Raw genomic sequence first — 72,089 nt, forward strand, 5'->3', positions numbered from 1 at the left:
TTGAACTTCGGAGTAACAGCTGTATGCAGGTACTTGTGGATATAGCGTACAATATATACTGTGAAATGCAGGTTTTAAGATAGTATGGCTTGGATGTAATCTAGCTGATGGATGTCTGATCCGTAGTCCCTCACCTGCAGCAGGGTCTAGATAGCTATGGTTTGTGCGTCACTGTGCTGTAGCTTTAAAGATATCTGTAGTCCTGTATTTTTGCAGTCTCTCTGGGGTAGTGGTCTCACGGAAGAGATGGACCAAGACCTGGTCTTTAAGACCCAAGGAGTAGGAGCTCTAGACTCTGCTTCCTCACTCCACAGTAGTCTCACTAGAACTCCCCCTCCTGGCAGGAAGCAGGACCAGCCCACTCCTAGGAGAGGAATGAGATAGTTAGTTCCATTCCTAATGCCAACCAGTGCCAGCCATATCCCATCTGCTGGTGTACAGTATATACATAACCATGGCAAAACATAACATAACAATCCAAACAATTGCAGATACCCCCAGAGTCTGATGTACTGCAAATGTTGTCCGAACCTGCTCATTGCGGCAGGACCATCTAATGCGGGTGTCTCAACTCTCCCCTGGTGGCAGATGTCAGGGGAAAGAAGGGTCGGGCATACTGAATCTCAACATGTATGATCCTTTTGTTCTTAAAGTAGTACTTCCGCAAAAATCTTTATCTTTTATTAGAAAAGTACATGATGTAATCTGCAGTGAAGGTAATCTTCTTACCAGTGACTGTGTTTGTGAGTTATAACCTCCCTTCTGAACCTCAGCTGTGTCATGTGACCAACTCTCTGATCTCCAATTGACACAGGCCAGTAAGGCCTCATGCACACAAACGTATTTTCTTTCCGTGTCCGTTCGTTTTTTTTTGCAGACCGTATACGGAACCATTCATTTCAATGAGTCAGCAAAAAAAACGGAAGGTACTCAGTGTGCATTCCGTTTCCGTATGTCCGTATTTCCATTCCGCAAAAAAATAAAACATGTCCTATTATTGTCCGATTTACAGACAAGGATAGAACTGTTCTATTAGGGGCCAGCTGTTCCGTTCCGCAAAATACGGAATGCACACGGACGTAATCCGTATTTTTTGCGGATCCGTTTTTTGCGGACCGCAAAATACATACGGTCATGTGCATGAGCCCTAAGTCAGTTACTTCTCTATTCATTCCGATGAGACTGACATTGAGGCTCCCATAGGAATACATAGAGAAACTGACTTCCTGTCCACACATAATATACTGGGTTATTTGGAAAGTCAGAGTGCTAATCACATGACACAGCTGAGGATCAGAAGGGAGGTTATAGCTCACAAATGCAGTCACTGGTAAGAAGATTACTTTCACTACAGTTGACATCATTTACCTTTCTAACTAGCTAGAGAATAGAAAAAATGGTGGGAGTTCTTCTTTAGGGGAGATAGGCCCCATGCCAGAGGTATTTTGCAGAGTCTTAATTCCCTCTCCCTATCAAGAACACATGCATCCTCGGCCACATGTCAATGGGAGGTAGTTGGAAGAGAGTGCTCACAACTGTGTGTTGTCAACTATCACTTATACAGTAAGCAGAAGCGTAGCTATAGGAGGTGCAGAGGTTTGGCCCAGGAGCCTGAGGGGGCCCAAAGACCCTTGTGTCACATTGTGAAAATACAAGCTTTATAGAAGGTGTATGCTGGTCAAGTAAAACCTCTGGTTGGAGGGAAGGGGTTAAGTCAAGAGTACAGAGTCGTCACCCTGTTCAAACTCCTGTCTATGTGTCTGTAGAAATGACTATCAGAGTTGCTGGCATTGTAGCTGCAGTGGGGCCTGTCTATCCTCTGGGGTAAGGTTCAGTTAGTGAGACCTTTGAGACCAAGGAGAAAAGGACACAGGGACAGCATGCACAGTACCACATACACTGGGGGTATCTGCAAACAGTTTAGTTTGTTATGCAGTGTTTACCCTGTACACCAGCAGATAGGGTATGCCTGGCACTGGTTGGCATTAGGAATCGGACTAACCATCCCATTCTTCCTCTCTTGGTAGGAGTGGGCAGGCCCTGCTTGCTTCCAGGAGGGGGTCTTAGCTAGACTAGTGAAGAAGCATATCCACTGCTCTAAAGGCCTTAGGGACCATTTTTAGATCTAACTCTTCTGTGAGACCTCTACTACAGTGAGGCTGCAAGAATATCAAAGAAACAGATACCTGAAAAGCCTCAGTGTTTGCAGTCAGCAGTGACCAGTAAACCACAGCTTTACAGACCCTGCTGCAGGTGAGGGATGACAGTTCAGACACCCATTACCTACATAACATCCAGGCCCGAACAACTCCAAACCTGCATTATACAGTGGACACCCATAGCCACACGTGCCAGCACACAGCTGTTAGCCAGAAGTTCAAGAGTCATCAGCAAGACAGCATAACTGAGGTGCCACTTTCCCTGCCACCATACCTCATCATCTGGCAAGAGAAATTGCACTTTTTTAAACTACTGCTGGATATACTACAAGTTATTTTTTGCACTGAGTAAAGAGAGACCTGATTCCTCAAACCACCTTTCCACTGCACCGATCTCCAGGGATCAATGGCCTGAGGGAGAACACAGTGACACAACATTTCATCAGGCCCACTACCACTCCCATCCTCTACACCGCCTCCTCAGGGGCTCGCTGCACATGGAGACAACACATAGGCCCTATGGAGTGAGTTTTGCTATGGGGCCCCATGGTTGCTTGTTACGCTTGGGCTGGCGAAATATCTGGCTTTCTGGCGCAAGTCCTGAATGGACGCATGTGGCTCTGCTGGTTGAGCGTTAGCTCTCGCGGTCAGTCAGTCAGTCACTAGAGTTGCCGACATCCTGCTCTGTGACTGGAGTGTGACGTAAGCCATTCACCTTCTGCTGTAGCCAATCCACCGGTGAGTGAATAGCTTGCGTCATCACACTCGGCCAGTCGCAGGGCGGTATGTCACTCAAGTGACCGGCTGAGGGTAACAGAAGCAAGTCGGGCCTGCGGGCAGCTCCCTGCAAGGTCTCATCCCTGCACATAACAGGTAGTGCTTTATAGCCAATGAATTACTGTGTATACGCCACGTGTGCATGTACTATATGGATGTTGTATATGTTTCGTATGGAGGTATGCTATAGATGTACACTTGGCACCGTGCAGCAGAAGGCCATGCTCTGACAGCAGGCGCAGTGAGTAAATGCCCTTCATCTGCTCACATTCCGTATCTTTGGAATATGTTTATAGTGACTTTATAAAAGTGAAATCACATCATCTGCTCAGGACCAGACTCTCATCATCCGCTGACATATGTAGTACTAATACAGTGCTCATATTTACTGCGGCCACCGGTCAGCACAAACAGACGGCTGACTTCTAGGATGATAGATATTACAATCAGGTCCATAAATATTGGGACACCGACACAACTCTAACATTTTTGGCTCTATTCACCACCACAATGGATTTGAAATGAAAGAAATCACTTTTGGTCCCTTAACAAGTGGGAGGCACATATGCAAACTGCTGTAATTCCTGCACCGTTCACCGGATTTGGATGTAAATCCCCTCAAATTAAAGATGACAGTCTGCAGGTAAAGGGAGTCTTTCACGCAGATTCACCCTATTAACCTAATAACAGTGTTATGTCCACGGCATCCCCCCTATTAAAACGGTGCTTACCGTTTGTTCCTTGCTAGCATCGTTGTGGAGAAATGGCCGTTGCCCAGGCCCCTGGGGCATTTTCATATGAAGGCACTCCCCCTCCGCCGCGTCTGCCCGCCCTTAGTCTCTGTTCTAACCTCCCTCCTTCCGTCAGTAATTCCGCGCATGCGCACGCTAAACTGCGATGCCCCGGCCCGACAGTGCTCATTCAATGCGCACTCGCCGATATCGCGTTCATCGGCGCATGCGTGGGATTACGGACGGGAGGAGGGAGGTTAGAACAGAGACTAAGGGCGGGCAGACGCGGCGGAGGGGGAGTGCCTTCATATAAAAATGCCCCAGGGGCCTTCACAGACTCATTTGCATGCGGATTTTTCTCCACAATGATGCTAGCAAGTAACAAACGGTAAACACAGTTTTAATAGGGGGGATGCCGTGGATATAACACTGTTATTAGGTTAATAGGGTGAATCTGTGTGAAAGACTCCCTTTACCTGCAGACTGTCATCTTTAATTTGAGGGTATTTACATCCAAATCCGGTGAACGGTGCAGGAATTACAACAGTTTGCATCTGTGCCTCCCACTTGTTAAGGAACTAAAAGTAATGGGACAGAATAATGATCATAAATTAAACTTTCACTTTTTAATACTTGGTTACAAATCCTTTGCAGTCAATTACAGCCAGACGTCTGGAACGCATAGACATCACCAGACGCTGGGTCTCATCCCTGGTGATGCTCTGCCCGGCCTCTACTGCCACTGTCTTCAGTTTCTGCTTGTTCCTGGGGCATTTTCCCTTCAGTTTTGTCTTCAGCAAGTGAAATGCAGCTCAATCGGATTCAGGTCCGGTGATTGACTCGGCCATTGCAGAACATTCCACTTCTTTCCCTTAAACTCTTTGGTTGCTTTTGCAGTATGCTTTGGGTCATTGTCCATCTGCACTGTGAAGCACCGTCCAATGAGTTCTGAAGCATTTGGCTGAATATGAGCAGATAATATTGCCCGAAACACTTCAGAATTCATCCTGCTGCTTTTGTCAGACGTCACATCATCAATAAATACAAGAGAAGCAGTTCCACTGGCAGCCATACATGCCCACGCCATGACACTACCACCACCATGCTTCACTGATGAGGTGGTATGCTTAGGTTCATGAGCAGTTCCTTTCCTTCTCCATACTCTTCTCTTCTCATCACTCTGGTACAAGTTGATCTTCATCCATAGGATGTTCTTCCAGAACTGTGAAGGCTTTTGCAGATGTCGTTTGGCAAACTCTAATCCGGCCTCCTGTATTTGAGGCTCGCCAATGGTTTACATCTTGTGGTGAACCCTCTGTATTCACTCTGGTGAAGTCTTCTCCTGATTGTTGACTCTGACACACATACACCTACCTCCTGGAGAGTGTTCTTGATCTGGCCAGCTGTTGTGAAGGGTGTTTTCTGTACCAGGGAAAGAATTCTTCGGTCATCCCCCACAGTTGTTTTCCGTGGTCTTCCGGGTCTTTTGGTGTTGCTGAGCTCACCGGTGCGTTCCTTCTTTTTAAGAATGTTCCAAACAGTTGTTTTGGCAACACGTCATGTTTTTGCTATCTCTCTGATGGGGTTGTTGTGTTTTTTCAGCCTAATGATGGCTTCACTGATAGTGACAGCTCTTTGGATCTCATCTTCAGAGTTGACATCAACAGATTCCAAATGCAAATAGCAGACTGGAAATGACCTCTGGACCTTTTATCTGCTCATTGTAATTGGGATAATGAGGGAATAACACACACCTGGGCATGGAGCAGCTGGGAAACCAATTGTCCCATTACTTTTGGTCCCTTAACAAGTGGGAGGCACAGATGCAAACTGCTGTAATTCCTGCACCGTTCACCTGATTTGGATGTAAATACCCTTAAATTAAAGATGACGGCATGCAGTTAAAGGGGTTGTCCGGGTTCAGAGCTGAACCCGGACATACCCTTATTTTCCCCCAGGCAGCCCCCTTGAGGCTAGCATCGAAGCATCTCATGCTCCGATGCGCTCCCTTGCCCTGCGCTAGATCGCGCAGGGCACGGGTTCTTTTGTTTTTAATAACACACTGCCGGGCGGAAACTTCCGCCAGGCAGTGTGTTCGGTGATGTCACCGGCTCTGATGGGCGGGCTTTAGCGCTGCCCTAGCCGTTTTACTGGCTAGAGCAGCGCTAAATCCCGCCCATCAGTGCAGGTGACGTCACCGGGGTTCCTGGTAGCCCCATGGAGAGCCCCGGTACGTCACCGGATCTCCAAAAAATGCCTTTGCCCTGCGCGATTTAGCGCAGGGCAAAGGAGAGCATCGGAGCATGAACTGCTCCGATGCTCAAGTCAGGGGGGCTGCCGGGGGGAAAATGGAGGGATGTCCGGGTTCAGCTCAGCCCCTTTAAATCACATCTTGTTCGTTTCATTTCAAATCCATTGTGGTGGTGTATAGAGCCAAAAATGTTAGAATTGTGTCGATGTCCCAATATTTATGGACCTGACTGTATATAAGGGGGTTCTATATGATGATATATATTATATAAGGGTTTTTATATGATTGTAGATATAAAAGGGGTTCTATATGATGATAGAGATTATATAAGGGGTTCTATATGATAATAGATATTATATAATGGGGTCCTATATGATGATAGATATTATATAAGGGGTTCCTATACAATTATAGATATTATATAAGGGGTCCTATATGATGATAGATATTATATAAGGGGGTCCTACATGAGGATAGATATTATATAAGAGGTCCTATATGATTATATATATTATATAAGGGGTCCTATATGATGATATATATTATATAAGTGGGTTCTATATGATAGATTTTATATAAGGGCATTCTATATGATTACTTTTATTATATAAGGGGGTCCTATACGATTATAGATATATAAGGGGTCCTATATGATGATATATATTATATAAGTGTTTGATGTCCTCCTTTTCGGGGTATGAAGGTGGCCACCCTAGTTACGCCCCCTATGGTTGACTGAAGTGATAACATAGGTTGTACAGTAAGAATATTCAGGCTATCAGAATATTTGATATCATTTTCCCTGTTACAATATACCGCGCTACCACTTTAATGACATTTTCGCATTGCCTCCAATCAGGTGATGACCACACGTCAGCTGCCTAAAATATCTGCTGTCACACTGATGTCCCCTTTACCCTAGTGGTATCCGCGTGCCAAGTAGGCAAAAGGTGGTGTCCAGCAGTGATCTGTAAGAGAAGGAAACAAACATGAAATAAAAACGTATCACAGAAATCGCCATAAATCTTCACCACAGCATTATTAAAAAGGGATGATGTGTATGACTCGGGTTCAGAGCCTTCAAAGGGCAACACCTCCCTTAAAGTGGTTGTCCAGGATTAGAAAAACATGGTCACTTTTTTCCAAACGTTCCTGGTATTGCAGCTCAGCTACATTGGAGTCATTGGGGAAGAGCTGCAATACCGCACACAACCTGTGGACAGGGGTGGTGCTGTTTTTAGAATAAAGCAGTCATGTTTTTTTAATACTGGATAACCCCTTAGGCCTCACGTCAGTGAATCATGGGTATGGGGTCTCCAAGGACAGCACACATACCCACGTGTGTATTATCAGTGGAGAAATCAGTGACACCACAGATGCACGTCCTATTTACGGATCGCTCACACACATTATAGTCTATGGGACTGTAAATACCAGGGACACAACACGGTTGGCATCAGCCTAGAGGTGTCTGCGGAATATGACACACGGAGGGCAAAAATGGACACATGGACTTTCACGGATGAACCACTGACCATCTTGTTACAGATGTCATCATGGACACGGACGTGTGATAGAGGCGCTAAAGAGGACGCACTTGCTCTCCTGACATGTCTGTACAAGAGCCTTTATACATGTGAGCAACCAATCAGAACGCTGCTTATATATTTTTTAACTTCCCTGATCAAATGCAAGCTTGAATATGATTGGCTACTATGAGAAACCAAGTCAACATTCATAACTTTATGGACAAGACTTGGTTTTTCAAGTCTCTCATGTAACATGGGGCCTAACACCAGGTTTTGGGCCTACACCAGAGCAACCAATCAGAACGCTGCTTTTATGTTTCAACCGGTCCTGATCCAATGCAAGCGTGAATCTGATTGGTTGGTAAGGGCAACCGATTCAATGTTCATAACTTTATGGACGAGACTTGATTGGCCTACACGACAGCAACCAATCAGAACACTATTTTTATTTTCTAACCGGCCCTTATAAAATGCAAGCTGGAATCTGATTGGCTGCTATGAGCAACCACTTTACTTTTCATAAGTTTATGGACAAGACTCGTTTTTTTAAATGCACAAACAAGTTTCTGGCGTGACAGGGGGACTAACTCCACGCTGTGGGACGCTGACTCGCGATGTTCACGAGACACATAAACATACGCGTACGCGGTGCCACATTCAACATGGCCGTCTCTGACAGCCGCCGACGCGCCCCACGCCCCTCCTTCCATTGGCTGCCTGAGCCGTGACGTCAGTAGTGGAAGCCGGAAGGGTCATTGCGCAAGTTTACCGCTGCTGCTGGGATCATCCCCAGCGCTCACCCTTGTATCATGCGATTGGCGCACTTCCTGAAGCCTCAGAGGCTGCAGCGGGTGGCGGCTCTTGCCAGCTGTCTGATCCCGGGAGGGCGAGGAAAACTGCTGTGCCAGCACATACCCTCAGATGCCATATCTGTCCCCTGCAGGCAGCTCAGCTCAATGCCAGCCACCATGGAAGTCGTTCTGAGCAAGTCTGTGCCCCCTCTGCCACCCTATGAGACTAAAGAGAAAAGCCCCCCACCCCCTGAGCTGCAGAGCTTGCACTTCATGCATTACTACAGGTCCCTGGAGAAGGGGCAGAGGGTGGCACTGCTGGGGCAGCTGGCTGCAGACTATGGGGTGGATCATGGCCAGGTGGCAGAGCTCAGCAGTAAGTTGGTGCAGGCCCAGCAGAAGAGGGACCTGGGCACTGTCATGCAGGTGGAGGACCGGCTCAGGTACTACCTCACCCCCCAGTACAAGGTGCTCTTCAGCCATCTTAGCAGGATGGAAGGAGGCATGAAGTTTCTGGTGGACCTCAGGTCTGACATAGTGGAGGGAGTGACGTCTAAGGTGGCGGATGCTCCGCATCTTCGGGTAAGCGCTCCCCCCCCTTCCCTGTCATTTGGTGTGTTACATTGAGCTATGCGTTTATAGACGGCGGCGTTGGCCTCTGATGACGTCACATCTTGCTGCAGCGCCCGCGAGGAGTGAGAAGTGACGACGATGTGGCGGCAATCCAGAGATCTGTGGATCGCTGGGTGACACGGGATGACGGAGCGCGATGTCACCAGAAGCACCCAGGCATGGCACCCAGGCACGTGACAGAAGAAGAAGCTTTGGCTGTGGGGAGATTTATCTAAACCTGGTGCAAAGGAAAAGTGGACTTGTTGCCAGTAGCAACCAATGAAGTTGCAGGTGTCTTAAAGAAAATCTGAATTTAAAGGGTTCGTCTAGTTTCTGCAAATAGCACTTATTAATGTTGTCAACAGCTACCAATCAAATTCAAGTTCTTAAAGGGGTCCTCTCACTTCAGCAAGTGGCATTTATCATGTAGAGAAACTTAATTCAAGGCACTTACTAATGTATTGGGATTCTCCATATTCCTTCCTTTCCTGGCTTCATTAATTTTTCTCTCGCATTATACACTGCTCGTTTCTATGGTTACGGCCACCGTGCAATCCAACAGTGGTGGTCGTGCTTGCACAATATAGGAAAAAGCACCTGACTACCTGTGCTCCCAGGGTCCCAGCCGTCAGAGGGGCCAGCGCTTTTTCCTATAGTGTGCAAGCACGGCCACCAATGTTGGATTGCACTGTGGTTGTAACCATGGAAACGAGCAGTGTATAATGTGGTAGTAATGAGGTGTATGTGATGTCCCATTAAAGATTTACCGGTAATGCAATCTGCAGTCAGTTTTACTGTAGGCCCCCTCCCCCATTGTTACTCTGCTGTGTGCATTATTTCTTCTCTACAGCATCACTGCATTATCCCTCTGCTCTGACATCACTATATTATTCCTTTACTGTACCTCATGTGCACAATCTATACAATGTGGTGTACTTTATCCTTGTATTGTGACATCACTGTGTGCACTGTCCTTGTATTGTGACATCACTGTGTGCACTGTCCTTGTGACATCACTGTGTGCACTGTCCTTGTGACATCACTGTGTGCACTGTCCTTGTGACATCACTGTGTGAACTGTCCTTGTGACATCACTGTGTGCACTGTCCTTGTGACATCACTGTGTGCACTGTCCTTGTGACATCACTGTGTGCACTGTCCTTGTGACATCACTGTGTGCACTGTCCTTGTGACATCACTGTGTGCACTGTCCTTGTGACATCACTGTGTGCACCGTCCCTGTGACATCACTGTGTGCACCGTCCCTGTACCCTGTGACATCACTGTGTGCACCGTCCCTGTACCCTGTGACATCACTGTGTGCACCGTCCCTGTACCCTGTGACATCACTGTGTGCACCGTCCCTGTGCTTTAGGTAAACCAATGCTGAGCATTTTTGAACTTGCAGATTGAAGTGGTCATGATAGAGTGGCCCCCTGCCAGGTTTAGCTGTGAGGCCCCACGGTTATTTGTTACACCCCTGAAAAAAGGTTAATAATAACTTAAAATGCAGATTTGTCTGCAGCAGCCAATCACTGGCTCCAGTGGTCTCATGTTGTGCTGCTTCTCTGCTGAGGCCATGATTGGCTGCAGCAATTTCCTGTACAACAACTTGTTCCTACAGGGAGAGAAGCAGAGACTGGCATAGCGTGGCGGGCGATTTACCAGCATTCTCTGCATTTAGTACATTTCCTTTAAAACACTGGACAACCCCTTTAAGGAGGGTCCAACACATTTTGCTTTTGACATCTAAACTTCATTGCTTCCTGTTGACGTCACCATGGAAAGACCATGATGGACGGACTTTGCTGCTGGGTGCCCCCGAAAACCACCCAGTCTTCAGCCACGTAAACCTCCGTCCTCTACAGTGCCATGTCTGCGGTATGTTCCCGTTGTGGTCTGACTGACGGCGAAGATTTCCAGCGGTTGTGACGGATTGTGCTAAAATAATTTTGCTTCGATCATTAACCCTTCTGCCTGTGGTCAGCTGAGGATGCGTGTACACCTGCAGTAGTTCGCGGTTTTAACACCAGTTGGTGGCTTTTGGATGTGAAAAACCGCAGTAATCTGCTCTACGTGCTGTTCCATATGGCAAACATAGTGGTGTGCCGACCTGCCCAACGGACGTGACCCTTTTTCCAAATGAAGCCCCTCCCCTTCTCTGGCTGTTATAACCCTCTTGGCAATGAGCTGTTGGTGACGGGTTGAGCTCCCGGCGCCTACAGCTGTCACTCCAGTCGAAACACATCATTGGCTCCACACCAAGTCACATGACGAAGAAGCGTGCGCGGTTTGTCAAGGAACTGCTTTGTCCGTGATTACGGGTCCCTTCTGCGAAATTTAGTCTATGGGTCCGTGAAAACCACGGAAACAACACGGGTGCCGTCCATTTTTGGTTTGTGGTTTTCACAGGTCTCTGCTAAGAAGATTCTGTAAACAAATTTTTCAGTTTGCACGGACTGAAAACCACGGATCAAAAACGGAGGGGGTCACGTATGGAACATGGACTGTGCCGTCACGGACATATCTCAGACACCAACATGTGAATGAGGCCTAAGGCCTCTTTTACATGTCAGTGAACGACACGCGTGGTCTCCACGAACCACTCGCGTCTCCTTTGACTTTAATGTGTGCATTCACACATCGGTGGTTTTTCACGGTCCACGGAAGCGTGCGCTATTTTTGTTCACATGACACGGGTCTTTGAAAGTCATAGACACAACACGAATGCCATCCGTGTTTGTTCCGTGGTTTTCGCGGACCATTGGTAGCCTAGCGGTGTCCGTGGAATACGGAAGACACGGGGACCAAACACTGATTCTTCTCAGCTGGACCCATCTGAGGTCATCATGGACACGGATGTGTGAAAGAGGTCCGACTCTGGGGATACATGGTGACTTTGGTCTCATCATACGTCCGTGGATTTCGTGGCATAATTAAAGTGAATGGGGTCCCATTGTGACCGGCTAGTTGCCGCCAACACGATAGTCGCAAGAAATCCAAACTTGCTGGTCGCAACGTAACTATTCCCTTTCATATTGCTGCCACGTACAGTACCGTCCATGTGCCCTGTGTCTGAACAGCTCGCCCTGGATGGGCACTAGCACTCGTGGCATGAATCAGATTCCTCTGTCAGGAGGTTGTCCGCCTCGTGTGCGTCTTTAGTGATTTCTAATCCGCCGCACGTTCCTCGCTTTCCATATTTCATGATCATTTTAAACAGTTTTGTAGCAGTAAATGGACCATTAAAGGGCATTTTAACCTGTTGGTCACAGTATGGCGCTCCTCTAATGCCAACCTCAGCGTGAGCTGCACTTTGTAACACAGTGGGCCGCTTCTAAACAGGCATTTCAACGTAATAATTGCAAAGGCCCCTCGCAAACGTTCCCGTGAAATTAGCAGGCTGCGTTCACAAACACGGAAAGTTCCGGAAGGAGGCGAGCAAGAAAAGAGTTGTAAAAATAAGGATTGTTCCGCGTATTCAGGACTTAAAGGGGTTAATACGCTTTAAAATGTATTGACACTTCCCAGTACTTTGTGTTTTTTCTCTTCATCCCTGCTTGCTGTCAGTGAATGAAATCATACTCATTTATGACCAGAGGCTGCAGACCCAAGAGGACGTTCGCACGTGTCGGATTTGCCAGCGGATATGGGGAAGGTTTAGGCAGTCTGTCCTGAATTTCTCTTCAGAGGCGACATGTGTGAACGGACCTCGTATCTGAGGGTTTGTTACATTTGTATCCAGTCTAGACAATCCTCTGAGCTACACAGGACTTCAGACTGATACATTGTAACGACTTATCAGGACAGGAGAAAGGTCTGTGCTGCAGAGGATCGGACTCTGGAGCGCTCGGCTGTTTCCGTCAGTCCCATAGACTTGCACAGAGCGTGCATGCTTGACCCCTCTGGCCCTTTTCGATCTTCTCGAGGGGTCCGGGAGGGAAACACGGCTGTGTGAGGCTTGCCTTCTCTCATAGTGATGGAATATTGCATGGTTAGGATATCCCTATATGACAGGAGGAAGTAAGACCTCTGGGATCCCCACCAATCCTGTGAATGAAGGGGACAGATCCAGCTGTGGCCTTCCCTACACCTGGCCGCACGGCCCTTTATTCTCAGGTCATCAATTGATAACATACGCTAGCTGTATACTATCACTTTAAGAGATGGGAATACCCCGTATTTTTTTTATCTTTGAGAAATCCCTAATTACAGGATGGCAGTAAAGTGTGTGTGTGGGGGGGGGGGCATGTACAGCGCCAGAGCGATGTTTGAACAGGACACCCGCTCGTGCCTGCAGCGGGCCCTATAGCCGGCAGGTCTCTGCTGTTTCAAACAGCAGAGGCCCACGGCTAATGACCATGACCGGCAATAATGTCGGAAGTGGTCATTACAGCCTTTAGATGCCGCCATAAAGTGTGATCACAGCATCTAAAGCGTGAAAAATCTGGAAACGCACACCTCCGGGTTAATACCGACATCGGTAATTAATTCTAATAGGCTGGATCTCTGTAAAGAGACCCAGTGTATTAGAGCTGCAATTCCTATTGTAGTATGGTAATTTATTATTATTATTTATTATTATTATTTATTATTATTATTATTTTTTAAACACTCATACTATTAAAATATAAAAATATTTTTCCAATACGACGAATGGCTTAACAGAAAAAACTATCAAAATGGGCGATTTGCCATTTTTTTTATCGCTTCTCTTACCCTAAAATGTGTATCACTAAAAACTACAGATTGTCCCGCAATAAATGAGCCCCACATATTTTATTTTTACAGCATTTACACATATAAAACCTATACATACGTGGTATCGTTGTAATCGTACTGACCCAGAGAATGAAGGGCACAGGTCAGTTTTTAGCGCAAAGGGAACGCTGTAGGGACAAAATCTGTGAAACGGTGGAGGAATTGCATTATTTTCTTTTTCCCAATTACACCTCATTTGGAATTTACGACACTACATTGTATGCCTTATTAAATGGTGGCATTAGAAAGTGCCACTTGTCCCGCAAAAAACAAGCCCTTTATATGGATATGTGAACGAGAAAAAAAAAAAAAAAGTTATGGCTCCAGGAAGACGGGGAAGAAAAATGAAATTGCAAAAATGAAAAAAAGCTCCGGTATCCAAAGGGTTAAATTTGAATGATCATCTACGTAATAGTTGAAGGCACTGGGTCCTCGTCCGTTGGTTTTTGGCCTGGGTACCCTTTCTGTAAGGCCTCTTTCACACTTGCGTTGTCCGGATCAGTCGTGTACCCCATTTGCCAGAATTACACGCCGGATCCGGAAAAACTCAAGTGAACTGAAAGCATTTGAAGACGGATCCGTCTTCAAAATGTGTTGTGTTACTATGGCAGCCAGGACGCTATTAAAGTCCTGGTTGCCATAGTAGGAGGGGGGAGCAGTATACTTACAGTCTGCGCGGCTCCCAGGGCGCTCCAGAGTGACGTCAGAGCGCCCCATGCGCATGGATGACGTGCCATGCGATCACGTGATCCATGCGCTTGGGGCGCCCTGACGTCACTCTGGAGCCGCACGGATGGTAAGTATGCTGCTCCCCCGCTACCCACTACACTTTACCATGGCTGCCAGGACTTTAGCGTCCCGGCAGCCATGGTAACCATTCAGAAAAAGCTAAACGTCGGATCCGGCAATGCGCCAAAACAACGTTTAGCTTAAGGCCGGATCCGGATCAATGCCTTTCAATGGGCATTCATTCCGGATCCGGCCTTGTGGCAAGTGTTCAGGATTTTTGGCCAAAGCAAAAAGCGCAGCATGCTGCGGTATTTTCTCCGGCCAAAAAACGTTCCGGTCCTGAACTGAAGACATCCTGATGCATCCTGAACGGATTTCACTCCATTCAGAATGCATTAGGATAATCCTGATCAGGATTCTTCCGGCATAGAGCCCCGACGACGGAACTCTATGCCGGAAGACAATAACGCAGGTGTGAAAGAGCCCTTATCCTTCCAGATGCCAATTCTGTGCTGGAAAAAAGAAACATATTTTTTATTTTTTTTTCTTGGCTGTGGGTTTTTCCAGACTAATTTTTTACTGTGGTTTTCGGTGCAGTTTTGGCGAGGATTTTCATTCCTGCACATTTTCAGTGGGGATGTTCTGCATGCGCATTCCATGCCAAAAATCGCGTGCGTGGACTTGGGGTACTTTCACACTTGCGTTTTTCTTTTCCGGCACTGAGTTCCGTCAGTTTTATCCCTATGCATTCTGAATGGAGAGTAAACCGTTCATGGTGCATCAGGATGTCTTCAGTTCAGTCGTTTTGACTGATCAGGCAAAAGAGAAAACCGCAGCATGCTACGGTTTTATCTCCAGCGAAAAAAACAGAAGACTTGCCTGAACGCCGGATCCAGCATTTTTCCCTATAGGGATGTATTAGTGCCGGATCCATCCTTCCGTTCTGCGTGTGTGCAGACTGAAAAAAAGGTGCATTTCAATGCATTTTTTCAGCTGATCAGGCATTTTTAAGACTGATCAGGATCCTGATCAGTCTTTACTAATGCCATCAGTTAGCATACAGGTCCTTCTAAAAAAATTAGCATATTGTGATAAAGTTCATTATTTTCTGTAATGTACTGATAAACATTAGACTTTCATATATTTTAGATTCATTACACACAACTGAAGTAGTTCAAGCCTTTTATTGTTTTAATATTGATGATTTTGGCATACAGCTCATGAAAACCCAAATTTCCTATCTCAAAAAATTAGCATATCATGAAAAGGTTCTCTAAACGAGCTATTAACCTAATCATCTGAATCAACTAATTAACTCTAAACACCTGCAAAAGATTCCTGAGGCTTTTAAAAACTCCCAGCCTGGTTCATTACTCAAAACCGCAATCATGGGTCAGACTGCCGACCTGACTGCTGTCCAGAAGGCCATCATTGACACCCTCAAGCAAGAGGGTAAGACACAGAAAGACATGTCTGAAGGAATAGGCTGTTCCCAGAGTGCTGTATCAAGGCCCCTCAGTGGGAAGTCTGTGGGAAGGAAAAAGTGTGGCAGAAAACGCTGCACAACGAGAAGAGGTGACCGGACCCTGAGGAAGATTGTGGAGAAGGACCGATTCCAGACCTTGGGGGACCTGCGGAAGCAGTGGACTGAGTCTGGAGTAGAAACATCCAGAGCCCCCGTGTACAGGCGTGTGCAGGAAATGGGCTACAGGTGCCGCATTCCCCAGAAACAGCGGCAGAAGCGCCTGACCTGGGCTACAGAGAAGCAGCACTGGACTGTTGCATGTCATTCGGAAATCAAGGTGCCAGAGTCTGGAGGAAGACTGGGGAGAGGGAAATGCCAAAATGCCTGAAGTCCAGTGTCAAGTACCCACAGTCAGTGATGGTCTGGGGTGCCATGTCAGCTGCTGGTGTTGGTCCACTGTGTTTTATCAAGGGCAGGGTCAATGCAGCCGCTATCAGGAGATTTTGGAGCACTTCATGCTTCCATCTGCTGAAAAGCTTTATGGAGATGAAGATGTCATTTTTCAGCACGACCTGGCACCTGCTCACAGTGCCAACACCACTGGTAACTGGTTTACTGACCATGGTATTACTGTGCTCAATTGGCCTGCCAACTCTCCTGACCTGAACCCCATAGAGAATCTGTGGGATATTGGGAAGAGAAAGTTGAGAGACGCAAGACCCAACACTCTGGATGAGCTTAAGGCCGCTATCGAAGCATCCTGGGCCTCCATAACACCTCAGCAGTGCCACAGGCTGATTGCCTCCATGCCACGCCGCATTGAAGCCTCCTGGGCCTCCATAACACCTCAGCAGTGCCACAGGCTGATTGCCTCCATGCCACGCCGCATTGAAGCATCCTGGGCCTCCATAACACCTCAGCAGTGCCACAGGCTGATTGCCTCCATGCCACGCCGCATTGAAGCATCCTGGGCCTCCATAACACCTCAGCAGTGCCACAGGCTGATTGCCTCCATGCCACGCCGCATTGAAGCCTCCTGGGCCTCCATAACACCTCAGCAGTGTCACAGGCTGATTGCCTCCATGCCACGCCGCATTGAAGCCTCCTGGGCCTCCATAACACCTCAGCAGTGCCACAGGCTGATTGCCTCCATGCCACGCCGCATTGAAGCATCCTGGGCCTCCATAACACCTCAGCAGTGCCACAGGCTGATTGCCTCCATGCCACGCCGCATTGAAGCAGTCATTTCTGCAAAAGGATTCCCCACCAAGTATTGAGTGCATAACTGAACATAATTATTTGAAGGTTGACTTTTTTTGTATTAAAAACATTTTTCTTTTATTGGTCGGATTAAATATGCTAATTTTTTTAGATAGGAATTTGGGGTTTTCATGAGCTGTTTGCCAAAATCATCAATATTAAAACAATAAAAGGCTTGAACTACTTCAGTTGTGTGTAATGAATCTAACATATATGAAAGTCTAATGTTTATCAGCACATTACAGAAAATAATGAACTTTATCACAATATGCTAATTTTTTTAGAAGGACCTGTACATTTTGCCTGATCCGGCAGGCAGTTCCGGCGACCGAACTGCTTGCCGGATCTCTCTGCCGCAAGTGTGAAAGTACCCTTACCCTGAAAGTCCTTGAGCTTTAGATACTTTTCCACGGCTCTCCAATAATCCAGAATATCTGATAATCCGGCACCGGGTCTCGGTGTCCATTTTTAAGAGGACAATCCCTGAGCTTTCCTAGGAACAGGCAGAACCACGCAATAGGCACATTTTAAATTTGTAACCACTTGATGTTTGAGGTCGACTCAAGGGTTTGCAGACACAATGAAGAACATTGCAAAACTTTTTTCTCGTCCTCTAATTTTTAAAATAATGTTTCTTCAAAGTGCAGCTTCCAGAAAACCGGGCGAAGGCGCGGAAGACTGGACGGTCGCAGTTGCAGATTGTTACCGGCAATTAACTTGATGGCAATTAGCAGAATTTCTCCCATGATATGTTTCCGAGAGAGCAGGGGGTGAAGCGGTGCTCCCAGCTATTTCACCGCGTCTTCGGCGACTTGTTATCTTGAATGTTCTTTGTTTTTTTTGTATGTTTTTTTTTTTTTTCTTGCTGTTGGTTAAAAGGGTTTTCTCCCCCCCCCCCCCCTCAAAAAAAGGGCTTTAAATGCTACTGCCGTTTTTTAGTCGTCCAGCGATCCAACGTAGATGCTCCGGTGGTGCTCTCTTGGCCCACACGCGCCCACTGTGCAGCCAATCGGTGTGCTCGGCGGTCACCTGGCGTACTACAGGCATCGCTGCTCGGCACTGGGAGCCACTGCTGAGTCCAGCAGGCATGTGTCCAGGGTGGGGTTCAGCTGACAGCTATCTAAAAAATATGGCCGGCTTAATGCTGCCGATTTCTGCTGACTTTCTCATGTGTTTGGGGGGGCCTCCCCCAGGCGGAAGAAGTCCAGAGAGACAAGGGTGGGGCAGTAGAATTTTAACATGCCCGATCCTTTTGTTCTTAGGCAGCAGCAGCAGCAGCTTACTCCCCTCTTCCTGTTCAGAACACATGCACGCTTGGCTGAGTCATTTGAACATGTGTATGGAGGGTGGTCGGCCACCAGCTAGCTAAGATATCAGCAGCGTTATACTCCTCAGGACCTGCCGAGGAACATAACAAGGATAGGGCAGTAGAATTTTAACATGCCCGATCCTTTTGTTCTCAGGGCGGTAAGCAGTCACCAGAAGGGTCCAGCAGCAGCAGCTTATTCCGCTCCTCCTGTTCAGAACACATGCACGCTGACCAGTTCCATGTGCGCTTGGCAGCTGAAGGCATCTGTGTTGGTCCCATGTTCATATGTGCCCGCATCGCTGAGAAAAATGATGCTTTAATATATGCAAATGAGCCTCTAGGAGCAACGGGGGCGTTGCTGTTACACTTGGAATAAAGTACCTGCTTGATTTTCATCACACTGGTGAGTGCCGCTGCATTTTTTCATTTCTCCACTACTGCAACACTTAGAGACTCTGCTCTCTCTTCAGCACTTTGATTGACCAGGCCGGGTGTGATGACGTTTCCCTGCCTGGTCCTGTCAATCAAAGTACAGAGGGCAGAACAGTTACATAGAGAGCAGAGCCTCTAGGTGTAATGGTAACGCCCCTGTTGCTCCTAGAGGCTCATTTGCATATATTAAAACATAATTTTTCTCAGCAATGCGGCCACATATGAACATGGGACCAACACAGATGCCTTCAGCTGCCAAGCGCATATGTAACAGGTTAGTCAGTGTCATAGGTACAAAACTGCTGACAGATGCCCTTTAAATTACCCCCCCCCCCCCAGCCTTTATTACAATTACTATAAATTCAATAAAAGCCGAGCGCAGCCTTTTGACCTTCCCTTCAACTGGTTTCTTCAGCCTGCAAGCGCTGTGCACCAAGATCAGCAGTTAGGCCCCTTTCACACGAGCGAATTTTCCGCGCGGGTGGAATGCGTGATGAGAACGCATTGCGCCCGCATGGAATCCGAATCCATTCATTTCAATGGGTCTGTGTACATGAGCGTTGGTTGTCTATCGCGCATCACTTGTGCGTTGCGTGAAAATCGCAGCATGTTCTATATTCTGCGTTTTTCACGCAACGCTGGCCCCATAGAAGTGAGTGGGGCTTCGTGAAAAACGCAAGTGCGAATGCGATGCGATTTTCATGGATGGTTGCTAAGGCCCCTTTCACACTTGCGTTGTTGGATTCCGGCAGGCAGTTCCGTTGCCTGTCGGATTCGGAAATCTGTATGCCAACGGATTGCATTTGTTTCCGCATCCGTCTGACAAATGCATTGAAATACCGGATCCGTCTCTCCGGTGTCATCCGGAAAAACAGATCCGGTATTTATTTTTTTCACATTTTTAAAGGTCTGCGCATGTGCAGCCCTAATCCGTTAATGCAGTAATTTTACGGCACTAATACATTTCAATCGAAATTAATGCCGGCAAGTGTTCCGGAACTTTGGCCGGAGAAAATACCGCAGCATACTGTGGTATTTTCTCCGTCCAAATTCCGTGAAAGGGACGGAGCGGAAGAAATCCTGATTGCTCTCCATTCAGAATGCATTAGGACCAAAAGGATCCGTTTTTTTCCCCAGTATTGAACCCCTATGACGGAACTCAATACCGGAAAAACTTTAACGCTTGTGTGAAAGTACCCTAAGAGATGTTGTTTGCAAACATTCAGTTTTTTATCACGCGCGTGAAAAACGCATCAAAGCGCATTGCACCCGCGTGGAAAAAACGGAACCACTGAACGCGATCGCAAACAAAACTGAATGCACTTGCTTGCGAATTCGCACAGTTTTCACTGAACGCCTCTGCAACGCATCCGGACCTAATCCGGACACGCTCGTCTGCAAGTGCGGTACAATGGGAGCAGGTTCTACCCCCCCTCCCCTCAAAAAAGCTTCTTCCGGAACAACATGTGAAATCTTTTCTACCTCGCCCCCAGCGTTTCATGTTTACCGCGGGCTAAATCTGCTGCATCTGAGGTCAGTGTGGTGCACGTAAAGCTAATAGGAAACGCGAATGCATTGAATGCCGCCGCGCTGTATCTGTGCACAATAGACGACTACAGTCGGCATACGGGTAGTGTTTTTTCTTTGTTTTTTTTTGTTTTTTCTATTTACGCCACTGAGCGCTCCTAATCTCCCTCCCTTATTGTTCCCTATCCATTAACATTCGGGAAAATGGCTTTTTTACCTTCCCTTATCTCCTTTCAGAACGCAGCCCTTTTGGTTTGAAAGCACCCGAGGTACACACAATTAAATCTTTTCAGATTTAATTGAGGCCAGGCATATATGAAAATGGGAAGTTTATTTATTTATTTATTTTTCTCCTCTCGATGTGGAGATCTAAACTGAGGCTGATAAACGAGAGGGGGAGGGGGAAGGTGCGTGATTTTAGGGTATACCAATGAAAAATCTTTTTCGGGGACGGTTCAGTGAAACGTATTGGCGGAAATTATACTCATTAATATTCGTAAGGTCTAATTAGCATGCATTGAATTGATGGCATGGGTGAACAGAACCCGTCCCCTCTCCTGACATGTCCATGTTAGTAACTACTTGCATCCCCCCCATGTAGTAATAATACTGGAGCATCTATGCTTCTGACTCTGTGTTCCGCCGTCCCCCTATTATTCCTGCCAGCAGTCTGCAATGAATGTCAAGATGGGTGTTACCCGTTGGGGATGTGTCCATAAACAGCATGACGTTACCCAGTCAGTGCTGCCAGTGCACACCCCCATATGGTAACACCCCTCTGGATCTTCATTGCAAACTGTTAGCAATTTATTCACAACTTCTAGCAGGAATAAAAGGGGAACGGCGCAGCATAGTCATAAGAATAGAAACTCCAATGCCAGTCGCCCGTTCTCGTTATCCCAGGGATCCTACATTTATCCGCTGGCTTGTGGACAGGTGGCAAGTGGTGTTTTTAGGGGGTTTTATAAGATTATTCCGGTTGTTTAAAGTTAACCCCTATCCACAGAGTTTGTTTGGGTCCTACTGCTGGGCCCCGTACCCCTTGAAGCCCTCCTGAAATGAACAGAGCCCCCGATTGAGTATGTGTGCGGCGGCTCCATTAATCTTTGAGGTAGTTCTGGTGATAGGTGAGCGCTGTACTCGGCTATCTCTAGAATTCCCATAGAAATGAATTGACCGGCCGCTCCGTTCATTTCGGGGAGGGGGGGGGGGGGGCTGCAGGGGGTCTCGTGGTTGGTGCGGGTCCCAGCGGTAGGACCCCCACTGATCTAATAGTTATGCCCTATTCTGTGGTTAGGAGATAATTTCAAACAACCGTAAAACCCCTTTAAATATTCATGGCCCATCCCCTGCGGGGAGCTGCAAAAATGCCATGTTACTGACGGACGTGACTGGCTGTGGCATCTTCAAACAGCGGATCCGTTTCAATTCCAGGAAAACCCTTTTGACAGGATCAACCATGTTAGACCAGTCATACTGTCTGGTAGGATTGATCCTGCTGATAAGAATGGAGTGGCTGCATGCTATTGCTACACCGTCCTCCCTTCAATCCAGAGAACGAGGAACCACCGTTTCTGTGATTGGTGGTGGCCATATTGGGCAGATGCTTATTGCCTATCCTGTGGGTAAGGGAATAATTCTTTTCTTCTGGTAAAAACCTTGACCCTGAACTTCCTGTCCGGATTTATAATGCTACTTTTAGAACTTGGTGCCCGCGTTGGCCCCATCAGCTGGCGGGGTGATTTTATTTTATTTTTCCCGGCTTGAGCACCTGCAAAACTATGCAGATAAACGTGAAAACTTGTAATAAATTGGAGTCGATTCTGTTCACGCGTTTTTTTTATATATTTTTTTTTGCCTGTGTTCCTCTAGGAGATGAATGGGATCCTGAAGAGCATGCTGTCCGAGTGGTTCTCCATAGGCTTCCTTAACCTGGAGAGAATAACCTGGCAGTCGCCCTGTGAGGTCCTGCAGAAGATTAGCGAGTAAGTGCAATTACGTTTTTCTTCAGAGAACCCCTTTCGGGGTTCGGATTAGCCCTCCCCCCCCCCCCCCCCCCCCCCCCCGCTCCCCCGGGGGCTCATTGTTAGAGGCAGCCATGGTCGCTTCAGGGGAAACGTAGCAATACACGATGGCCATTTGGATGAAAGACCATCCATGTAATTCAAGGACGGCCAGACACTCCATCTAAGGGCTGTCTGTTCTGGCTCATGATGGGGGAGGATTCCAAGCAGGGACCACCATCTATGATGTCCACATGCCCTACTAGGTCATCTGGACAGAACATCGAATCCTCCACCAAACAGCACCCAGCCTATAATTGGAGTCCCTAGTTGACATGGGTCCTCGAGTTGCCTTCTCCTGTCAAGATGTCCTCTGTTTTGGGAAACTTGGATGACAGCCAATATATCCACCATCCATAGCAGTACTGACTGGTGTAGTAGATGCCGATCAGGATTTTCCAAAAGCTAGATGTGATGGAGGACATATTGGTTGTCACCCAACTTTTTCTGAGCCAGATAGATCTATCAAAATTGATTAGCACTTTCTAATTGGGGAAAGTCATGTACGGGGAAGTTCTGACTGGTTGGATAAGGCCCTTTATCTGGTGGCAGTGTTGTCACCTGTCTGTGGTATTGCAGCTCAGACCCATTTTACTTCAGTGAGGTGCAATACCAGACACAACCCATGGACAGGTGTGGCGCTGTTCTTTGGAAGAACGCAGCCATGTTTTAAGTCGCATCCATACCAGAGATGATCTTGCTGTAAAGATGTTTGGCCTCTTAAGACCCCACCTTGGTTTACAATTTGTCGACTGGTTTCTGGGATTAACTTATTAAAGGGGAAGGCATGTATGTTGGTTAGTGGTGGAATAATGGCTGTCTGTGCAGGTATGAGGCCGTGCATCCTGTCAGGAACTGGACAGACATGAAGCGCAGAGTCGGCCCTTACAGGAGATGCTTCACCTTCACCCATAACGCAATGCCCGGGGAGCCCCTTATCGTCTTACATGTGGCACTGATGCAGAGCATTTTGGGTAATATTCAGGTGAGCTTTTGTCCTGCTGGTTGGATATTTGCTCTTGTTCTGTATGACCAGGCGGGCGCCTTTATGGTGGGCATCTAGTAGAGACCATACTGGCCCTTTGCTAGTGGGTACGATCCCCCCCAGAGGGTAGCCTTGATCAGGACATGCAGTTTTGCTGTTAACAGGATTCCCCCCCCCCCAAAAAAACTTTTTAATGAGTTTTCTGGGAGTACAATATTGATGACCTATCCTCAGGATAAATCATCAGTATCAAATTGGTGGGGAGTCCAGCTGCTCGCACCCCTGCCGATCAGCTTTTTAAAGGGTCTCAATGCTTGGATAAGCCCTTTGGCCTTCTTGCAACATAGCAAACACAGCGCCATGCATTGCATAGTGGCAGTGCTTGGTATTGCACTTGAATGGAACTGAACCGATGATGTCACAGGCAAAAGCGCTTCTCTGGGGCTGAGCTGCGCCTCGGCCATGTGACCGATGAACGTGTTGCCACTGGCCTAGAATAAGCGGAGAGAAGGCCGCGGCACTACTGCGTGTCTCGCAGCCTTCTCAAACAGCTGATCGGCAGGGGTCCCGGTTGTCGTACCCCCATCGATCAGATACTGATGACCTATCGAGAGGATAGGTCATCAGTATTAGGCCTCGTGCACACGGCCGTTGTTTTGGTCCGCATCCGAGCCGCAGTTTTGGCGGCTCGGATGCGGACCTGTTCACTTCAATGGGGCAGCAAAAGATGCGGATAGCGCACCGTACGCTGTCCGCATCCGGAAAAATTCTCCTTGTGCTCATAGCCCAGAGACATATGAGTGGTCAGTGAAGCTTCTTAACAATGCTGGACCACATACTCCCCTTTATTAGGGGGGGGGTCAGCTTTATAGATTTGGCCAGGGCCAATCTTATGCGAGGACGCGACCAATTGTGTTGAGTCGGCCATAACGGTCAAACAAGCGCCTATCGGAAGTTTTGAGAACCTGGGAGTTGTAGTTTTTACAGTTGCTGGAGCTTGCCGACCCCCTGCTGCTCGTTATAAATCGATGCATTCACTAAATGTATTTCTGGAAAGCATTTGCCGTAAGAAATTGATGCGGTAACGAAGGGGTTTGATTGGCTAAAATAAAGCCGCAGCGCCGGCAGCAATTACGCCTGCAGGGGGGCCCCGCGCAGAGCAAACGCCACTCAAGTCCCTGATTTAATAAGAAGCCTTTGAAAAATAATGAAAGGGAAGTGTGGCTAATTCGCCAAGCCGTTGACTTCACCCCTGGAAGTTGGAGCGAGTCAGGTGTGAGCCGACCGCCCGGTGCCCGCTGCGATGACGCCACCCAGGGAAATTACCGCAGAGTGAAAGTGTTTTATGATAATAGAGGTCACGAACCTCCGCGGAGAGATCAGAAGGGAGAAAACGTAATGGTGTCCCTGCTATGTCTGTAATTGCCGAAAAAAATAGTAATCGCAGCAGTAAACGCCATTGCCCCCGGACGAGGAGGAACCCATTACATGTGCATATGCCTGGGCAATTAGTGAGTGGGGATAAATTGCCCAAATAATGAAGCGTTTTGGGGTTGTCAGTGTACAGGAGTTGCCGTGACTAATGGATAATGAGCTCATTTGCATCACAAGGCGCACGTCCGCGTGCATAGCGCTATCTGACGTACATGACTAGATTAAAGGGCCGTTCCAGTGACTGCTGTAATGAGCTTGAATGATGCAGCGAACCTCCGTGCCTTATATAAAAGAGAGAAATTCAGAAAATAGCGCTTTTTTTCAATGCTGATAATCGCTCTCCGGAGGGAGCACGCGTGTTATCTTCTCCCTCTCCTGGGCGGAGCTTTGTCCTGTGCTCTTTGTCGCCACCTACTGACCGATGCTGAATGTTTTATTCTAGGTATCCTGTAATGTAAATTGTCTGTATTTTTTTTCCTCTGTTGCATAGGCGATCGTGAAAGAGATCCCTCCGTCCGAGGTCGAAGACGGAAATAAGATCAAGTCGGCCATCTTCTACTCCATTAGCTCCACGCAGCAAGGTCTTCAGGGCGTGGAGCTGGGCAACTATCTCATCAAGAGGGTAGTGAAGGAATTGCAGGTTGGTAAAGTCTATAGGGCATCCCTGGGGGTTCACTGGTCCCCTTGTATATTTGGTGCTAGTGATTAGTGTTCGCCATGAGTTGCTTATCTAACATCAGGGCGTCCAGTCTTCCCTAAATATATCTAAAAAGTTCAGCAACTTCCTAATGTACCTCGTGTTTGAATTTATCACCGTTTTTGATATCTCTGCTTGCTGTCAGCAAGGGTTATTCCCGTTGCTAGGATATGCCATCACTTTATGATCATTGGGTATCTGACCTCTGGGACCCCCACCTATCCTGAGAATGAAGGGGCTTCAGCTGATTTAAAAGGGGTTGGCACAGGAACCCCACCCATGGCCAACCTGGGGCTCTCCAGCTGCTGCAAAACGACATCTCCCAGCATGCCCACACAGCCTACAGCAGGGCATACTGGGAGTTGTAGTTTTACAACAGCTGGAGAGCCGCAGGTTGGCCATCCCTGGGCTAGGCGATGAAAAGTTGATCGCTGCAGCTCCACACCCCACCAGTCGCACAAATCGGGATCTTTGAGTCCACTGTGGGAATGGAAGAGAGGGGGCGCGCATGGGAGACCACTGCTTCATTCACTTCCTGCGAGCCCCTTTGAAGTGAATGGAACGGTGGATCTGTTCGAACTGGGGGCGTTTTTCTGACTGGGGGTCCCAGTGGCATACATCCAAGGGTCATACATTTGTCACCTATGTGGTGAATAATGTTGTTAGTGGGTTAACCCCTTTAATGCTGGATCCCCTTTGCTGTTTTTGTCTGCACAGCAGGGCGCCAGGCACATTTTGGGGGGGAGGGTTGCAGAGGTCAGATCACCACTGATGAAAGCATGGCATATCCGAGAAATTTAAAACCCTTTTTTTTTTGAGTGGTGAACACGCTGCAGATTTTTCATGATTTGCGTGTGTAAAATCCGCAGCGTTTGCAGGATCGGGGAAGAGCGAGTACTTCCCGTATCAAAATCCACCGCAGGTTGATTTATGATGTAGATTTCTGTTGCGGATTTCGCTCTTTGTAATGTGGAGGATGAAATCTGCAGCAAATCTCCAGCTTTTTTTTTTTTTTGCAATGGATTCTGCAACTAATGGTTCAGATGTCGCTGCTGCGGAAAAGCCACCGCATCCGGCTGCATACTTTAGGTGAAATTCGCATGCTCTTCAGGATCCCATTCATCTCCTAGAGTCATGGATTTTGTTGCGGCAAATGCACGTATTTTAAAACACCAGTTTTTTTGGTGTAATTTTAGGCTATTTTCACACTTGCGGTAGCCTTTTCCGGCGGGGGAACAGCCTTCCGGATCCGTGCCGCCAGAAGTCCGCTCCGGCCCCACAAACATGCCGAGAGGTGGCCGGACAAAAAACGACAACATGCTGCGGTTTTTGTCCGGTGCCTCTCGACTTGTTTGCTGTGCTGTGGCCGGCCCACCCCCATTATAGTGAATCGGGCCAGAGCGGACTTCCGGCGGCACGGTGGGCTAGCGGTAGCATGGATCCGGCAGGCTGTTCCCCCGCCAGAACAGCTGTGAAAGTAGCCTTAGACATAAGTCTTTCCTGCTGTTTTCCTCGTCCGGTAGAGAGACTTGTGGGGAAAAGCATCAGGATAAAACATGCCAGTGACAAAAAAATAACAGCAAACAACGAAAATGCATTGTCCCACTACAGACAATAATCTAATTGGCGTGGATCCGAGCGCTGGCCTCGCTGATCACGAGAATGGGGGCCCCGCGTTCCCTCGTTTGAATGGAGTGGCGGTCACGCATGTATGCCGCCATAACATTCAATTCTGCCGCAGATAGGTGAGCGCTTGTACTCGGCTATCTCCGACAGTCCCCTAGCGCTGAGAGGGTCCGGAGGGGGCATGTGTAACCCCAGCTCTACACGCCACCCCCTCCCGCGGAGGTCCCAGCAGTCAGACCTCTCCTACGGATGACGGATGAGTGTTTGAAGTGGCGCGGCTCCTTTTAATAACGTGCATTGCAGGTTTTGCCTCTCGGCGGCTCGTATCTATATGCTACTGCTTATAATACAGATTCCGCCGTAAAATAGCGTCTATTTACTGTAATGACATCCCCCCCCCCACCTTTTTAGCCTTCTAAGATTTTGGACAAATATTTATCAGCTTTAGATAATGACGCCTGATTGTTGACCAGAGGGTGAATAGCGCGGTACGTTCCCAATTACCCTACATCCATTTGCTGATCTTTCCTCCAGGCTTTTCACTTGCCTTGGTTCCCTTTCAGCAAGGCTCGCAGTCCTGTTCCATAATTGCGGAGACCCCCAGCGCGTCAACCTTCTGCATAGATCCGGAGCCCGTGTCTCCAGCTTATCTCTGCTCCTCGCGCGACACAATGCCGTACGCTCATCGCCGAGCTGCACGCAGGGCTGTGAACTCGGCTGCAGGAACTTGCAGAGACTAATTTTGCCCAATTACAGAGCTTCGTAAATGCAGGCGTAATCTCCTCGCCATTGTTCAGCAAACAAAGCGGCTTTATTTGTTTCTCTCCGGCACATTTGCGCTTTGCTGTTGACAAAATGAAGGCGTATTTTACGGGAGGCTTGTGTTTGTGCTGCCTAATGTCACCCTGATGGAGTAGTGCGCATTAGCAGCAAATATGATCTCCCAGTAATAGGCGGCCGGGGATCGCCATCTGCGGCTGAAACCTTCAAGCGGAGGACGGGTTTTATATCCTGTACATTTTTTAGAGGCTCGGGGAAATCTGTTGCCCCTTTTTTGATAATTTTTAACTGGGATTGGTCGCCCCACTTATATCAGTGCGATGGCTGAGCAGATACATGAAGATCCTAAACGGCTGTTAATAGTGTTGATGACATCACTGCGCTTGTGGTGACGTCGTCATGGCAGCCTGCATGAGATTTTGCAAAAATTATTTTGGTAGTCAAGCAAATAAAAAAACATCCACGTGCACAAAATCACAAAAAATTTAGTGGACATTCAAGCCTTTTTTTGTTTTAGGCTTGGTCATGAAAGGGTTAATGTTAAAAATTTTAATCCGACATCATATAGGACATGACCATCTCTTTCTAACAAACCTAGAACCAGCCCTGGACCTCCCATGGATCCAGAGATCTCCTCATTCATTGCTTTAATTGTTGGGCCATATTTATTTCAATCTGACCGCTTAGGGAGCACTTTTTTTTTTTTTCTGCCACCGCTCAGGGGACGTGCCCTTTCTGCTGCAGATCTGTCCCGGTCACGGCTCAGGAGTAGTTGCAGGATGGAATTGAGCATGTGCGTCCACCTCAGCAAAGTGGACAGAGAAATAAAACAAGAACAAACAGCAGGTGGCGCTGTACAGATAGATTTCATAGAATAACTCCGTGGCTATGTTAGATTTTTAATTACATGCAATGACAGAAGTATTCAGATCCAGTTCCTGGTTTGCTGCCCGTTGCCGTATTACGGACCGCATTTGCGGATCGGCAGTACACGGGCACCGTTCCTTGTGCATTCCGCATCACGGATGCGGACCCATTCACTTCAATGGGTCCGCAAATCCGGAGATACGGAACACTACGGAGTGCTTCCTGGGGTTCCGTTCGTGCCTCCGCACCGCAAAAAGATAGAACATGCTCTATCTTTTTGCGGAACGGAGGGATCACGGAGCCATTTAAGTGAAATGGGTCCACGATCCCCATGTGGCTGCCGGTGCATAGCGGACCGCAATTTTCGGTCCACAGCACGGGCTTCACACGAGCCCTTATTCAGTATGTATACATGCTTGATGGCTACCTTTTGGGATGCAATTTCGCTTTTTCCTTCCGTTATATGTAACGTCTCGTGGACTTGACAGCTGCTAGTCGTATTCTTCTTTTATTCTTCACAGAGGGGAAAAAATGTAAAAAGCAAGGTCGGGGACCTGTCAAGAGACCATCTGAGGCAGGAAAGATCATTTTCAGGAACTTTCTGACCTTTCGTGTAAGAGGATTCTGCTCTCCGCTCATACACACTGCGAGACGCTGCGTCCTCGGGTCACTGTTATCGGATGAGTGATCCCGTCCCCCACCCCTCCAAATATGAATGTAATTGTTGATAAGAGATTTTCACCCAGCCGCGGACAATCTGCTTCATTCTTCCCGAAGCTTATCTTCTCGGCGCAGGATATAAGGCGCTCCAAATCGCGATGCTTCGTAAATGGCATTCATAGCGTCACAATAACAAGTTCTCTTTCTCTCTCTCTTTCTCTTTTTTTTTTTTTTTTAAATAGAATTTTCACAAAAACGGCTTTACGCTTTGTGTTTTTTGTTACATTTTATATAGAGTCCACCCTGTATTTGATCATCGCCCCTTCCCCCACCAAACACATAGCATGCTCTCTCAGAATTTTTAGGCCTCTTCAGATGCTGTCTGTAGGGTGTAGAAACCCCCTTGGATTCGCATTGAGCCACGCAATGGGGCAGACCTGGACAGTCAAAAAAAAAAAAGTGCCAAATCTTGCCTTATAGATGATCGTTTTTGGAGATGAGCGAAGCGACTTCTGATGCTACATCCAAAGTTGATTCGCCAAAAAATGTGTTATAACACTGTTCGAAGACTAATATCTTTAGTCATGTTGCATAGCCCATTAAAAAGCTGGACATAGATAGGGTAACTTCCTCCACTAGGTGGCACTACAGAGCTTTTTTTTTCTGGAGCTAATCTGCATATCCTTATTCCTGAGGAGCACTATGTGGTAAGGAGAAACTATATCCCATAGACTTACTATAACTTTGTGAGACAACCCCCACCTTACACACTTTTGTGGTTGTTTTGATGGACTAGAGAAGCTTGAGTCCAGAAAACATTTTTGAATCTTCTACATTTGTGGCCTGGTACTACAACAGTTGCACTTTTTGAGTTTTTCAACCCCATGAAACGTTTTACAAAAGGCTTACAATAGTATAAAATAATAAAGGGAATAATGCTCGCCTTAAAAAATTCCATGCTGTGCCTTTGCTGGTGATTTCCCTGGTTCCCCACCGGTCTTTGTTTACCGGGTTCCAGTGATGAGTCGGTATTTGGACTCTGAAGTTACTGGGCTCCAACAATGATGTGGTGTGTAGATGCCTCTAAAGTCATTGGGATCCAGAGATGACTTAGTGTGTAGACACCTCTAAACTCGCCAGCATCCACCGACAAAGAGGTGTACAGTCACCTCTGAAGTCGCCAGCATCCACCGACAAAGAGGTGTACAGTCACCTCTGAAGTCGCCAGCATCCACCGACAAAGAGGTATGTAGACACCTCTGAAGTCGCCAGCATCCACCGACAAAGAGGTGTACAGTCACCTCTGAAGTCGCCAGCATCCACCGACAAAGAGGTATGTAGACACCTCTGAAGTCGCCAGCATCCACCGACAAAGAGGTGTACAGTCACCTCTGAAGTCACCAGCATCCACCGACAAAGAGGTATGTAGACACCTCTGAAGTCGCCAGCATCCACCGACAAACAGGTGTACAGTCACCTCTGAAGTCACCAGCATCCACCGACAGAGGTGTACAGTCACCTCTGAAGTCGCCAGCATCCACCGACAAAGAGGTATGTAGACACCTCTGAAGTCGCCAGCATCCACCGACAAAGAGGTGTACAGTCACCTCTGAAGTCGCCAGCATCCACCGACAAAGAGGTGTACAGTCACCTCTGAAGTCGCCAGCATCCACCGACAGAGGTGTACAGTCACCTCTGAAGTCACCAGCATCCACCGACAAAGAGGTATGTAGACACCTCTGAAGTCGCCAGCATCCACCGACAAACAGGTGTACAGTCACCTCTGAAGTCACCAGCATCCACTGACAGAGGTGTACAGTCACCTCTGAAGTCGCCAGCATCCACCGACAAAGAGGTGTACAGTCACCTCTGAAGTCGCCAGCATCCACCGACAAAGAGGTGTACAGTCACCTCTGAAGTCGCCAGCATCCACCGACAAAGAGGTGTACAGTCACCTCTGAAGTCACCAGCATCCACCGACAGAGGTGTACAGTCACCTCTGAAGTCACCAGCATCCACCGACAGAGGTGTACAGTCACCTCTGAAGTCGCCAGCATCCACCGACAAAGAGGTATGTAGACACCTCTGAAGTCGCCAGCATCCACCGACAAAGAGGTGTACAGTCACCTCTGAAGTCACCAGCATCCACCGACAGAGGTGTACAGTCACCTCTGAAGTCACCAGCATCCACCGACAAACAGGTGTACAGTCACCTCTGAAGTCACCAGCATCCACCGACAAACAGGTGTACAGTCACCTCTGAAGTCACCAGCATCCACCGACAAAGAGGTATGTAGACACCTCTGAAGAGGTGTCACCAGCATCCACCGACAAAGAGGTATGTAGACACCTCTGAAGTCGCCAGCATCCACCGACAAAGAGGTGTACAGTCACCTCTGAAGTCGCCAGCATCCACCGACAAAGAGGTGTACAGTCACCTCTGAAGTCACCAGCATCCACCGACAGAGGTGTACAGTCACCTCTGAAGTCACCAGCATCCACCGACAAAGAGGTATGTAGACACCTCTGAAGTCGCCAGCATCCACCGACAAAGAGGTGTACAGTCACCTCTGAAGTCACCAGCATCCACCGACAGAGGTGTACAGTCACCTCTGAAGTCACCAGCATCCACCGACAAAGAGGTATGTAGACACCTCTGAAGTCGCCAGCATCCACCGACAAAGAGGTGTACAGTCACCTCTGAAGTCACCAGCATCCACCGACAGAGGTGTACAGTCACCTCTGAAGTCACCAGCATCCACCGACAGAGGTGTACAGTCACCTCTGAAGTCGCCAGCATCCACCGACAAAGAGGTATGTAGACACCTCTGAAGTCGCCAGCATCCACCGACAAAGAGGTGTACAGTCACCTCTGAAGTCACCAGCATCCACCGACAGAGGTGTACAGTCACCTCTGAAGTCACCAGCATCCACCGACAAACAGGTGTACAGTCACCTCTGAAGTCACCAGCATCCACCGACAAACAGGTGTACAGTCACCTCTGAAGTCACCAGCATCCACCGACAAAGAGGTATATAGACACCTCTGAAGTCACCAGCATCCACCGACAAAGAGGTATGTAGACACCTCTGAAGTCGCCAGCATCCACCGACAAAGAGGTGTACAGTCACCTCTGAAGTCGCCAGCATCCACCGACAAAGAGGTGTACAGTCACCTCTGAAGTCACCAGCATCCACCGACAGAGGTGTACAGTCACCTCTGAAGTCACCAGCATCCACCGACAGAGGTGTACAGTCACCTCTGAAGTCACCAGCATCCACCGACAAAGAGGTGTACAGTCACCTCTGAAGACGCCAGCATCCACCGACAAAGAGGTATGTAGACACCTCTGAAGTCGCCAGCATCCACCGACAAAGAGGTGTACAGTCACCTCTGAAGTCACCAGCATCCACCGACAAACAGGTGTACAGTCACCTCTGAAGTCACCAGCATCCACCGACAAAGAGGTATGTAGTCACCTCTGAAGTCGCCAGCATCCACCGACAAACAGGTGTACAGTCACCTCTGAAGTCGCCAGCATCCACCGACAAACAGGTGTACAGTCACCTCTGAAGTCGCCAGCATCCACCGACAAACAGGTGTACAGTCACCTCTGAAGTCACCAGCATCCACCGACAAACAGGTGTACAGTCACCTCTGAAGTCACCAGCATCCACCGACAGAGGTGTACAGTCACCTCTGAAGTCACCAGCATCCACCGACAAACAGGTGTACAGTCACCTCTGAAGTCACCAGCATCCACCGACAAACAGGTGTACAGTCACCTCTGAAGTCACCAGCATCCACCGACAAACAGGTGTACAGTCACCTCTGAAGTCACCAGCATCCACCGACAAACAGGTGTACAGTCACCTCTGAAGTCACCAGCATCCACCGACAAACAGGTGTACAGTCACCTCTGAAGACGCCAGCATCCACCAACAAAGAGGTGTACAGTCACCTCTGAAGTCACCAGCATCCACCGACAGAGGTGTACAGTCACCTCTGAAGTCACCAGCATCCACCGACAAACAGGTGTACAGTCACCTCTGAAGACGCCAGCATCCACCAACAAAGAGGTGTACAGTCACCTCTGAAGTCACCAGCATCCACCGACAAAGAGGTGTACAGTCACCTCTGAAGACGCCAGCGTCCACCGACAGAGGTGTACAGTCACCTCTGAAGACGCCAGCGTCCACCGACAAAGAGGTGTACAGTCACCTCTGAAGACTCCAGCATCCACTGACAAAGAGGTGTACAGTCACCTCTGAAGACGCCAGCATCCACCGACACCGAGGTCTGTAGATACCTCTGAAGTTACCAATGAATGAATACATCTTGCTTTATAAGACTGAGGATTTACTGAACCCACCAAGATGATATAGCCCTGGGGTTTGCAGAAGAAAACAATATAGGGCTTAATATCTTGATTCCTGCTATAGGGGTTGAATGGAGATTTTGTACTCGCCCTGTGGTAGGGGTAAAAAAACTCAATAGTCCATCAGCATAGACCTGCATTGATGCCAGGCGATGGGCACTTTGCTGTGAGAGAGTATATTTGTCACGGACGTTCCCGTGTCAGGTGGCAGGAGATCGGTGAGACTGGCAACACATGGTTTGATCTGACATGTTTTCCGTTTGGATGAAATGACGTCTGGGTTCTTTCCCCAGGTGTGGCTATTAGGGTAATTTAACCTCTATTTATAGCTGCTTCTCCCACAATGCTGTACGGTTTATAGCTTCTGTTTGGACCTTTTGGAAAGATTGGGTTTGGATCTCGGCGGAGTTCCTGGTGCTTCCATTGCTCCTTTTGAAGTTAAGTCTTTCCTTTCCCTTTTGTATTTTGTTTGGGTTCTATGTGTTGCATTTCCCTATTGTTTGTATTAGGCCTGAAGGAGACTCCTGTTCGTCCTTCCTTTTTGGATTTACAGGTAGTCTCATCCCTGCCATTACTACCAGGGTCCTATAGGGCTAGATAGGACTCTAGGTATTCCTGGGTATGAACTCGCCTACCTTTGGGGTCTGTTCATACCGGTAGTCAGTCAGGATTTTGGTTAGGGTTTTCACTAGGAGGTGTCCATTTTCCATCCCTAGTTCTCAGGCCTGATTCCCTGTTCCCCCTTCCCTCCTATGCTTGGTGTGGTGTTTTCTTCCCACAACGAAGCGTGACAATATTATTTGTCAGTGATGGGGTTAATGCATTTTCCCCGGTACTTTTCACTGGTAGAAACTAATCTCGTGCTGACATTTGCAGTTGTCAGTACCACTAGAACATCAAAGGCCGGCTTCTGCTGTCATTTCTTTGTGGGCGCGATAAGTTATTTAGCGCCTGTGATGTGCCTTTCTGTCTCTCTTAGTAACTGCCTCGCATCTGCAAAGGGCTTTTGTGCCCGGCACTGACTCACTGAAAGGACAGAGGGGTGTCATGAGGACACTTTCACCACAGCGTGTTTAGCCGTATTTAAAGGGGCGGTCTTCTATCTCTGGCTAACAGCTGTGTACCATTAGCAGAAGTGACAAACGCCCGCGACCTTTTGAAGTTGATGAGTTTCCAGGTGAGATAAATGTGTCGGATGTTTTTTTTTTTATTATTATTTTTTTATTTATGTTTAACGGCCGGGACTATTGAGAAAGAAGCAAAAAAAGCCACCTGAAAAAAGGAGAGATTTGTTTTTGCACGCTATTGTCGGGCCAGGCAATTATGCAGATTGGATGTGGAGGGAATCCTAATGAGCTTTGAATGAAGACATGCTATCACCATTCATTCTCCTCAACTCTAAGGCCGTGGGATTTTGCCATCGTTTTTGGGTGGAAATAAAACAATTATATACCGAAGGTGGCCTTGGACGTTAGATTAGCAGCTGGTCTCCCGAAGCTTGACTGTCTATAGCCAATCTTATCTTACATACACTGATGAGCAAAAGGGTAACAATGTTTTGAGCTTCTGACTTTCAGGCTCCATATCTCGCCTTCCACCACAGCTTCGAACGTGAGACCAGCATCGTTTTATAGACATTCATCTTGGCTATCTCATACATAAATTGGACTAGCAGCTATTTAGCATATGATTAGTTATGCAGATTCTTGTCATGTACCGTATTTTTCGCTTTATAAGACGCACCCCAGGTTTTAGAGGAGGAAAATAAGAAAAAATATTTTTCATCAGACCTCAGATCACACCCCCACATCAGGACATCACATCAGACCCCCATGTCAGCCCCCCCATGTCAGCCCCCCCATGTCAGCCCCCCACATGTCAGCCCCCCCATGTCAGCCCCCCCATGTCAGCCCCCCATGTCAGCCCCCCCATGTCAGCCCCCCCATGTCAGCCCCCCCATGTCAGCCCCCCCATGTCAGCCCCCCCATGTCAGCCCCCCCATGTCAGCCCCCCATGTCAGCCCCCCCATGTCAGCCCCCCCATGTCAGCCCCCCCATGTCAGCCCCCCCATGTCAGCCCCCCCATGTCAGACCCCCCATGTCAGCCCCCCCATGTCAGCCCCCCCATGTCAGCCCCCCCATGTCAGCCCCCCCATGTCAGACCCCCCATGTCAGACCCCCCATGTCAGACCCCCCATGTCAGACCCCCCATGTCAGACCCCCCATGTCAGACCCCCCATGTCAGCCCCCCCCATATCAGCCCTCCATGTCAGACCCCCCCATATCAGCCCTCCATGTCAGACCCCCCATATCAGCCCTCCATGTCAGACCCCCCATATCAGCCCTCCATGTCAGCTCTTAATGTCAGGACCCCCCAGGAAACGCTTCACTCCCCGCTCCCGGCACCTTACATAATGGAAGCGCTCACTAGTATTCACTTTATAAGACGTAAAAAAGTGCGTATTATTGTGGCGAAACCAACCTCGCCACAGTGTTTTGGAGGGGGCTGTTTACCAGCCTCCTGCCCTGGGATTATGGTCCCTTAAGTTATTGGGTCTTAAGGCACTTGGGACGGAGCCCTCTGTCCCTGGATTGCATCATTTGCCTTACTTGCTTGGATGAAGCACATGGTGAGAACAATAGATAGCGGCCATTTTAACTCACAGAGCACTGCTTGACCCTCAACACGGAGCCTTGTCTCGTTATTGGGGGGATTCCCTGTATGCTGTTGGAGACTGATTGCCAGGAGTGTAAGCCGACTGAATGCTTTTCCTGTTCGCCTGCTGACAGCTATCCGCGAGGTTCCAGTTTGGAGTGCTATGTTGTATCCAGTTCGGGAGGTTGGTGTTCTGCAGTAGCTGTGCCTGTCTCTCAGAAAGGGGCATATCGCCTAAACGGATTTTAACCCCTTGTCTGCTGAAACGGTGCCGTTACATTGGTGGCAAGCAGCGGGATCGTTCCTACAGCCAGAAGGACAGCTACAGGAGACACCATTTCTTTGGATTTTACAATTTAAGGGCAACGCATGTCTCAGTACAGTGACCCTAAAAGCACCAGGATGGAACCAGCAGTGGAGTACAGATACTCTGTGGAGGAATTTGACCGTATGATGTGGTTGCGGCTGAACTTCTTCGGACCCAATCCAGCTGAGAAATACGTGAAGTTCGTGAGGAATCTAGTGTCTACGACCCTACTATACCGGGCAGAAGGTGACGGTCAGCTGCCACGTTGGGTGGACCTCCATCGGAAGTTACGGTTGCGGGACAGTGGGAGCCCAGTCTCCATTCCCCAGCGGCAGTGTGAAGTGCAGGGAGAGGAGAGCAGCGGCCTCCCTCCCCAGCGGCAGGCTGAGTTACAGGGGGCAGAGGTAGTTGTTCCTGCCCCCCAGCAGCAGAGTGATATGCCGGAAAGGCAGTGTGAAGTGCAGGGAGAGGAGAGCAACGGCCTCCCTCCCCAGCGGCAGACGGAGTTACAGGGGGCAGAGACAGTCGGTCCTGTCCCCCAGCGGCAGAGTGTCCTACAGGGAATAGAGAGCCCAGTCTCCTTTCCCCAGCAGCAGGACACTGTATTGGGAGCGGAGGCGGTCGGTCGCCCTCCCCAGCGGCTGGAAGTATGTATGGGAGAGGAGCTCGTTACCCCCTCTCCCCAGCGGCAGATTAACGCACCAGGGGGAGACAGTAAGCCCCACAACTGTGCAGATGGGACCGTGGTCTCTGCACTTACAGCACAGGGGGTAGGGACAGTTGTTCCTGTCCCCCAGCAACAGGGCAGTTTAGCCAAAGGGGAGACAGTCGGTTTCCCCCTCCAACAACCAGACTCCAACCAGGCTTCTTCCATGGTAGCGCTGGTACCAGGGCAGAGTCCCACTGATCCCTGCCCACAAAGCAACCTCCACTCCAATCCAGGGAGCAACTCAGAGATCGGGAGTACCAGCTACAAATATAATCTTGGTGGATTCACTGGACAGAGACAGGCTACGAAATTCAGCAGGTCCAGTATTGGGTTGTGGGTGGGCTGCCAGACTAACTCAGGTACCGACCGGCGTGAGGTCAGGTATCTGGTTAGTCTTCCCTGAGGGGGGGGAGATGTGTGGCGAAACCAACCTCGCCACAGTGTTTTGGAGGGGGCTGTTTACCAGCCTCCTGCCCTGGGATTATGGTCCCTTAAGTTATTGGGTCTTAAGGCACTTGGGACGGAGCCCTCTGTCCCTGGATTGCATCATTTGCCTTACTTGCTTGGATGAAGCACATGGTGAGAACAATAGATAGTGGCCATTTTAACTCACAGAGCACTGCTTGACCCTCAACACGGAGCCTTGTCTCGTTATTGGGGGGATTCCATGTATGCTGTTGGAGACTGATTGCCAGGAGTGTAAGCCGACTGAATGCTTTTCCTGTTCGCCTGCTGACAGCTATCCGCGAGGTTCCAGTTTGGAGTGCTATGTTGTATCCAGTTCGGGAGGTTGGTGTTCTGCAATAGCTGTGCCTGTCTCTCAGAAAAGGGGCATATCGCCTAAACGGATTTTAACCCCTTGTCTGCTGAAACGGTGCCGTTACAATTATAAAGCAAAAAATACGGTAACCGCATTGTTAGTGTTTTGCTCCTGGTGGTGGAACAATCTCTTTCTTCTTGGATACTACAGATTACAACCAGTCCTCACCTTCCCTAATAGCTCAGTGTGTTATTAGGATGGTTCCCAAGCAAAAGGTCACTGGGTTAAACCCAGGAGCCGCCATGAAGAAAATTTACCAAGAAAAGAGAAACTGCCTCATCCAGCTCATCGATAGCGGTATCTCGGCCAAGAAAATGTCCAAACTGCATCTTGTGTTATCATTTCAAGTCCAAACAAGTGGAGGGCTCCGTTTCTTGAGACCCATTTAAACTTTACCTGATGGTTTTGGTGTGTAATCTTATCACATGCTCCCATGATGCACCTCCAATGCAAGTAAATAGTTTTTGGGTGACCCATTTCACATGGATTTTGCCTCTTTTATAATAAGTAAGTTTATAATTTCTGGATTGAATGGGGATAATCCTTGTGCAGCTCCGATTACACATCCCCCGCACATTTGCGGAAGAAATCTTAGTGTTTGCTGCAGATATACCACCCGACATACGGGGGCGCCACTCAATGACTTCTGTATGCCATAGACAGACTTTTGGACTGGGTTTTCTTGTTTATTTTAAGACCTTGTCCTAAAAGTATTCGTCAACTATTGTTGTCAACCAGTGCGTTAATGATCAGTGGCCAGTTAATGTGGTGGTGGGCGGCACTACATAAATGTCGTAAAACTTGAGCGGTAGGTCATGCCCTTTTCAATCACATACTGTAAATTGGAACCCTTAAAGGGCTTGTCTCATCTTAGACATATCGCTAGGATATGCCACCAATGGCAGATAGGTGAGGGTCCTACCTCTTGGGGCCCGGACCGATCTCCAGAACGGAACCCCCGAAAGTGAAGAAAAGGACACAGTACGTAAGCAACATTCTCTCCATTCGTTTTTATGAGTTATGAATATAGCCAATCGAGCGAGCTCAGCTGTTTTCGGAAGTCCCATAGAAATGACTGGAGAGCACACACTGCGAGCACGGCCACTGCTCCATTCACTTCTATTCGACTGCCGGAGACAGCTGAGCTAGCACTCGACTCTTTTCGACAGTCCCATAGAAACGAATAGAGGGTGGCCACACATGTGCGAGTGCTCTCCGCTCACTTTGGGGGTCATGTTCTAGGTGGGACTTGCCCTTATCTGACTTTAGTGGCATATCTTAGCGGTATGCCACCAATGTTTAAAGAGCTTCTGTCAGCCCACTAAACCGTTTTTTTTTGGGGGTTAATAATAATCCCTATACTGCGAGCTCCCTATACATAAGCTAAATATTCATTTTGGTTCAGTAGAATTTGTTAAAAAGCTATTTTTATAATATGTAAGACAGAAGCCCTTTAAGAAAATACAACCCCCTTTAATGGGTGGTACATGATTTAATGATTCTGGTCTCACTACACACTCTTATGCTTTGCTTTTGGCATAACACAATTTACCACTATTGCCCTTAATAGTCTTTTGAACCTAATGGCTGTGTATGTTAGTCCCCACCTTTGAGTAAAAAGTTGCCCCAAGCTTCAGTCTGCAGTCTTCATTGTCCTGATATTGAGTTTACAACCTGACCTTCGTCTCAGATTTTTCTTGTCTTGATGTGTCCGTCCCAATAATCCATGCTGGATGTGTGTGTCCAGGATGCTGCTGCCTTCCCATTGCAAACTTCTTTTTGTGCACTTTATTCCCTATCTACAGGCTATGTCAGCTGCTCTCTTTGGGTGCCTTCCCCCTCTCCACACTCTGATCTGCCATGTACAACCTTCCCCCTTTCCCCACTGCTCTCTCTAACATATGAGAGAAGGGAGGGGAAGAGCCGAAAGTTTTTATCTTTTTGCAAGCTTTGTTTGTGCTTTGTTCCTGATGTATAGCTGGGGTGATCTGCCCTTGTTCGATTTCTTCCCCCCTCTCTACACTCTGATCTGCCATGTACAACCCCCTTCCCCTCTCTGCTGCTGTCTCTAACACTAACAGAAGGGAAGAGGAAAGCAGAGAGAAAGAGGAGCTCTGATGGGGTCATGTCAGATGCATCCGCAGCCAGACGAAGGACTTGTGCAAACTCTGCAGAAGCAAAAAGAGTAGAAAATTGTTAATGAACGATATTTAGACAGTTACTTCCTTTCTCATTTAGGAAGCAAATGCAAACATTTCGGTGCCATAGTTTATGTAGCCTGTAATAGTCAGCCTGGTGTTTGATGGACATGGTCTATACTTGTAGCTTGTGTATTACAGGGACAGCATACTTGTCATATACATCATTATTTTTTCTTTTTTATCTGAATGTTTTTCCTTGCGTCTTGTACGTACAGTGGGGGAAATAATTATTTGACCCCTCACTGATTTTGTAAGTTTGTCCAATGACAAAGAAATGAAAAGTCTCAGAACAGTATCATTTCAATGGTAGGTTTATTGTAACAGTGGCAGATAGCACATCAAAAGGAAAATCGAAAAAATAACTTTAAATAAAAGATAGCAACTGATTTGCATTTCATTGAGTGAAATAAGTATTTGAACCCTCTAACAAAAAAAGACTTAATACTTGGTGGAAAAACCCTTGTTTGCAAGCACAGAGGTCAAACGTTTCTTGTAATTGATGACCAAGTTTGCGCACATTTTAGGAGGAATGTTGGTCCACTCCTCTTTGCAGATCATCTCTAAATCCCTAAGGTTTCGAGGCTGTCTCTGTGCAACTCTGAGCTTGAGCTCCCTCCATAGGTTTTCGATTGGATTAAGGTCCGGAGACTGACTAGGCCACTCCATGACCTTAATGTGCTTCTTCTTGAGCCACTCCTTTGTTGCCTTTGCTGTATGTTTTGGGTCATTGTCGTGCTGGAACACCCATCCACGACCCATTTTCAGTTTCCTGGCAGAGGGAAGGAGGTTGTCACTCAGGATTTCACGATACATGGCTCCGTCCATTTTCCCGTTTATGCGAATAAGTTGTCCTGTGCCCTTAGCAGAAAAACACCCCCAAAGCAAAATGTTTCCACCCCCATGCTTGACGGTGGGGACGGTGTTTTGGGGGTCATAGGCAGCATTTTTCTTCCTCCAAACACAGCGAGTTGAGTTAATGCCAAAGAGCTCTATTTTGGTCTCATCAGACCACAGCACCTTCTCCCAGTCACTCTCTGAATCATTCAGGTGTTCATTGGCAAACTTCAGACGGGCCTGCACATGTGCCTTCCTGAGCAGGGGGGCCTTGCGAGCCCTGCAGGATTTTAATCCATTGCGGTGTAATGTGTTTCCAATGGTTTTCTTGGTGACTGTGGTCCTTGCTAATTTGAGGTCATTAACTAACTCCTCCCGTGTAGTTCTAGGATGCTTTTTCACCTTTCTCAGAACCATTGACACCCCACGAGGTGAGATCTTGCGTGGAGCCCCAGAGCGAGGTCGATTGATGGTCATTTTGTGCTCCTTCCATTTTCGAACAATCGCACCAACAGTTGTCACCTTCTCTCCCAGCTTCTTGCTAATGGTTTTGTAGCCCATTCCAGCCTTGTGCAGGTCTACAATTTTGTCTCTGACATCCTTGGACAGCTCTTTGGTCTTTCCCATGTTGGAGAGTTTGGAGTCTGCTTGATTGATTGATTCTGTGGACAGGTGTCTTTTATACAGGTGACTAGTTAAGACAGGTGTCCTTAATGAGGGTGACTAATTGAGTAGAAGTGTCTAACCACTCTGTGGGAGCCAGAACTCTTAATGGTTGGTAGGGGTTCAAATACTTATTTCACTCAATGAAATGCAAATCAGTTGCTATCTTTTATTTAAAGTTATTTTTTCGATTTTCCTTTTGATGTGCTATCTGCCACTGTTACAATAAACCTACCATTGAAATGATACTGTTCTGAGACTTTTCATTTCTTTGTCATTGGACAAACTTACAAAATCAGTGAGGGGTCAAATAATTATTTCCCCCACTGTATGTGTTTTATATCTATTTTGCACTAGGGGGTTCTGGGTTTGGTATAGGGTTTACAGCACATCAATTATTATACCTTCCTTTGGATTTTTTTTTTTTATCATCTGTGACAAACTCCGGCCTTGTGCTTCGGTTTTGCTTGTTCAGCTAATACAAGACGTGACACAGTCTGGGGGCTCAGAAGCCGCCTGCCGTCAGGCCTCGCTGGGAGACGGTTTTTAATGGTGCTTGGTTTTTCGACAAGCTGCTATATATTTTTGTATCCACCCGAAGCCTCGTCCACAGTTGTGTTTTGTTGGCCGTAGACGCTCGTTCACCGCAGCGTGTCTTTCCCTCCGCCTGCCAAGGATGAACTGTAAAACGGAGACATATATCAAACATGTGACACAGTAGTTGGTTTTAAAGCCCGCTGAGCACGTCCTCTTCATTATCCCTGGCTCCAGTGTTTTTCAGGGCGTGCAAATGTTTACCTAGTCACCTTGCGGAAAAATGAGAGGCGCTGCAGAGAAGAAATGTAGAGAAAAATATTGTGAAGCTCAGCTGTGTGTTAAAGTACAAATATAGAGTCGTTTCCTGATATTCTACTCCAGTCACACCTACAGCTGCAATCAAAATCCTGCTAATTTCACCATCACCCTGTTCCAAGGCATCACAGCTCACTGCTGCCTTCTGCTGGTTCAGTGTCTGTACAGTTTATTCCATGCTGTGGTGCATTATGGGAGGTTTGGGCTTTACACCAGTTGTATAGGAACCTTGTACTGCACCAGTGTGAACCCTAATTTAAAAAATAAATTAAAAATGAAGGCATAGGTTACCCTCCAGTCTTCTGCCACTTTGTGTCCTTCTACTCCAATCGCATCCAGAGCTGCATGTAGAATTCTTACCTTCAGAACACAGGACCGCCCTTTTCTTCTACTCCAAAAGCAACCCAGAGCTGCATGCAGAATGCTTACCTTTCAGAACACGGGACTGCTCTTTTCTTCTACTCCAATCACATCCAGAGCTGCATGCTTACCTTTCAGAACACAGGACTGCTTTTTTCTTCTACTCCAATCGCACCCAGAGCTGCATGTAGAATTCTTACCTTTCAGAACACTGGGCTGCCCTTTTCTTCTACTCCAATCACATTCAGAGCTGCATGTAAAATTCTTACCTTTCAGAACACTGGACCGCCCTCTGCTGGTTCGGTGCCAATATACACCATTATAGGAAAGCAGGTGTGGTTTCAGTCAAATGCAACCTTGTAGTCCACCGGGGCAATGGTTGCCCTTCAGTTTTCTGCTACTTTGTGTTTTCTACTCTACTCTCAACCAGAGCTGCAGCTAGAATTTTTCACCTTTTCAGGTCCGTAACCTTATTTCTTGCTGCCATCCCTTGCAGGTTCAGTGCCAGTAAACAGACAACTTGTTCTGCTGCTCTGCACTTTAGGAAGTGGTGTTTTTTTGCATTACATCTCTTAAAATGTACTGCACAGCGGTATTTGATATTTTTGGACCCAGGCACATACGTTGCTGCTAATGGGTATTGCTACTTTTAATGGCATGTCCCTGCTTGAAGTGTTCATTAATGTGCGGTGAGTCAAATTGTTCTCTGCGATTTAGGATCTGTATTAGACAGTTAGCGGTGGATGGAAGGTTTAGCTGCAGCCATGGAGCTGAAGTGCGCAGGAGGGTGGGGCGGTGAACATCGGAGGAGAGTGGCACAGTACTCTATGTGAAAGGATTCTGTCATATATTACTCCATTACTGAAAATAAAAATAACTCGTCAGGTTACAGGTTTAGAAAATGTTCCAGGGTAGTAAAGAAAGCTGAAAAATTAAGAATCCACCAAGCTTTAAAAGTATTTTTTTTTAAAACAGAAAACATGGGAGCAGTATTATAGTAGTTATATTCTTGTACATAGGAGCAGTATTATAGCAGTAATATTCTTGTACATAGGGAGCAGTATTATAGTAGTTATATTCCTGTACATAGGAGCAGTATTATAGTAGTTATATCCTTGTACATAGGAGGCAGTATTATAGTAGTTATATTCTTGTACATAGGAGCAGTATTATAGCAGTAATATTCTTGTACATAGGGAGCAGTATTATAGTAGTTATATTCTTGTACATAGGAGCAGTATTATAGTGGTTATATTCTTGTACATAGGAGCAGTATTATAGTAGTTATATTCTTGTACATAGGAGCAGTATTATAGTAGTTATATTCTTGTACATAGGAGCAGTATTATAGTAGTTATATTCTTGTACATAGGAGCAGTATTATAGTAGTTATATTCTTGTACATAGGAGGCAGTATTATAGTAGTTATATTCTTGTACATAGGAGGCAGTATTATAGTAGTTATATTCTTGTACATAGGGAGCAGTATTATAGTAGTTATATTCTTGTACATAGGGAGCAGTATTATAGTAGTTATATTCTTGTACATAGGGAACAGTATTATAGTAGTTATATTCTTGTACATAGGAGACAGTATTATAGTAGTTATATTCTTGTACATATGGAGCAGTATTATAGTAGTTATATTCTTGTACATAGGAGGCAGTATTATAGTAGTTATATTCTTGTACATAGGAGGAGTATTATAGTAGTTATATTCTTGTACATAGGAGGCAGTATTATAGTAGTTATACTCTTGTACATAGGAGGCAGTATTATAGTAGTTATATTCTTGTACATAGGAGGAGTATTATAGTAGTTATATTCTTGTACATAGGAGGCAGTATTATAGTAGTTATATTCTTGTGCATAGGAGGCAGTATTATAGTAGTTATATTCTTGTACATAGGAGCAGTATTATAGTAGTTATATTCTTGTACATAGGAGGAGTATTATAGTAGTTATATTCTTGTACATAGGAGCAGTATTATAGTAGTTATATTCTTGTACATAGGAGGCAGTATTATAGTAGTTATAATCTTGTACATAGGAGGCAGTATTATAGTAGTTATATTTTTGTACATAGCAGCAGTATTATAGTAGTTATATTCCTGTTTTTCAGGTGTAGGAATGCCAGAGTGGTGTAAGGGTTGCCTAAAATGTCCCTTTAGGTGTTGTGGCTATGCACGTGTCACGGTGCTCCTACCTGGATATCCTGGAACCCCAGGCGTACTCGCCCGAAGCAGTGGAAATAGGGTGAATAGTTGAGGGATTTGTAGAATGAATTGAGTCCAGACTTGTACTGGAGTAGTTAACAGCTTTACTTGCATAAACTTTCAACAAGGAACAATCTTCCAACTTTATCTTGGTTACCAGCAGGCTTTGGCATAAGTTCTGGCAGGCAAACACATTCAGCTCTGCTACATCTGTACTCTTGAGCACTGCCATGTTAACTGGATTAAATAGAAACTTCTCCTTTGCTGCTGTACTTAACTTTCTGTAGTCTGACTCAGTCTTTATCTTTCTGTATCTTTGCCTTTATCTCTGTCTTTATTAAAGGAATCTTTACTCCTGACTCTGGAGGCATTCAGCTTTGGACTCCGGGCCCAGCAGAGCAGAAAGGTTCTGCTGGCTGGCACACAGCCTTCCCCTTGCAGGGGGTACTCCCCTGTCACTGTCCAAGCAAGAGGGGGGAAAAAGGAGAGGAGGCAGCGCCTCATGTGTGGTGCTGTTTGATATTAGATAATGACATAAAAATAGTTGCACTTACCCTTTATAGTTGTGAGGAGTCACAACTACTGTGTATTGCTCGACCAGCATACGGGATGCCTGCGCTGCTGCCTGCGTTCCTACCCGTGCCAGAGATGCGGTTGTCAGTGAGAGAGTAAAAAACGATTGTAACCTCCTGTATCGGCGCTGTCAGCAGGGATGTGGTACCAGGTAAGTATTGGTAAAAAGACAGATGATCATTTATTTCAGGTCAAAGCGTTTCATCAGGACAATGATGCACATAACATCAGCAGACAGTGATTTTTTAAAAGCATTTTTGGCGTTCAAGCCAGAGGGTGGGAGGAGAATGCGAACAGCCATAGGCGCGTTTCTGCATAATTCAGCATGTTAAGGATCTGATAAGCCAGCATGTTAGTAGTCTAATAAAACTGTGGGAATTTACATGCGTTAAGTCCATTTATTTTGTTTTTATTTATATTTTATCTCAGCGGTATGTCAGTGAGTTTAATGTGAAGCGCGATCCTGTGTATCGCTCCTTCTGTATGAAGCGATCTACTGCGCTGTGTACTGGAGTACTTCAAGTACTAGACTTCATTCCTGGGCTTGTTAAAAGGATGCTATGTTGCAGAGGACTGGTTACAGAGTTAGATGCCAGTTCTATTTTAGTGGTGGAAGTGCTAGGTTCACATTAATAGTGGGAGCGCTGGGTCCACATTTAACAGTAGTGGGAGCGCTGGGTCCACATTTAACAGTAGTGGGAGCGCTGGGTTCACATTTAACAGTAGTGGGAGCGCTGGGTTCACATTAAACAGTAGTGGGAGCGCTGGGTTCACATTAAACAGTAGTGGGAGCGCTGGGTTCACATTAACAGTAGTGGGAGCGCTGGGTTCACATTAACAGTAGTGGGAGCGCTGGGTTCACATTAACAGTAGTGGGAGCGCTGGGTTCACATTAACAGTAGTGGGAGCGCTGGGTTCACATTTAACAGTAGTGGGAGCGCTGGGTTCACATTAATAGTGGGAGCGCTGGGTTCACATTAACAGTAGTGGGAGCGCTGGGTTCACATTAATAGTGGGAGCGCTGGGTTCACATTAATAGTGGGAGCGCTGGGTTCACATTAAACAGTAGTGGGAGCGCTGGGTTCACATTAACAGTAGTGGGAGCGCTGGGTTCACATTAATAGTGGGAGCGCTGGGTTCACATTAAACAGTAGTGGGAGCGCTTGGTTCACATTAAACAGTAGTGGGAGCGCTGGGTTCACATTAACAGTAGTGGGAGCGCTTGGTTCACATTAACAGTAGTGGGAGCGCTGGGTCCACATTTAACAGTAGTGGGAGCGCTGGGTTCACATTAATAGTGGGAGCGCTGGGTTCACATTAAACAGTAGTGGGAGCGCTGGGTTCACATTAAACAGTAGTGGGAGCGCTGGTTTCACATTAACAGTAGTGGGAGCGCTGGTTTCACATTAACAGTAGTGGGAGCGCTGGGTTGCTGTAACAGTAGTGGGAGCGCTGGGTCCACATTTAACAGTAGTGGGAGCGCTGGGTTCACATTAACAGTAGTGGGAGCGCTGGGTTCACATTAACAGTAGTGGGAGCGCTGGGTTCACATTAACAGTAGTGGGAGCGCTGGGTTCACATTAACAGTAGTGGGAGCGCTGGGTTCACATTAACAGTAGTGGGAGCGCTGGGTTCACATTAACAGTAGTGGGAGCGCTGGGTTCACATTAACAGTAGTGGGAGCGCTGGGTTCACATTTAACAGTAGTGGGAGCGCTGGGTTCACATTAATAGTGGGAGCGCTGGGTTCACATTAACAGTAGTGGGAGCGCTGGGTTCACATTAATAGTGGGAGCGCTGGGTTCACATTAATAGTGGGAGCGCTGGGTTCACATTAATAGTGGGAGCGCTGGGTTCACATTAAACAGTAGTGGGAGCGCTGGGTTCACATTAACAGTAGTGGGAGCGCTGGGTTCACATTAATAGTGGGAGCGCTGGGTTCACATTAAACAGTAGTGGGAGCGCTGGGTTCACATTAAACAGTAGTGGGAGCGCTTGGTTCACATTAACAGTAGTGGGAGCGCTGGGTTCACATTAACAGTAGTGGGAGCGCTGGGTTCACATTAACAGTAGTGGGAGCGCTGGGTTCACATTAACAGTAGTGGGAGCGCTGGGTTCACATTAACAGTAGTGGGAGCGCTGGGTTCACATTAACAGTAGTGGGAGCGCTGGGTTCACATTTAACAGTAGTGGGAGCGCTGGGTTCACATTAATAGTGGGAGCGCTGGGTTCACATTAACAGTAGTGGGAGCGCTGGGTTCACATTAATAGTGGGAGCGCTGGGTTCACATTAATAGTGGGAGCGCTGGGTTCACATTAAACAGTAGTGGGAGCGCTTGGTTCACATTAAACAGTAGTGGGAGCGCTTGGTTCACATTAAACAGTAGTGGGAGCGCTGGGTTCACATTAACAGTAGTGGGAGCGCTGGGTCCACATTTAACAGTAGTGGGAGCGCTGGGTTCACATTAATAGTGGGAGCGCTGGGTTCACATTAAACAGTAGTGGGAGCGCTGGGTTCACATTAACAGTAGTGGGAGCGCTGGGTTCACATTAATAGTGGGAGCGCTGGGTTCACATTAAACAGTAGTGGGAGCGCTTGGTTCACATTAAACAGTAGTGGGAGCGCTTGGTTCACATTAAACAGTAGTGGGAGCGCTGGGTTCACATTAACAGTAGTGGGAGCGCTGGGTCCACATTTAACAGTAGTGGGAGCGCTGGGTTCACATTAATAGTGGGAGCGCTGGGTTCACATTAAACAGTAGTGGGAGCGCTGGGTTCACATTAAACAGTAGTGGGAGCGCTGGTTTCACATTAACAGTAGTGGGAGCGCTGGTTTCACATTAACAGTAGTGGGAGCGCTGGGTTGCTGTAACAGTAGTGGGAGCGCTGGGTTGCTGTAACAGTAGTGGGAGCGCTGGGTTGCTGTAACAGTAGTGGGAGCGCTGGGTTGCTGTAACAGTAGTGGGAGCGCTGGGTTGCTGTAACAGTAGTGGGAGCGCTGGGTCCACATTTAACAGTAGTGGGAGCGCTGGGTTCACATTAACAGTAGTGGGAGCGCTGGGTTCACATTAATAGTAGTGGGAGCGCTGGGTTCACATTAATAGTGGGAGCGCTGGGTTCACATTAAACAGTAGTGGGAGCGCTGGGTTCACATTAACAGTAGTGGGAGCGCTGGGTTCACATTACCCAGTAGTGGGAGCGCTGGGTTGCTGTAACAGCGGGGGAGAGCGGTTCTCAAATGTTGGAGACGGTATTTTGTAGTTTTTACTGCGTGTGGGGGAGAGATCTTATGTAGGGAAAAAAACAGCAGGGTAGGATTGCAAGAATATAGGGGAATAGTGTCGGCTTTTAGTATGTAAATCTAGCAGTATCGGTGACTGGGTGGTACGGACCTAGACGTGGATATGACTACTGTAGTAGTGTATCCACGTCTGTATAGTAGTCAGATCCATGTCTAGTTCCAATGGACATAACATCACAGGAAATAATAAAAAGCTGCATGGACAAGGTCATGTGACCACAGCCCAGAACGGGATGTGATTACAGAATTACTGCTGCTTTCATAAATGGTTATTTCAAAGGATGTTGATGCAAACCGGAAAACTCCTTTGAAATAAAAAACAAAACTAAATACACCCTGTACTCACCTTCTTTTCCCTGCCGCCCTCTGCACCGCAGCTCTTGTCTTTCTCCCGCTGTTTGTATACAATGCGGGTGTACGGCCCTCAATCGCTGTCCTCAGTGGTGTGCGACTCTTTACCTAGGAGAACAGTGATTGGCTGCAGCAGTGGCGTATGTATGCATGTTATCGCTTATACAAAGAAGCGCCGGAGGCCCAGGTGTCGAGCCCCCACCGATCAGATGCTTATGACCTAAACAGAGCATAGGTGTAACTGTATTTTTTGTAGTGTATTTATTTAAATGTATATTTTTTTTTTTTGTATTGTATTTATATAAATCTATTTAAATTGTAACTATCCGGATCACCCCTTTAAGTCTAAGCACTTTCACTTTATTTTCAATCTATGATTTCTCGCACTGAGTTCAGCACCGCCGACATGGCTGAGCTTTTATAAAACCGACCTTATGATCGGTAATGTTTTCATGGGTTAAATAAAAGTACAGTTTTCACGTCTCGTATATCAACGGCCATTTGGCAAAAGTTTATTTAATTGAAAACTCTGCATTGAACTGGGTGGAAACTTTTAAAAGGTAAGTGGTATCCATGGTGACCGTTAGACGGGAATATAAAAGTTAAGTGTAATGTGCCGTTCCTGTTATTTCCTCCCTCGGGTCTGATTAATGACGGCTCTAATGAAAGCATGCTTGCTCCTTACTGGCGGTTATTAGGGATTCGATAAAAACAAGTCAGCTGATTGAAGGCCGGAGTGCGTGCAAAAAACGACTCCTCTTAAGTGGAACAGGACCTTGAATGCAAAAATATTTTTGTGCCGCCTGCTAAAATATACAGAATAGAGATACGTACATTCTTGACTAGAGCGAGGCGGAGAAGTGACAGGCTCTATGGAGACAAGAATAGCTTTTTTTTTTTTTTTTTTTTTTTTTTTATTCCACTGTGACTTGTTCGACACACAGATTTTTGGAGCAGTTAATGTTAGAGGGTTAGTCAACTTTGTACAATTCCTTTTTGTTAGAAGATTACTCCAATAAGAAAACAATCACATGAAACCACTAGATTTCCTCACTGATCACAGCCGATGACTTCGATCCTAGCAGTGGAGCAAGTGTTCAGTTCCTCTGCAGCACCTCCGTAGGAGAAGTGAAGTATTACATGGGTCCCACAATGAAATCTAATTACACGATATTACCAGATTTTCACACAGATCACACCTGATCACTGGGATCCTAGAAGTAGAGCAAGTGTTCAGTTCCTCTGCAGTGCCACCGCAGGAGATACTAAGGGCTCTTTCACATGAGCGGATCCCGTGCAGGTAATCTGCTGTGTGAAAGAGAGCGGATCCATTGTAACAATGCCTAAAACGGACAAGAATAGGACATGTTCTATTTATTTTATTTTTTTGCTGGGCTACGAAACGGACATACTGATGCGGACAGCACACGGTGAAATGAATGGGTCCGCATCCTATCCGCAAAAAAAACTGAACGGAAACAAAATACGTTTTGTGTGCATGAGGCCTTGCATTTTGTATGTATATTGTGATATATGTCCTGTTCATTTGCGCTTTATTTGCAAAGTTCTGTGGAAAGGGTGAAAGAATACTGAGAGACTTTTGGGACTTTGAATGAGAAGCTGGTAATTTTCCACGTCTCCCACAGGGTTTAAAAAAAGAGGCTGTTTTGGAGGAAAAAAATCCAGACTTGTTTACCACCAAAACCAGACAGACTGACCTTTTGAATGTCTGCTTTTAGCTCTGTTGTTATGTATGGAAACCTTTTTCTGTTTGGAAAAACTGCTGTGTCATTGAGTCTCTAATGTCAGTCTATGAGAGACGGGAGTGGTAACTTTGTATCTGTTTGTACTATGGTTCTCCACTCCACCCCTCCCACTAGAAGGTTCCAGTCTATCTAGAAATAGTATATAAGGAGAGCAGTCAGAGCCCCTAGTGTTCTGCAGGTAGGGATCAGTGCTTGGAGGGGTAGAGTTATGTCAGTCTGCATGAGTCACTAGAAGGGGACGCTGAGCCACAGACCATGGGTCACCCGAACTACTGAGCCACAGACCGTGGACCTCCAGCCTTTTGAGAGAGAGAGAGAGACAGACAGCTAGCTCAGGCCTTTCCTCATCATCAAACCCTTCTTCTGCCAGGGAGGAGACGAGAAGCCAGCTCTATGCCTCGCCTGTATTGTTTTGCACCTGAATTCCTCCAGTAAAGAAGCACACTGGTTTGCTGCAAATCCTGACTCTGCGGACTTATTTCCCCTTGGGGTACACCATGCCTTACCATCCCTTCCCGAGAGCATCAACATGTGATACCTCAGCATAGCATTGGGGCCCCCTGAAACCCGACCACTGTACATGGGTCCCCCCATTACAAACAATACGCAATGTTACCAGATTTCCACACAGATCACAGCTGATCTCTGGGATCTTAGAAGTAGAGCAAGTGTCCAGAGCATTTCATTTTCCAAAGTGTGGAATCTGTTTGGTTGCTATGGGGAACTAAGCCAGTTTTCTCTACACCAGCGTTGATAAATCTACCCAATGTTGCCAGATTTCCACACAGATCACAGCTGATCGCTAGGATACTAGCATTAAAGCAAGTGTTCAGTTCCCCTGCAGTGCCACCACAGGAGAAATGAAGTATTACACAGGTCCTCCAAGACGAAACTAATTACACCGTGTCACCAGATTTCCACACAGATCACAACTGATTGTTGAGATCCTAGCAGTGGAGCAAGTGTTTATTTCCTCTGCAGCGCCACCACAGGAGAAATGAAGTATTACAAGGTTCTCATTGAAATCAATGGGCTGTTTATGTAATATATGGACATGTTGGGGCGCTTTTTGTAGCATCCTGACTGGGGGGACCTCCTTTCTTAAACCATAGTATATAAAAGGGTAACCTCTTGCTTAACCCTTTAGAGAACAGACCATAATTGGCCTTCAGGGCAATTTAAGATTTTGGGATTTGAAACAAATAGCTTTTTTTAAAAAAATTATTATTATTTGTGTATCATCACAGCCATAAGTGGTCTTGTCTTGCTGGGGTGCAGTTTCTGACTACTTCGTGGTTAATGTGTTTGCCTTTAATTTGGAGGGAACAAGCAAGAACCCCCCCCCCCCCCCTTCACCACCATTCCACCATGTTGTAAGTGTTATGGGGATGCCAAATATAAGGGGGTTTATGCTATTTTTGGAAATGTATTTTAAGTCCTGTGGTTTGTCTTCTGGTTCAAAGGTTAAGAAACCCGTTTTATTATCGTATTATGGAATTCTAAGTTAATAAAAGGGAGTTTCCTTATACTGGGCTTTAATCCATTAGACAGAGCAAAGTGTGACTACAGAGAAGAGTTTTTGTATTGGAAGACCCAACACCTCTGTATCTTACATGCACATTCAATTGATTTCAATAGGAGGTGTAATTCTTAATTTCCCCTGTGGTGGCGCTGCTATCCAATTAAATATTTATTACATCCAATCAAGAGGGACTCGGCAGCAGCTTCTGCATTCAGACGTCATGTAACTATACTATGCTTTATATTTTGCAGGGTGAGTTTTGCCAAATCTCCGAGTTCTCCAGTTTGTCGCCGATCCCTGGATTTACAAAGTGGCTCCTTGGTGCGTTCAACTCACAAATAAAAGATATGGGGAGGACTGAGCTCTTTTTGGAATCTGAGTGCAAGGAGATATCGGACATCACAGAGGCACCGGCCGTTGAGACCCTGAAGCGTCTCTTCACCAGCAATGAGTGGATGAAGTGTGAAAGACTGGTCAAGGCTCTGGAGGCCCCGTTGATGAGGCTTTGCGCTTGGTACTTGTACGGAGAGAAGCTTCGGGGTTTCGCCTTAAACCCGGTGGCCAACTTCCACTTGCAGAACGGGGCTGTCATGTGGAGACTGAACTGGATGGCTGATACAAGTCCACGGGGAGCTGCATCCTCCTGTGGGATGATGGTCAACTACCGCTACTTCCTGGAGAACACCTCCGTCAACAGTGTTAGATACCTCCGGGTGAAGCATATCGAGGCCTCCGAACAAGTTCTCAACTTGGTTTCCCAATTCAGACAAAATAGCAAATTGTAAATCGTAATGAGCCCGCAGGTCCTGGCTCCTCGCCTCTGCTGCCTGGACTGTAGGGCCTGCACGATGCCTACTCACCAGACAGTAGATGACCATTGACTTGCTATCTTGCCAAATGATGATCATCGTTAACCGTGGGCCTTGGCCGATGAACCGGAGACTCGCCAGGTTTTGATTTCACTTGCATACTGTTTCTGATTTCAATCTAGTAACTTTTTTTTTTTTTTTCAATGTAATTTATGTAATTTTCGGGACAGCCCTTAAAGGGACTGTCCAGTATTATTATTATTTTTAATCCTGTACAGTTTTCGTCGTTGACGCTAAAATGGTCAAAGTGAAGGAATTTGTGTCTTGTAAGCGTGGTAATGTAAATTTCATTAAAGGGGTTGTACAGGATTAGACAAAAAAAACTGCCCCACACCATTCCACGAGTTGTTTCTGGTATAGCAGTTCAGTACCATTGAAATTAATGGGGCTGAGCTGCAGTACCTGACACAGCCTGTGGACAGCTGTGGTGCTATTGTAGTTTTTTTGGAATCCTGGAGAATCCCAGTAATGTATGTCTTCTTGTAATGTTTTGGGTTTGCTAGTACACACTGCTGCTTATTTTTTCAGGAGCATCTAAATATTCAGATAAGCCTAAGTACATTAAAGGGGTTCTCCACCGAGGACAATCCCTTCTTCTTAAAAAGGTATCTTACCAATAAGCTCATCAAAGTCTGCTTCTTTTGGAAATCCAATCGATCACCTGTAAGCTAAGCAGTCAGTGTCCAGTTTCCCTGCAGCGCCACCACAGGAGAAAAGAAGCATTGCACCGCGTCCGTTCAAGTCCAAGGGTTGTTTGTATAATGCAAGACAGGACAGGTCCTCCAGAGCAGGAGATATTGTATCCATTCCCCACTTTGGCAAAAGATGAGACTTCTGAACAGAGGACCACCCTCTAGTACTCCCATATTCCCCAAAAGGGTGTACCACAGTGATGTACAGGTGGACGGGGCGTCACCGCTGAAGTCTGTAAACAAGCGCGACACAAGAGAAGGGGTGGAGCTGCAGTACCAACCACAGCCACTATACAATGTGCAGCGCTGTTCTCTGTATACTATGTAGAGGCTGTAGCCCTCACCTTCCGATGTCTAACCAGGAGCGGTGCAGGGAGTCTGACCCCCCCCCCCCCCCCCCACTGATTAGATATTCAGATATTGATGATCTATTCTGAGGATAGGTGATCAATATTTAAATCCTGCAGGTGAAATGAAGCATTACAGACCATGTAACGTGTAACGTACATGGAAAAAGAGAGCCTCAAGCGGGGGACCCCTTCTACTGATACATCCATGCTATCTCCAGCAAGGGCTGGGGGTGTAGACACTGGTTGCTCAGGGAGAGGTGTTAAAAAGGGTGTAAAAATGGCAAAAAAGAAGAAGCAGGAAATGCATTTTAAAGGGCAACAGGCTGACTGATTGCATGGGCACTTGGCAGCTGAAGGCATCTGTGTTGGTCCGATGGTCATATGTGCCCGCATCGCTGAGAAAAACAGTTCTAATCTATGCAAATGAGCCTCTAGGAGCAGCGGGGGATTGTCGTTACACCTAGCGGCTCTGCATCTGCGACGCCCTCTGCACTTTGATTAACGGGTGCAGACGTGATGATGCTTTTGCTGCCTGGCCCTGTCAAACTGCAGAGGGAGCAGAGCCTCTAGGTGTAATGACAACGCCCCCATTGCTCCTAGAGGCTCATTTGCATATAATAAAACATAGAATGTGTCGGCCGATAAGAACCATTTGGCCCATCTAGTCTGCCCAATATACTGAATCCTATGAATAGCCCCTGGCCCTATCTTATATGAAGGATGGCCTTATGCCTATCCCATGCATGCTTAAACTCCTTCACTGTATTTGCAGCTACCATGACATCCTTTTTCTCAGCAATGCGGGCACATGGGACCAACACAGATGCCTTCAGCTGCCAAAAGAGCTTTTAACAAACTCTGCCTCTGATTCCACCAGATGTAAGGTAGCTTAAGTCAATGTTCAACCCTTTAAATAGGCCTTGAGACATGACTCTGATATTAAATAAGCCAGCATCTCATCTGCAGACAGCTGTTTTAGGGTGATTGCCCCTCATCAGTGCAAGCAGAGAGTCCTGGCTTAACTGGGAGAGAGGCCTAGGTCAGGATCTGGTCACATCAGAGGCAAAGCTTATTTGCATCCCTTCTTTCCTGAGGAGGAGCATGTATGGCCTATAAGCCTCCTCACGCCAGTTAAGGAGAGATAGTCCTGCCCCCCCAAAATCCTGACCTAGGCCTCTCACCCAGTTAAGCCAGTACTCTGCTCTGCACTGATGAGGGGCAATCATCCTGAAACAGCTGGCTGCAGATGAGATGCTGGCTTATTTAATATCCGAGTCATATCTCAAGACCTATTAAAAGGGTCAAACATTGACTTATATGATCGCTGCCTTACATCTGGTGGCATCAGAGGCAGAGCTTGTTAAGAGCTCCTTTGCACCCCCTCTTGGCAGCTGAAGACATCTTTTTTGGTTCATATGTAAGAAAAATGATGTTTTACTATACACAAACATTTAGCTGCCAAGCGCACATGTAACAGGTCCGCCAGTTTCAGGTACAAATCTGCTGCCAGGGGCCCTTTAAAGTCTTTTTTTGGGGTATTTAAAATTTCTGTAGACCCCCCCCCCCTTGCTTCCAGTTTTAAATGCTTCCTGCCTACATGTGCATATTTGACTCTAATACCAGGGACTGCCAGGAGCGGAGTATAAGAGCTGACGGTGGCGGTATGTGAATAGCAGCTACTGTGTGGAAATCAATACGGCCCTCTGTGAACAGCTGATTAAAAGGACGCTCGATGCCTGTGATACATCCGCAAACCGCAGCGAGCAGAGGAAGTTCTCAAAAGATGAAAGACTGGCGCTAATCAGTCGGCGCCGCCCGACGAGTTACAGCCTAAAAGTCTTTTGTGTTGCACAAACTTTTTATTTGTCTTCATTGCTAAAAAAAAAAAAAGTATTCATGTGAACCCACTGCCAGCATCGAATGTACTTCCTGGTGATGGATAGATAATTAATGGAGGGTATTTATATTTTTGGGGGGTAATTACGCTATTCTTGTCCATAGGCTGTGTCTGGTATCACGGCTCAACATTTGCTCCACTTGAATGGGTCTAAGCTGCAATACCAAACACAACCTAAGCACAAGGAAGGCGCAGTTTCTAGAAAAAAATAAGAAAAAAAACTCTAATGTTCTATAACGCCTGATGACGCCTTACTGAGATATGTTATCACTTTATAAACGGAGGGGGTCCGACTTCTGGGACCCCCACTGATCCTGAGAATGTGGTTTGAAGGGATGTTTTGCCTGAGAGAGCACTGCTGTGGCCGTCTTCATTCCCAGACGGCCCCCACCGATCAGAAAGTGAAGGCATACACTGCCAATAAAATGGGAAGTCCCCCTTTAACGGTGGAGTTGGTGGACACTTTTGTGGGCGGGGAGTAATATGGCGCATTTCATGCAGAATGCACAGGGGATGACTGTCCATCATCAGAGACGGCATATTTTGGGCAATGAAACCTACAAAAACCTGCACTTTTTTCATAAATAATAAAAACCAGGCGCCCAGGAGACACTTTATTCTTGTTGTCTTTTGTGTGTGTGTAATGAGTGCAGTGAAATTTAATATTTTTTTACACTTTTTAGTAGCCCCCCTAGGGAACTATAACAAGCAAACTGTAGATTGCTTTTCTCATAGACACCAATGCAGCTTCATAAGAACTAATGTGCAGCAGCCCTGTCCTAGAGAGTACAGATGGTGCCGCACACTACATCCGGTCCCCCGATCCCCGCTGGGGGGGGCCAGAACACAACTGGGAGCGTGCGCTCCCGGTCTTTATCTTCCCAGGTGCCGTAGGCCAGGGATGGTCAACCTGCGACCCTCCAGCTGTTGCAAAACTACGACTGTCGGCGTGCCATAATATCTATAGGCTGCCCAGGCATGCTGGGATTTGTAGCTTTGCAACAGCTGAAGGGGCCGCAGGTTGGGAGTTGTAGTTTTGCAACAGCTGAAGGGGCCACAGGTTGGGAGTTGTAGTTTTGCAACAGCTGGAGGGCCGCAGTCACATTTGACCATGACATGCGAAGGGTTAAATGCATGCGACCAACGTTATCGTCAATCGCATACATTAGTCCTGGGTGCCCGCTGTTTTAAAACGGCAAGCACCCGGCGGCCAAAGCATCCACTCCACTCGCACGCAGGTGCCATTTTTAAATGCTCGAACACCAACATAAATTTGTGGTCAGGAAGGGGTTAAAGAGGAGCTGTCCCCCCCCCCTCCTGACATGTCTGTTTTAGTAACTACATTCCCATTGTATTTCTGACATTGTTCTTCCATTCCTCTGTTATTCCTCCTAGAAGTTTATGAATTAATGGCCAGCAGGTTCAGTTCGGTGACAGCGGCAGCACTGACTGGAGAGGGACACGCTCCCCCCCTCCAACTAGTAAGACCTAGCGGGACCTTGATTGCAGACTGCCGGCAATTTCCATCTAAAAAGCATAAACTAAGGCCTCATGCGTACGACCGGGTCCGATCTGCATGTTGTGCAGATTGCACACGGACCCAATCATGTCTATGGGTCCGCAAAAAAGAAATGGACAGCACACGGACGTCATGCATGTACCGTCTGTTCTGCAAATTACACAACATCCTATTCTTGTCCGTATTGTGGACAAGAATAGTCATTTCTAGTAACGGGAGTGAGAAAAATACAGATTGTACGTGGAAGGTGTCCGTATTTTGCGGCCTGCAATATGGAAGCGGTCGTGTGCATGAGGCCTAAGTGTCAGAAAGCACACACCAATACTATTCCTAATATATCCAAAATGGCCTATAGGGTGTCACATATCAGAAAAACCGCCACCACTTCAGACTGTATCACTGCTTTGGAACTTCATTAGAATCTTCACTCGTTCCACGGACTCGCGTTTCTTGGATTTTGCAGTCGATACCCCTTGCGCCCACAAATTTTTGTGCGGAGCGATTTATCTACTAGTAAATGAGCTGTAGACGCCTCGCGTCTGATGGACGGCGGTGGAGATGCTGATACCAGTGTTTATTCTTTATGAGGAAGGCGCTGGGAGAGACTCCGGGGAGCTTAATGAGGCGTCAGTGACTCCTATTTCCAGAAGAAGGACTTGTCACCGGATCCCTCCCATAACAATGATTAATGAGTTCTAAATACGGAGCATACTGTGCGTTGTCACGTCGCCCTGGCCTCCGGGGGATTCTCGTACGGTAGGTTTGGACATCGCTGCACCAGTCGCCTTCGTCTCATTGTTGCCTTTGTGTAAGTAAAGAATAATCAGCAATTTCCCTCCGGCAATGTGGTACGGTGCGTGCTCACATTCCTGGCACAGCGATGCGTAATTTAACCCCTTAACACTATGGCGCAGGCGGGAGGACTACGACGGTGCTATGATGGTGTGGACACTGCCAATGTACCCGTGGGATCAAGAGCAGGTTCCCTGCTGAAATACACTGCCGTATATTGGGTGGTGGCCGTGACTGGTACTGCAGTGCTGCTCCCACTTAAAGGGCATCTGTCAGCAGTTTTGTCCCTATGACACTGGCTGACCTGTTCCATGAGCACTTGGCAGCTGAAGGCGTCTGTGTTGGTCCCATGTTCATATGTGCCCGCATCGCTGAGAAAAAGGATGTTTTATTATATGCAAATGAGCCTCTAGGAGCAACAGGGGCGTTACCATTACACCTAGAGGCTCAGCTCTCTCTGCAACTGCTGCTCCCTCTGCACTTTGATTGACAGGGCCAGGCAGTGAAAATATCATGACACCTGGCCCTGCCAATCAAAGTGCAGCAGTTGCAGAGAGAGCAGAGCCTCTAGGTGTAACGGTAACGCCCCCGTTGCTCCTAGAGGCTCATTTGCATATATTAAAACATCATATTTCTCAGCAATGCGGGCACGTATGAACATGGGACCAACACAGATGCCTTCAGCTGCCAAGCGCACATGTAACAGGTCAGCCAGTGTCATAGGTACAAAACTGCTGACAGATGCCCTTTAAGTGTACGAGTTGAGTCTGATATTGAAGTGAATGCAGCTGAGCTGCAGTACCACATACAACCTTGTAGCCAGGTGTGGTGCTGTTTCTGCGCTCATCTACAGGTAAGGTTAAATGTATGTATTTTTATTTTAATACCCACAAGGTAATAATAAGCCAAGCCTTTGAATAAAGTTGGAGAGCTGACGTTTTACACATATTTGTACTCTGGGATGTGAGGGAAGGGAGGTGACACCCTTCTTTAGACAGCATAGCCACCTAGTGGACATTTGCTGAGCATAGTTTCAAGCTTTGAGGATGGGAAAATGTGGTGGGTATCATTTTTCTGGTGGTACAAGGGTAGGCTGACCATTTGCAAGAGCATACTTTAAAATTGTGGTGATGGCCAAAAACACCAATTACTTCTGCAGCCAATCAGTGGTCATGGGTGGGGGGAGTTTTGGCACTTCAATGCTGTAGAGTGACTACAGCAGTCATGTTGAGTATTGGGACATTTCATTGCTGAACCATCACAAGTGTAGACCACTGGAAGCACCGAAGCAGCAGTGCCTATCGTAGACCACCAGAAGCTCTGAGAGCAGCAATGCCAAGCATAGAACACCGGAAGCACTGGAGCTGAGGTGCCAAGCATAGACCACCAGAAGCGCTGGAGTGGCAGTGCCAAGCATAGACCACCAGAAGCACTGGAGTGGCAGTGCCAAGCATAGACCACCAGAAGCACTGGAGTGGCAGTGCCAAGCGTAGACCACCAGGAGCACCGCAGCTGCAGTGCCAATTCTAGACCACCAGAAGCACTGAAGTGGCAGTGCCAAGCGTAGATCACCAGAATAAATGGAGCTGCTGTGCCAAGAGTAAGCCACCAGGAGCAATGGAGCTGCAGGGCCAACCATAGACCACCAGAGGCATCGCAGTGGCAGTGCCAAGTATCGACCACCAGAAGCAATGAAGCTGCAATGCCAAGCATAGACCACCAGAAGCACCGCAGTGGCAGTGCCAAGTGTAGACCTCCAGAAGCAATGGAACTGCAGTTCCAAGCATAGACCACCAGAAACAATGGAGTGGCAGTGCCGGAACAGTGGGTAATTGATCATTTGAGTAAGGTTTCTTTTCTATTCCGTAGCATTTCCCAAATTTTTGGGGGTCCCAAAAAACTGTTTAAGAGGACCTGTCACCATTCCTGACACGTCTGTTTTCCACATTAAATGATAATACTGGAGCATCTTTTCTGATTTTGACTCTGTTATTCCTATTAGAAGTTTATGGATAAATTGAAAACTGGGTGTTACAAGTTGGGGGTGTTCCCTTGCAGAGTCTGCCAGTGGCAGGGACACACCTCATTGATAAAGGGAAAGGTAACACTCAGTATCCAATTTATTCACAAACGTCTAAGGCTAGGTCTACACGACGACATTTGTCGCGCGACATTTTGTTGCACCAATGTCGCGCGACAATTTTTATAATGGCAGTCTATGGTGTCGCACTGCAACATGCTGCGACTGCGACGCGACAGTCGCAGAAAATCCATTCTTCTGCGACTGTCGCGTCGCAGTCGCAACATGTCGCATGTTGCAGTGCGACACCATAGACTGCCATTATAAAAATTGTCGCGCGACATTAGTGCAACAAAATGTTGCGCGACAACTGTTGCGCCCTATCTGTCGCGCGACTTTTTGTCGCGCGACAAATGTCGTCGTGTAGACCTAGCCTTAGGCTACGTCTACACTACAACATTTGTCGCGCGACAGATAGGGCACAACTACACTGCAACATTTGTAGCGCAACATTTTGTTGCACTAATGTCGCGCGACAATTTTTATAATGGCAGTCTATGGTGTTGCACTGCAACATGCTGCGACTGCGACGCAACAGTCGCAGAAAAATCCATCTCGAATGGATTTTCTGCGACTGTTGCGTCGCAGTCGCAGCATGTTGCAGTGCAACACCATAGACTGCCATTATAAAAATTGTCGCGCGACATTAGTGCAACAAAATGTTGCAGTGTAGTTGTGCCCTATCTGTCGCGCGACAAATGTCGTTGTGTAGACATAGCCTAATAGGAATAACAGAGGAGCAACACAAAACACAGTTATTAGAAAATATGCCTCAGAATTGTCATTTCATATGGAATGCAAGTATCTACTAAAACAGGAGACGACAGTTTCTGAGAAAACCACCTCAAAAGAGATGAGCGCTATATCAAATACAGAACAAACTACTGCAAACCTCAGCTGCTGCAACACTTCATGACATTCAACTTCTGCAGAACTTTATATACCTCTCAACTATTACATAATGTACACCTCCACAGCAGCAAAGCATCATAATGTGCACCTCCGCAGCAGCAAAGCATCATAATGTGCACCTCCGCAGCAGCAAAGCATCATAATGTGCACCTCCACAGCAGCAGAGCATCATAATGTGCACCTCCACAGCAGCAAAGCATTATAATGTGCACCTCCACAGCAGCAGAGCATCATAATGTGCACCTCCACAGCAGCAAAGCATTATAATGTGCACCTCCACAGCAGCAAAGCATCATAATGTGCACCTCCGCAGCAGCAAAGCATCATAATGTGCACCTCCACAGCAGCAGAGCATCATAATGTGCACCTCCACAGCAGCAAAGCATCATAATGTGCACCTCCACAGCAGCAAAGCATCATAATGTGCACCTCCGCAGCAGCAAAGCATCATAATGTGCACCTCCGCAGCAGCAAAGCATCATAATGTGCACCTCCGCAGCAGCAGAGCATCATAATGTGCACGTCCGCAGCAGCAGAGCTTCATAATGTGCACCTCCACAGCAGCAAAGCATCATAATGTGCACCTCCGCAGCAGCAGAGCTTCATAATGTGCACCTCCGCAGCAGCAGAGCATCATAATGTGCACCTCCACAGCAGCAAAGCATCATAATGTGCACCTCCGCAGCAGCAAAGCATCATAATGTACACGTCCGCAGCAGCAGAGCTTCATAATGTGCACCTCCACAGCAGCAAAGCATCATAATGTGCACCTCCGCAGCAGCAAAGCATCATAATGTGCACCTCCGCAGCAGCAAAGCATCATAATGTGCACCTCCGCAGCAGCAAAGCTTCATAATGTGCACCTCCGCAGCAGCAAAGCATAATGCGCACCTCTGTGACTGCACAGCATCATAATGCGCATCTCTGCAGCAGTAGAGCTTAATAATGTACACATTCAGCTGCACAGCATTATAAAGCGCACCTATGCAGCTGCAGAGCATCATAATGCACACTTCTGCAGCAGTACAGCTTCATAATGTGCACCTCCGCAGCAGCAGAGCTTCATAATGTGCACCTCCACAGCAGCAAAGCATCATAATGTGCACCTCCACAGCAGCAGAGCATCATAATGTGCACCTCCACAGCAGCAAAGCATCATAATGTGCACCTCCGCAGCAGCAGAGCTTCATAATGTGCACCTCCACAGCAGCAAAGCATCATAATGTGCACCTCCACAGCAGCAGAGCATCATAATGTGCACCTCCACAGCAGCAGAGCATCATAATGTGCACCTCCGCAGCAGCAAAGCATCATAATGTGCACCTCCGCAGCAGCAAAGCATCATAATGTGCACCTCCGCAGCAGCAAAGCATCATAATGTACACGTCCGCAGCAGCAGAGCTTCATAATGTGCACCTCCACAGCAGCAGAGCATCATAATGTGCACCTCCGCAGCAGCAGAGCATCATAATGTACACGTCCGCAGCAGCAGAGCTTCATAATGTGCACCTCCACAGCAGTAAAGCATCATAATGTGCACCTCCGCAGCAGCAAAGCATCATAATGTGCACCTCCGCAGCAGCAGAGCTTCATAATGTGCACCTCCACAGCAGCAAAGCATCATAATGTGCACCTCCACAGCAGCAGAGCTTCATAATGTGCACCTCCACAGCAGCAAAGCATCATAATGTGCACCTCCACAGCAGCAAAGCATCATAATGTGCACCTCCACAGCAGCAAAGCATCATAATGTGCACCTCCGCAGCAGCAAAGCATCATAATGCGCACCTCTGTGACTGCACAGCATCATAATGCGCATCTCTGCAGCAGTAGAGCTTAATAATGTACACATTCAGCTGCACAGCATTATAAAGCGCACCTATGCAGCTGCAGAGCATCATAATGCACACTTCTGCAGCAGTACAGCTTCATAATGTGCACCTCCGCAGCAGCAAAGCTTCATAATGTGCACCTCCGCAGCTGCAGAGCATCATAATGTGCACCTCCACAGCAGCAAAGCATCATAATGTGCACCTCCGCAGCTGCAGAGCATCATAATGTGCACCTCCACAGCTGCAGGGCGTAGCGTGGGGGGGGCCAGGGGGGCCGTTGCCCCGGGCGCCAAACTGCAGGGGGGCGCTCCGGCGCCGGCTGAAAGATTTTATATTGTAAGTTTTTTTCAGGTTGCCGGCCGGCCAGAGTCTGAGGCAGAGAGCTCAGCTGTTTAGTGCGCCCGCCCGGCCCTGATGCAGATGATTCATTTGTGCGGTCGCGGCGGGCGGGCGCACTACTGGTTAACTGAACAGTTCACTAGCTACTACTAGACTAATTAACATACATCATGATTGGCGGCTGGCGCCGCCTCCTTCTCCTCGCCGCCTCCTTCTCCTAGTGCTAGTGGCAATCATTAGGCTGGCCGCTGGCCTGGCTCCCTCTGGCTCCGCCCACTTTCCAGGCGGGAAACACAGTGCGGAGCGCGGGAGCCAGAGCCAGCAGAAGATTGCCAGGAGGCAGGAGCAGGAGGCGGCGCCGCGGCAGAAGAGACTGAGTCAGTCGGAGTCCACTAGCAGCAGTGTGCACTGTGTCACAGTCACTTCAGACTCCAGTCAAGACAAAGAACTGTTGAGTCTGACCACTGTGACCAGGCCCTGAGTCTGATGAGTGAGCCCTGAGCCGCCCTAGAAGAGTCCAGAGTGACAGAGTCCAGTCCAGACTGTCCTGAGACTACTACAGAGCAGAGGTAGAAAGGGAGTTAGTGGCACTAGTAGTGTAGTGATTAAGTTGGGTGGCCATGTCAGATGTCACAATGATGACCTCCCTCCCTGTCCCTGAGTCTGTGTGTGGGGGGATGGTGGCTCAGCTGGTGGGTTTACAGTGTGCACCACTGTCTAAGGCTCCTTTCACACTAGCGTTCGGCTGTCCGCTCGTGAGCTCCGTTTGAAGGGGCTCACGAGCGGACCCGAACGCTTCCTTCCAGCCCTGATGCAGTCTGAATGGATGCGGATCCGCTCAGACTGCATCAGTCTGGCGGCGTTCAGCCTCCGCTCCGCTCGCCTCCGCACGGACAGGCGGACAGCTGAACGCTGCTTGCAGCGTTCGGGTGTCCGCCTGGCCGTGCGGAGGCGTGCGGATCCGTCCAGACTTACAATGTAAGTCAATGGGGACGGATCCGTTTGAAGATGCCACAATATGGCTCAATCTTCAAGCGGATCCGTCCCCCATTGACTTTACATTGAAAGTCTGAACGGATCCGCGCAGGCTACTTGCGCACTTGCGAAATTTTTCTAAGTTATTAATGCAGACGGATCCGTACTGAACGGAGCCTCCGTCTGCATTAATATGATCGGATCCGTTCAGAACGGATCCCATCAAGCGCAAGTGTGAAAGTAGCCTTAGCCAGACTGAGCAGCATGCAATAATAATGGTAATAAATCAATGAGTGAAGTGCCAGAGCTCTGCCAGGCCAAATAGGTGGTGTGGCAGTCTGGCATTCATGGTTCTGATGTGGCAGCTTCTAGGTATACATTGGGGCCATAATATATAATAATTATATAAGGGGGCCATCATTAATTATACATAGGGGCCATTATATATTATAATTATACAGAGGCTATTAATAATGGGCCCTCTGTATAATTCTAATATATAATGGCCCCTATGTATAATTATTACCGTAAATATTATGGCCCCACTGTATAACTATAATTTATAGTTATACTGTGGGGCCATAATATATAATAATTATACAAGGGGCCGTTATATATTATACAGAGGGGCCATTATATATAATAATTATACAGGGGGGCCATTATACAGTATATTAGAATTATACAGAGGGCCCATTATCAATAGCCTCTCTGTATAATTATAATATATAATGGCCCCTATGTATAATCTATAATGGCCCCTTGTATAATTATCATTTATTATGGCCCCTCTGTATAACTATAATCTATAATGGCCCCTTGTATAATTATTATATATTATGGTCCCTCTGTATAACTATAATATATAATGCCCCCCTTGTATATTATATATAGTGACCCCTCTGTAATATTAGGATATATAATGGCCCCCTCTGTATTATTATTATATATAAAATGGCCCCTCTGTATAATTATTATATATAATGACCCCTCTGTAATATTAGGATATATAATGGCCCCTCTGTATTATTATTATATATAAAATGGCCCCTCTGTATAATTATTATATATAATGACCCCTCTGTAATATTAGGATATATAATGGCCCCCTCTGTATTATTATTATATATAAAATGGCCCCTCTGTATAATTACTATATATAATGACCCCCCCTGTATTATTATAATATATAATGGCCCATTATATATCCTAATATTACAGAGGGGCCATTATATATTATACAGAGGGGGCCATTATATATAAAAATAACTAATAATAATAAAACTCTGCAGAGATGAGACGCGGCTGAAAGAAGGTGTCATGGCGGTCTTATCTCCGAATGAAGACGCTGAGGAAAGTCTACATCACAGGAGATGTCACTGGATGGATGAGGTATGTGGTGCTGTATTATACTGTATATTTTGTAGTGATGTATGTAATGTCCAAACACATACAGACGTGGACAAAATTGTTGGTACCCTTTGGTCAATGAAAGAAAAAGTCACAATGGTCACAGAAATAACTTTAATCTGACAAAAGTAATAATAAATTAAAATTCTATAAATGTTAACCAATGAAAGTCAGACATTGTTTTTCAACCATGCTTCAACAGAATTATGTAAAAAAATAAACTCATGAAACAGGCATGGACAAAAATGATGGTACCCCTAACTTAATATTTTGTTGCGCAACCTTTTGAGGCAATCACTGCAATCAAACGCTTCCTGTAACTGTCAATGAGACATCTGCACCTCTCAGCAGGTATTTTGGCCCACTCCTCATGAGCAAACTGCTCCAGTTGTGTCCGGTTTGAAGGGTGCCTTTTCCAGACTGCATGTTTCAGCTCCTTCCAAAGATGCTCAATAGGATTGAGGTCAGGGCTCATAGAAGGCCACTTTAGAATAGTCCAATTTTTTCCTCTTAGCCATTCTTGGGTGTTTTTAGCGGTGTGTTTTGGGTCATTGTCCTGTTGCAAGACCCATGACCTGCGACTGAGACCAAGCTTTCTGACACTGGCTAGTACATTTCTCTCTAGAATTCCTTGATAGTCTTGAGATTTCATTGTACCCTGCACAGATTCAAGACACCCTGTGCCAGACGCAGCAAAGCAGCCCCAGAACATAACAGAGCCTCCTCCATGTTTCACAGTAGGGACAGTGTTCTTTTCTTGATATGCTTCATTTTTTCGTCTGTGAACATACAGCTGATGTGCCTTGGCAAAAACTTCGATTTTTGTCTCATCTGTCCACAGGACATTCTCCCAGAAGCTTTGTGGCTTGTCAACATGTAGTTTGGCATATTCCAGTCTTGCTTTTTTATGATTCGTTTTCAACAATGGTGTCCTCCTTGGTCGTCTCCCATGTAGTCCACTTTGGCTCAAACAACGACGGATGGTGCGATCTGACACTGATGTTCCTTGAGCATGAAGTTCACCTTGAATCTCTTTAGAAGTCTTTCTAGGCTCTTTTGTTACCATTCGGATTATCCGTCTCTTAGATTTGTCATCAATTTTCCTCCTGCGGCCACGTCCAGGGAGGTTGGCTACAGTCCCATGGATCTTAAACTTATGAATAATATGTGCAACTGTACTCACAGGAACATCTAGTTGCTTGGAGATGGTCTTATAGCCTTTACCTTTAACATGCTTGTCTATAATTTTCTTTCTGATCTCTTGAGACAGCTCTTTCCTTTGCTTCCTCTGGTCCATGTCGAGTGTGGTACACACCATATCACCAAACAACACAGTGATTACCTGGAGCCATATATATAGGCCCAATGGCTGATTACAAGGTTGTAGACACCTGTGATGCTAATTAGTGGACACACCTTGAATTAACATGTCCCTTTGGTCACATTATGTTCTGTGTTTTCTAGGGGTACCATCATTTTTGTCCATGCCTGTTTCATGAGTTTATTTTTTTACATAATTCTGTTGAAGCATGGTTGAAAAACAATGTCTGACTTTCATTGGTTAACATTTATAGAATTTTAATTTATTATTACTTTTGTCAGATTAAAGTTATTTCTGTGACCATTGTGACTTTTTCTTTCATTGACCAAAGGGTACCAACAATTTTGTCCACGTCTGTATTTGTTTCACGGTAGGGTTGGGGGGGTGGATTGAGAATTTGGCCCACCCTGCCGCATCCTGGCCCCAGACTTCAGGTCACACTGTGTGTGTGTTCTGAATTCTGGGGCCTTATACCCATCTACTACATCATCTGTACTTAGAGAGTTACCACCATGTTATCTGTGGTGTTACATAGGACTACTACATTATCTGTAAAAGGGGCGTGTCCACAGGTTGGGAGGGGGGGCGCAATAAATGGCTCGCCCCGGGTGCTGGCAACCCACGCTACGCCAGCCTGCAGAGCATCATAATGTGCACCTCCGCAGCTGCAGAGCATCATAATGTGCACCTCCACAGCAGCAAAGCATCATAATGTGCACCTCCGCAGCTGCAGAGCATCATAATGTGCACCTCCACAGCAGCAAAGCATCATAATGTGCACCTCCGCAGCAGCAAAGCATCATAATGTGCACCTCCACAGCAGCAGAACATCATAATGTGCACCTCCACAGCAGCAGAGCATCATAATGTGCACCTCCGCAGCAGCAAAGCATCATAATGTGCACCTCCACAGCAGCAGAACATCATAATGTGCACCTCCGCAGCAGCAGAGCATCATAATGTGCACCTCCACAGCAGCAGAGCATCATAATGTGCACCTCCACAGCAGCAGAGCATCATAATGTGCACCTCCACAGCAGCAGAGCATCATAATGTGCACCTCCACAGCAGCAAAGCATTATAATGTGCACCTCCACAGCAGCAAAGCATCATAATGTGCACCTCCTCAGCAGCAGAGCATCATAATGTGCACCTCCGCAGCAGCAAAGCATCATAATGTACACGTCCGCAGCAGCAGAGCTTCATAATGTACACCTCCACAGCAGCAAAGCATCATAATGTACACGTCCGCACCAGCAGAGCTTCATAATGTGCACCTCCACAGCAGCAGAGCATCATAATGTGCACCTCCGCAGCAGCAGAGCATCATAATGTACACGTCCGCAGCAGCAGAGCTTCATAATGTGCACCTCCGCAGCAGCAGAGCATCATAATGTACACGTCCACAGCAGTAAAGCATCATAATGTGCACCTCTGCAGCAGCAAAGCATTATAATGTGCACCTCCGCAGCAGCAAAGCATCATAATGTGCACCTCCACAGCAGCAAAGCATTATAATGTGCACCTCCGCAGCAGCAAAGCATCATAATGTGCACCTCCGCAGCAGCAAAGCATCATAATGTGCACCTCCACAGCAGCAAAGCTTCATAATGTGCACCTCCGCAGCTGCAGAGCATCATAATGTGCACCTCCACAGCAGCAAAGCATTATAATGTGCACCTCCACAGCAGCAAAGCATCATAATGTGCACCTCCACAGCAGCAAAGCATCATAATGTGCACCTCCACAGCAGCAAAGCATCATAATGTGCACCTCCACAGCAGCAAAGCATCATAATGTGCACCTCCACAGCAGCAAAGCATCATAATGTGCACCTCCGCAGCAGCAAAGCATCATAATGTGCACCTCCGCAGCAGCAAAGCATCATAATGTGCACCTCCGCAGCAGCAAAGCATCATAATGTACACCTCCACAGCAGCAAAGCATCATAATGTGCACCTCCACAGCAGCAAAGCATCATAATGTACACCTCCACAGCAGCAAAGCATCATAATGTGCACCTCCACAGCAGCAAAGCATCATAATGTGCACCTCCACAGCAGCAAAGCATCATAATGTACACCTCCACAGCAGCAAAGCATCATAATGTGCACCTCCGCAGCAGCAAAGCATCATAATGTGCACCTCCACAGCAGCAGAGCATCATAATGTGCACCTCCACAGCAGCAAAGCATCATAATGTGCACCTCCACAGCAGCAAAGCATCATAATGTGCACCTCCACAGCAGCAAAGCATCATAATGTGCACCTCCGCAGCAGCAAAGCATCATAATGTGCACCTCCACAGCAGCAGAGCATCATAATGTGCACCTCCACAGCAGCAAAGCATCATAATGTGCACCTCCGCAGCAGCAAAGCATCATAATGTGCACCTCCGCAGCAGCAAAGCATCATAATGTGCACCTCCACAGCTGCAGAGCATCATAATGTGCACCGCAGCAGCAGCAAAGCATCAGAATGTGCACCTCCACAGCAGCAGAGCATCATAATGTGCACCGCAGCAGCAGCAAAGCATCATAATGTGCACCGCAGCAGCAGCAAAGCATCATAATGTGCACCTCCACAGCAGCAAAGCATCATAATGTGCACCTCCACAGCAGCAAAGCATCATAATGTGCACCTCCACAGCAGCAAAGCATCATAATGTGCACCTCCACAGCAGCAGAACATCATAATGTGCACCTCCACAGCAGCAGAGCATCATAATGTGCACCTCCGCAGCAGCAAAGCATCATAATGTACACGTCCGCAGCAGCAGAGCTTCATAATGTGCACCTCCACAGCAGCAAAGCATCATAATGTGCACCTCCGCAGCAGCATAGCATCATAATGTGCACCTCCACAGCAGCAGAACATCATAATGTGCACCTCCGCAGCAGCAAAGCATCATAATGTGCACCTCCGCAGCAGCAAAGCATCATAATGTACACGTCCGCAGCAGCAGAGCTTCATAATGTGCACCTCCACAGCAGCAAAGCATCATAATGTGCACCTCCACAGCAGCAGAGCATCATAATGTGCACCTCCGCAGCAGCAAAGCATCATAATGTGCACCTCCACAGCAGCAGAGCATCATAATGTGCACCTCCACAGCAGCAAAGCATCATAATGTGCACCTCCACAGCAGCAAAGCATCATAATGTGCACCTCCGCAGCAGCAAAGCATCATAATGTGCACCTCCACAGCAGCAGAGCATCATAATGTGCACCGCAGCAGCAGCAAAGCATCATAATGTGCACCTCCACAGCAGCAAAGCATCATAATGTGCACCTCCACAGCAGCAAAGCATCATAATGTGCACCTCCACAGCAGCAAAGCATCATAATGTGCACCTCCACAGCAGCAAAGCATCATAATGTGCACCTCCACAGCAGCAGAACATCATAATGTGCACCTCCACAGCAGCAGAGCATCATAATGTGCACCTCCGCAGCAGCAAAGCATCATAATGTACACGTCCGCAGCAGCAGAGCTTCATAATGTGCACCTCCACAGCAGCAAAGCATCATAATGTGCACCTCCGCAGCAGCAAAGCATCATAATGTGCACCTCCACAGCAGCAGAACATCATAATGTGCACCTCCGCAGCAGCAAAGCATCATAATGTGCACCTCCGCAGCAGCAAAGCATCATAATGTACACGTCCGCAGCAGCAGAGCTTCATAATGTGCACCTCCACAGCAGCAAAGCATCATAATGTGCACCTCCACAGCAGCAGAGCATCATAATGTGCACCTCCGCAGCAGCAAAGCATCATAATGTGCACCTCCACAGCAGCAGAGCATCATAATGTGCACCTCCACAGCAGCAGAGCATCATAATGTGCACCTCCACAGCAGCAAAGCATCATAATGTGCACCTCCACAGCAGCAAAGCATCATAATGTGCACCTCCGCAGCAGCAAAGCATCATAATGTGCACCTCCGCAGCAGCAAAGCATCATAATGTACACGTCCGCAGCAGCAGAGCTTCATAATGTGCACCTCCACAGCAGCAGAGCATCATAATGTGCACCTCCACAGCAGCAAAGCATCATAATGTGCACCTCCGCAGCAGCAGAGCTTCATAATGTACACGTCCGCAGCAGCAGAGCTTCATAATGTGCACCTCCACAGCAGCAAAGCAT

The 72,089-nt window shown here is 47.2% G+C and overlaps 1 protein-coding gene across 1 annotated transcript; it reads left to right on the forward strand.

Moving 5' to 3' along the window:
• The first annotated feature begins 8,197 nt into the window (after positions 1-8,197).
• On the forward strand, positions 8,198-54,295 carry MLYCD (malonyl-CoA decarboxylase). Its single transcript, XM_044270396.1, has 5 exons — positions 8,198-8,820; positions 22,206-22,318; positions 23,225-23,381; positions 25,306-25,455; positions 53,205-54,295. Exons 1-5 carry the CDS (start codon positions 8,257-8,259, stop codon positions 53,736-53,738), a joined length of 1,518 nt encoding a protein of 505 aa, XP_044126331.1. The 5' UTR covers positions 8,198-8,256; the 3' UTR covers positions 53,739-54,295.
• The last annotated feature ends 17,794 nt before the right edge of the window (positions 54,296-72,089 follow it).

Source organism: Bufo gargarizans, chromosome 10 (genome assembly GCF_014858855.1).
Source record: "Bufo gargarizans isolate SCDJY-AF-19 chromosome 10, ASM1485885v1, whole genome shotgun sequence".
Classification (NCBI taxonomy): Eukaryota; Metazoa; Chordata; class Amphibia; order Anura; family Bufonidae; genus Bufo; species Bufo gargarizans.

What these genes read in the sequence shown, in the direction of transcription:
- MLYCD (XM_044270396.1), top strand. Translation starts at nt 8,257, where the DNA reads ATGCGATTGGCGCACTTCCTGAAGCCTCAGAGGCTGCAGCGGGTGGCG. An exon ending in GTCCTGCAGAAGATTAGCGA is followed by an intron (nt 22,319 to 23,224) that starts GTAAGTGCAATT and finishes CTGTCTGTGCAG; the next exon opens with GTATGAGGCCGTGCATCCTG. An exon ending in GGGTAGTGAAGGAATTGCAG is followed by an intron (nt 25,456 to 53,204) that starts GTTGGTAAAGTC and finishes TATATTTTGCAG; the next exon opens with GGTGAGTTTTGCCAAATCTC.